This window comes from Lontra canadensis, unplaced genomic scaffold, assembly GCF_010015895.1.
Source record: "Lontra canadensis isolate GAN:19392208 unplaced genomic scaffold, GSC_riverotter_1.0 scaffold19, whole genome shotgun sequence".
In the NCBI taxonomy this organism is placed as follows: domain Eukaryota; kingdom Metazoa; phylum Chordata; class Mammalia; order Carnivora; family Mustelidae; genus Lontra; species Lontra canadensis.
Window position 1 is genome coordinate 22,928,348 of NW_022631013.1, and position 72,089 is coordinate 23,000,436.

The window sequence follows — 72,089 nt, forward strand, 5'->3', positions numbered from 1 at the left end:
TTCCAAGGGTCCAGTGAAAATTCACAATGAACCAAACATCCCCACCTGTTCCCAAACTAGCAAACAACAGCAAACAAAAACCTTGAACACTATACCAAACACTAATTATGTACTATATGTTGGCTAACTGAATTTTTAAAAAAGCAAAAAACAAACAAAACTCTCCCTAATGACATCAAGTAGGAAGGAAATAGCCCTGCCAACAGGAATAGAGTTGACTGAGTTCTTGTAAAAGCAGCCAATGCCTTGTCACCAACTAATGCACACTAGGGGGGGAAGGACAAGCTTTTTGAGCATCAGCCTCTGAATGTGGAATGAAACTTGCTAAAGAAACGGCAAAAGCTCATAGAGCAAAGCAGGGCCCAGCTCCCTGAGAACCAGTGTCCCTGGAGAGAGAGAAAATTGGAGTTTTCCTGAACCTATCCAAACAGGTTTTCTTCAAAAAGTGACACCGGGGAAACGGATGCTTCTTTGCTGACAAGGGGACCCCAGTGAACAAATTTTTAGGAGCAACACAGTCCCACCCACCATTCCAGCTATGAGTCAACAGGGGACTCCCAGCCAAAGTGGTCAGACTGGTTCCCCCACCTCCACAGGGCAGGTATCTCACCATATAAGGGCTAACTAATGCAGGGCTAATTGGAGAAAACCAACAAATACCAAACACGTTCCATGTGTCAAACATTATGTCAAGCTCTTTTCCTTGGGCAACCTCTTGAATATTCACAATAACTCAATCAGGTAGGGAAGTCGGTAGCTATTATTTCCATTTTGCTGGGTGAAGAGAGAGTAAGTTAGAACTCTCCTGGAGCTGTCCAACAGCTCTTCTCCAGAAAAGACCCCAAGATACGACCATTAGTGGGTGGAATTTGAGTCTAGATCTTTCTTACACCAAAACCTCTGTTCATGAAGTTATGCCACCCCATCTCTCAGAGTAAAATCTGAAATGTGTTGGTACAGGCTATCCCAAGACAAGTCTCTGCTATTCTCTGCCCGTCATGGAACCCCAGCAGGCTGACCTCAATGATGAGTATTCCCAGTCTCCTTACCCTGTGGCATCTGGTTGGGTTTGGCAAATGGGCAGCACTAGCAGGAGACTGGAGGGTCCAAGAAGAGAGCAGTAGGGACCTTCATTTTCCTATTTCCACCCAGTCTTGCTTTACTGAGCCATGCTGCTTTCCTAGAGCCATGGGGCCTGTGGGGCCACCCCCCTTCTAGGGATCCAGAGTCCAAGTCCTACCTGTTGCCCCTTCTACCTGGGGCAGTAAGAGCTTTCTAATGCTGACAACTCCTGGGTGCCTCACCTTTCTTTGTGGATTCCCTCAATGGTGCCCATGCCTTATAAATACTCTCTTCACAACATTATGTTCAGCCAAGCCTTTTTGAGTGTGCCATTAGTTTCCTAAGATTCTAATGATACATATTGAGTTAAAAAAACTATTATATATTTAATTCCACCATAGTTTATTTTCTTAAATTGGCCTTTGGGTATCTAGCAAATAGCATCAACTTGCATCTTATAGAAATGAATCGATTGATTGAATTGAAGGGAACACATTTTGTTTGGACATGATGAGCTGCTAGAAGAACAGTAGACTCCCCACATGTTATTGGCAAACTCTGTGGTGAATGAAGCTTCCCAGTCACACTTGGAATGTGATGTTTTTTTCATGAGGCCATGCTACAAAGACGAAATCCAAAAAATATGAAAACACATCTGACAGATCCTGCCAAGAAGTTCTCTAGAATGTATGCAAAATGGAACTAAAAATGTATTTGTAACTCTGTCATAGAAAGTGGAGCTTCAGTTGGGAAAACTTGACTGAAATCACTTGAGCTCTCCTGTCACTGGCTTTCAGAAATGATGACTGAGTAATTTGAAAATGAACTGAGAAACGTTTCAGCCTTGATGACCCTTTTGAAGTTTTCACAGTCTCCTACACAACAGTAGTATGTCCAGGAAACACATAAATCAAACAGGCCGGATGGGGGGCTTGAAGTCATGCCTCAGTGGGTCTGCTAGATGAAGGCTCAGGCTCTGTTTACACGATGAAAATGAAGTTGAGATTTTAGCTCCTTCTCCCTCAAAGTGTGCTCCTTCCCCAGCCAAAAAAACAAAACAAAACAAAAAAAACCCCACAAAAATACAAAAAAAAAAAACAAAACCCCACACACTAAAAAACAATTGCCAGGCACTTCTTCTCCTAGAACTTACTGCACAAACGTCTCTTTCTCTGCCTTAACCCACACCCAGAGGGCTACGTTATAGGTAGCTACAGGCATGATGCCCAGTTGGTGTTTGTCTTTGGGAAAGTCTGAGGGGACAGTTTGGTGTCTGGAGTTCTTTGGTCTTGCAGCGTTTGGCATTTTGTAATCATGGCTCTTTGAATTTGATGCCTACTCTCCTGAAGAATATTTTATAGGAGAATATGTTTGCTCTTCTAAATCTATCTGTGGATCTTCCAGTATCTGTCTTCCCTCTCTTTCTCTCCCTCCAACCTAACAAAGTCTTCTTGCAAGGACTTCACACCCCCAGTAAAGTATGTGGTCGGCGCTCAAACATTTACATGAAAAAATATAAGCACTTCATTAATCTATCTATATTTTTAGTCGGTGACCACTTTTCTGTGGGGTAGGGAATAGAGCTACAATAAGCACGATGAAGTTTTAATTGCCCTGAACATTGGAGGTATTTTTTTTCATCCATTTTCTAGCTTGTGTGGCTTCAGGCAAGTTAACCCAACAGCTCTGGCTGGCTTTTCATCCCATAGACCAGGGACATGAACTCTTGTTTCACTGATTGTTGTGGCAATCAAATGCTACAGTCTTTGTGGGGGGCGTAGCACAGTGATGGGCTTGTGAAAGAGGCTTCCTAAAGTCCAACCCATGCCATTCCTCTGAACTGACCCTGGGGACACATCATGTAAATAGTGCCAAGGACGGAGGGAATTAAGGGAGATTCCCAATATGGAGGAAACGTGGATTTAGTGGACCATCTAACAGCACCCTACTCAAAGCTTTGCTCATGTTTTAGACCTTGTGCCAAGGAAACTTGCTTCAGGCTTCCCTGGAAGGCAGATAATATTATTAAGCAGCTTGCCAATATCTGGTTGCAACAAATATTTCAAATGACAAATTTTATACTCTATCCCGCATTTCCATCTCTGAATCTTCTTCTAGCTCCCTAGCAGAGGCCGCTTGGTCCCTGATAGTTTGATAATCTCTAATTCCAACATTTCCAACATCTGACTTATCCATCATTCTATTTCAGTCGTCATTTAGAAACACTTTCTGGGGCGCCTGGGTGGCTCAGTAGGTTAAAGCCTCTGCCTTCAGCTCAGATCATGATCTCAGGGTCCTGGGATGGAGCCCTGTATCAGGCTCCCTGCTCAACAGGGAGCCTACTTCCTCCTCTCTCTCTACCTGCCTCTCTGCGTACTTGTGATCTCTCTCTGTCAAATAAATAAATAAAATTAAAAAAAAACAAAAAACAAAAAACACTTTCAGTGTGCCGGGCCCAGTGCTAGGGACTGAGATCATAGGAATGAGTAAGACACAGCCCCTTAGCGAAAGGCACTCCCATTCCACCACTGAACCATTGAAGGTGCCAGGCCAGGCCAGAGCAATGAATACATTCTACAGTGTGATCATGATGATGGGATATAGGAGATGTCGAAAGCAGGGCCAGGAAAGGGTGAGGCCACCCTGAAGGAATCGCTTACTGTCAAGGTCATGGGATTTGCAGAGTCAGCATTTGTACCACCACAGAGAATGAATGCTTGCTTAAATTTTGTGCCCAAGGCACCTCATTTGCACCTTTGTTCTGGCCCTGGGGAAAACAAAGAGGAGAAAGATGCAATTCCTCTCCATGGAGTCCAAGAAGGTTCCTGGAGCAGATGACCTTGAACTGAAGCCTCTGATAAGGAAAGGAATTAGCCTGGCAGGGAAAGATGGAGAAGGATTTGAGAGCATCCTCTGCAAATGGTCAGCAAATGCACAACTGTAGGGGGGAGAGAGAGCATAGTTCATGGGTACACCTTCGAGTAGCTCAATGCGGTTAGATTCCTGCAGTGGGGAGACGGTTGTGGGGGAGGGGATGGCAGGACAGGGACTGACTGGGAATGAATCAAGGGCCAGTTCACAGAACTCAGGAGAGGAAGAGGCTGTATGTTTAGGAGGACTGAATAGCATATTATTTTTTTTTTAAAGATTTTATTTATTTATTTGACAGAGAGATCACAAGCAGGCAGAGAGGCAGGCAGAGAGAGAGGAGGAAGCAGGCTCCCTGCTGAGCAGAGAGCCCGATGCGGGGCTCTATCCCAGGACTCCGAGATCATGACCTGAGCCGAAGGCAGCGGCTTAACCCACTGAGCCACCCAGGTGCCCCCCTGAATAGCATATTATTGAAGCAGGACACTTTTGAGGGTGAAAGGAGGTGACATCTATACTTGTCAGAGCAGCAAAGTCAAAGTGGGATATGTCTGTGTACTGTGCATCCACGTTCCACGGCAAGCTGATGCCTCTCGACTGTGTCCCCAAACGCTGCTTTCCCCACTCCCCAACGTGTTGGACACATGTCACTCCTCTTTTGTGTCTAGGGCAGAGCTGGGAGAAAGAGAGGAAGTCGGACAAACAGCCTTGTGACTGGGAGTCTAGTAAAACTTCTTCTAAATGTGAGTTTTAGAACGATGTTGAGGACAGGATCCCACCTTGTATGTAAGGACCATGTGGCCAGCTTGGCAAAGATCTTTCCATTTTTTAACAAATCTGCACTCGCAAACATGAATATGTTATTTGAGTTCTGATTTTCAAGTGGGAAAAGAATTGTAGTATTTCTGTGTGTGGTAGTGAAGAGGCCAGAAATTTTAAAAGTTTATCCTGGGGCACCTGGGTGGCTCAGCAGGTTGAGGCCTCTGCCTTCAGCTCGGGTCATGGTCTCAGGGTCCTGGGATCGAGCCCTGCATCGGGCTCTCGCCTCAGCGGGGAGCCTGCTTCCCTCTTCTCTCTCTGCCTGCCTCTCTGTCTGCTTGTGATCTCTCTCTCTGTCAAATAAATTTAAAAAAAATAATAAAAGTTTATCTCACCAAGCATGATGCCGATCTACCAGCTCACATCCCTATTACCCTCTAAGGGGTTCCGGAGATTCCTGAACTGGCTCTGCTGTTGTATGGCTGCTGAATGCAGTGAGATTCCAGATTCCAGTGAGGTTCTGATGCACTGACTGGAAGAAAATGGTTTTGAAAGAGAATACTCATTTATTTAATGATATTTAATACAAATTAGGTCTTTGGCGACATGTTATCCCTCACCCACATAGCATTGTGATATACATATGATTTCTGTCTAGTTTACTTTTTATTATTAAATACAGAAAAGTAGAGAGAGAAAAGGATAATAAACACCTCTATGTACATTACCTGGATTTTTTTTTTATTTTTAAAAAAATATTTTATTTATTTATTTGACAGACAGAGACTGAAAGAAAGCATGAACAGGGGGAGGGGCAGAGGGAAAAGCAGGGTCCCCACTGAGCAGGGAGCCTGATGCAGGGCTCAATCCCAGGACCCTGGGATCATGACCTGAGCAAAAGACAGACAACACTTAACCTACTGAGCCACCCAAGTGGCCCATCACTTCGATTTAAATGGCAAAAACATGTCATCACATTTTAGTTCATATGTGTATTTCACATGCATATGTGCACACACACACACACACACACACACACACACACACACACACACGGTTTCCAAACTAAAACACAGATACCAGGATATTTCTGCCTTAAACACTTTGTTGTGCATTTCTAAATGGTAAGAGCAATTTCCTTCAAATAATAATACTTAATAAAATTAACAACTGAAAAAGACCACAGTAACTCTCTAACATCATCTACTACAGTTTTCATATGCAAATTTTCCCAACTGCCTGCCAAACTTTCCCAGTCCTACCTTCAAGCTTGTACCAATCAAGGACCATGCATTGCACTTAGTTACAACGTCCCTCCTCTTAAGTCTTTTCAAAATCTAGAACACTCCCCATTCCCCAAGCCCATTGAAGGTGCCAGGCCAGTCGTTACGTGGAATGTCCACCTTCTGGACTTGTTCTCGTACTGTGCTGTTTCCTCATGTTGTCTATTCTTTGCGTTTCCAGTAAGCCGGAAGTTGTATCTGCAGGTTTAGTTATATTCTAGTTAAAAGTCTGTGGCAAGAATACGTCATAGGTGAGTTGCTTTCCTTCGCATTAAATCATAGTAGGAAGCACATTTTACCAGATTTACCATAGAAGATATTAGTGGTACCAAGATCAATTAAATTGACCCTGTTTAGAGAGGAGAACTCTAAAGTTAGGGAGTTTGGTAACATGCCCAACATCATGCAGTTAGTAATAGACGAGGTGGAATTCAATGTGTTGCCTGCCCCTGCAGCTCAGCGAGGGGAATGGACTGGTGGGTGGAGTCTCAGAATACCCTAAGAGGCCAACCAGAAGTATATGATGGGGCACAGAAGCTCGACGATAAGAAACGCTCATGGAAAGAGAACTGTCTTCAATGGCAGTGGGTGGGAATAGGGCTATGGGTTGTGACCAGCTCAACATAGGAGCTGACAAAAGCTTAGTGGGAGACTTTCTTTTAAAAGCTTGTATTACAGTCAATTAGGCATCAGAAATAAAGCAAACTTTTTAATGCTTTCTTACAAATAAATTTGTGTTATGAAGTTGGAGAGAAGGCAGTCAGAGACCTGTGTAAGGCACCATCCTCAGTGAGCTTACCTGGCACGTAACAGGCAGTTAACAGCTGTTTGTCCATTGAATGAGGCTATTTGTGTCCAGTGCTGATAACTCATTCAGCCTCAGCCCTGACAGCTGACCAGTCCTGAGGGCCACTGATGCTAGGTCCCCAGGATCTCGTGATTCCATGTGCTCTTCCGCATCATTACCCCAGCTGTATTGGGGCAAGCCACCATCTCTCCAGAAAATATTGTAATGGCCTCCCGACTGGTCTACTCTCTTCCACTCTTACCCCTTTCCAACCCATTCTCCACATTTCTGTCAAAATAATTTAAAGACTGAGAGTCGGATTTAAAATTAGGCTTAAACACTCTCAGTTGCTTACACTTAGGATAAGATCCCAGTGTGCTGTCTTATTTGACAAGGCTCTGCTAATCTGCAGCCCATCTACTTCTCCAGGCTCATCTCTTCCTCTGTGCCTGTTACACAGCTCTAATTTGTCTTCCCTTCCTCCTTGAATGTGTCCCTCGCTCTCCTGCTTCTGAGCCTTTCCATACGCTGTTCCTTCCATCTGGAATCCTCTTCCTCCTACTCTGCTTTATAGCACAGATGTCCTGACTATTTTCACCTTGAACAGCACTTTCTCAAGGGTGCTTTCTTGATTGGGCAGATTGGGCTCGATCTCCCTATTAGAGTCCTCACTTAATGTCTTGCTTTTAATTGGTAGGTCTAATCAAGTTTGTGATTAAATTACTATTTATGCAATTGTACGTATGTCTGTCTATATCTGTCTATATCTCCGTATCTCTAACTAAGCTGTTAAGTTCCAGCTATAAGGAACCATATATAAACCCCGCATTCCATGTAGATCTAGCACAAAGTAAGTGCTTAATAAAAAAATAATTGAAAGAATGAATGAGCGAGCCAGTGAGTAAGTGAGTGAGTGAATTTACTATTTCCTAGTTCTAGTCATACATCATTTCTAAGACAGGTTAGTGGTTTTGGTCCTCAGTCATTCATGCAGTTTCAGCATCGCAAACCCTCTTTTATCAATCAGGATTCTGCAACTTTAGGGTCTTGGGTGCCCTGAGATTTGGGCTCTAAATATAGCTATGGAGAAGTGCATTCCTTCTTAATTCATGTCAACTACAAGGTGGAAGGTGCCTTAGAGAAGGACAGAGCCAGGAAAACCCAAAGGTGATAACTCTCCAGGTTTGGTGGAGGGGGTGTGGAGATAATAGAAGAGACTTCCTAAATAAGCAGACTCCTGACCTAGGTTACAGAACTGTTTAGGAGTTGGCCAGAGGAATTGGCGGTGGGGGGTGAATTCTAGGCTCATGGAACAGCATACGCAAGGGCACAGAGAAAGGAGAGAATGTGGCCCTTTCAGGGGACTGCAAGGAGCTTGGTGTGGCTAAAGAGTGAGCAGTAAGACCAGAAGCGAGGGAGGTAAGTGAGGTGTGACTCACAAAAGGTCTTCTAGCCATATAAAGGAGTTTAAACTTTAGGCAAGATATAATGGAAAGCCAATGAAGGAGATACAGCAAGGAGTGAAATGAGTAGAAATGAATTTTTAAGCGATTGCACAAACTATGGCTCAAAGGAAGAAGAAAGACGCACACTCCAAATTCAATTTGGTAAGTGTATTGAGTTGGATTTGATAATTCTTGACTTTGTCAGGACATGTGTTTTTGTGCTTCTTTTTCTACTTGCCAAATCAAACATGCCTATAGCACTGTGTAGAAGGAGCATAATCTGCTACTTAACCCTTTTCTTCTCTAGAGCAGGGGGGTTTGAATTAACGCATTGACTGATTGCTTACATACAGGCCAGGCTCCCCTTAAGCTGTCCCAGATAGCTGGGTTCTGCTGCTGGTTTTGTAGTTTTTATTTATTTAACCAGAGCTAGAAACATGGAAAACAACTTGACTCTGAGCACGTGGATGGGTTTCCTTGCAGGAGTCTGAGCTGGCAGTTATTTTAATTAGCAACACATTTTATAAGGGCAGAATCAGAAATGGAAACATGTCAAGGCCTCTTTAGCTATTAAGTTTGGCAGACTCACATGAGTGTGCCTGGGCATGGTAATCAGCTCCTGACTACCCTCCGTCTCCCAAGGGAATCACACCAACAACCAGAAGGAGTTCTCCCTGCGAGGAGAGCACCCCCTTGGGTGTTGGAGGACTTCACAATGTCACGCAACAAATGCTGAGGACGCAGGGGTCCTCTTGGAGCTAGTTCTGAGAAATAAGGTCTTCTCAGTGTAGGCCTAAGGTCATTCCCCTTTTATCTAACACCAGGCCAATTTCTGTACTCGATTCTCTTTTAAGCATCAGTCCCTCTAGATATGCATCTCAATTTACTGAGTTTATCTCTCTAAAATCTACTTTGCATTTGAAAAATGATTTCTTCTTTTTATTTGCCACAGTGGTTTCCTAGGATCCTGGGGAATATATCATTTATATGTGTGTGTATATATATACACACATATACATACATAAACATACATATAAATGTATACATATATATGTGTGTGTGCATATGTAAAATATATAATATGTAATATATTAATTATAGAATAATATGTAATAAAAGTTGGCTATATAATATATATGCACACATACATACATATACATATAAATACATATACATATACATATGTATGTATATACATATACATATAAATACATATACATATACATATGTATGTATATACATATACATGTGTAAATACATATACATATATGTGTGTGCATATGTAAAATATATAATATGTAATATATTAACTATAACATAATATGTGATTAAAAGTTGGCTATATAATAAATCACATATATGTTATATATTATATAAGTTTTATAATATATAAATTATATAAATATATAATATATAATATTATATACATAATCTACCTTCTAGAAATTACTGGCACCTACGTGTACTATGTATACTGTTGTAATATGAAGCTCTCCTCAGTGAATGAAGCTGACAGGGTACCATCTCTATTCCCTCACCCATTCACTGAAGAAGTCCCTGAACTTCTTTCTGTGCCAGACATATGCTAAGTGTGGAGGACAGGAAGAAACAGGTCTGTGAATTTGGAAAGTCTCAGTTTAAGGGCGTAAAGTGACCCAGCGACCAGTTTAAGATGAAGTGGTAAGAATGGTGACAAACATATACACAAGGTTCTTTGGTTTGCAAGTGACGGAAACTGATCTGAAGCAGCATGAAAGAGACGGAGAATTTGTAGGCAGAGGGAAATATTGTGTTAAATTCAAAGTCACAGTTTTGGGAGCAAGCAGCCCCCTGGGATGGGCTGGGAAGACCTGGGACACAGCCTCTCTCAGGCTCTCACTCCTTATATCTCCTTTATTCTTCCCTTCCCACTGACTGCCTTTCTCTGCCTCACTCAAGCTCCTAATATTTCATTATCCAAATGCAAACAGATATCCCAGACTGAAATGAATCTCTTAGTCACAGTTTCAGGTTAGAGAGTCTGGCTGGGTTAGGCATCTCTCCGGGGTCCGATCACCTGGGGCCGAGTGCCCAACTGTCTTCCACAGGCAGTAGGTGGCTGTCATTCCGCGCGACTGCGAGAGGTATTCTGAAACTCAACACGTGCAATCTAGAATTTTCTCTCAAGAGGGACAAACATTATTTTCCTACTCAGTGTTGCTTCTCTCTGCAATAAGGCTTTAAAAGTCTATAGCTATCTTTAATGCGATCGGCTGGATTAGTCACATTTCTTTGGGGGCTACAAAGAATCACTGGGAGTCAGTTCTAAACATTTTTTTTTTTTAAGAATTTTATTTATTTGACAGACATATCACAAGTAGGCAGAGAGGCAGGCAGAGAGAGAGAGAGAGGAGGAAGCAGGCTCCCCACCGAGCAGAGAGCCCGATGCGGGGCTTGATCCCAGGACCCTGGGATCATGACCTGAGGTGAAGGCAGAGGCTTTAACCCACTGAGCCACCCAGGTGCCCCCAGTTCTAAACTTTTAAAAGAGAAATAAATAGGCAGGGGAGAGAGGAAAGAAACCATTTTATCCTAAAAAACGCAATGCACTAAAATTCCTAAATCATATTTGACGGAACACTGTTTTGTACTATGTTCAGTTTTTAGGCCAGAGATGCCAAGATCGTGGTGCATCCAATGAGGACAGCTTACTGCCAGTTGGCAGAAGGCCACAAAAAGAATTGTCTGTGTTAGAATGTACTGGAATCTTACTCCTGTAATTTCTAGATTCAGACAAGCCCTTGTTCTGCCCCCACAAACACCTCCTGAAAGCTATAAGGGCTTTTCAAGGCCATCGACCCAAACTCCTAAATTATCATTTATTTTTTAAAAAATCTCTTCCGTTGTGGTCCAATAACACCTAAGATCTGTCACAGTGCTTCTGGAACTTAAAAGAACTAAAAACACTTGGTAATTCATCCTGGAGCAGACCGGGTCAAAACAAAAGAGAACAACATTGAGTTTTGGGCACGTGGCCTCTAGTTCAGTATCTGCCACTTTGGTATTAAAAAAAAAAACAACTTTTAAAAATATACAACTGTTTTTGCTTTGAGAAGCAGGCACCCACAATCAGAACTGCAGGCAGAAAATCTAAGTCTTCCCAGGAGGAGGCTGCAATGAAGAGCAGGGCTGATGTTGGCCACTCTCTTCCTTGGCATACTGGGGGGAGTCTACCTACCTTCACTTCCAAGCATTCATTTATACCAGCATGGGGTTCCTATGGAGTCCTGTCTCTGAGCCCAAGCACAGCTGACTAAACACACAACACTTTCATTCTAAAAGGAGGAGTAGAGGGGTACCTGAGTGGCTCAGTGGGTTAAAGCCTCTGCCTTTGGCTCGGGTCATGATCCCAGGGTCCTGGGATCAAGCCCCACATCGGGCTCTCTGCTCAGCAGGGGGTCTGCTTCCCCCCCCCCACACACACACACCTGCCTCTCTGCCTACTTGTGATCTCTGTCTGTCAAATAAATAAATGAAATCTTTAAGAAAATTAAATAAAATAAAAGGAGGGGTAGATAAGAACCCAGAGAACTGAACAGTGGAGGGGAGTATACTAGAGGAGGTACAAGGCACTAAAGGAGTTTGGAAGAGAATGTAGTAGGTAAGGTCCCTGGCTGTGAAAAATTGAAATGCCAGGCTTGTCATCTCTAGCTATGTGACCGTGGTCAGGTTTTCACTATCATTTAACATTAGCATTTTCACCTGAAAATTGAGGATTATAAGAATATTCACCTCGTAGGGTTGTGGCATACATAAAGTTAGCAAAGATTGAAAGATAATGTATTATTGTCAGATGGAAGAAATGTCATGTATCCTAGGCCTGAGAGGATGCTTCCTGTATTGGCAAAATAATGGAAATGATGTACTATAAAGTTATTATGCATGTTAGCTACACAAAATTTAGAAAATACAGTAATTATTAAAAAAGGCAAATAAACTCCAATTCCCATTTCTAGAGATGAATACTGTGGTAATTTTGGTAAACCTCTGTCTGGTCTTCTTTCTTTTCATATATTATTACATGTAACAAATAAATTATGTAGTCAAGTTTCCTATATTTTAGAGTCAAATAAAGTAGTTATTTTCTTTACAATTTTCTATTGCTTTCTTATTTTGAAGGGCTTCCTCTATTCTCAAACGTAGGCACTGTTTTAACTTATACTCTATTAGAGTACCCTCAGCTAGGGCTTTCTAAACTTCCTTTTACAACTCAAGGATAATAGGATAAGATAAAATAATAAATTACAAATTAAGTAAGCTTTTTTTTTAAGGAAAAGATGCAAAGAAAGAGATTTATATTAAAAAAAGCATGAAAAGAAGTTGCTTGTTCATTAACCCAATTTCTGTGTCATTACTGGGTGCTGTTGTGCTTGGCTCTGAGGATCCTGAAGCTGCGTGAGACCTTGTTTTTGTCCCAAGAAGAAATGCCCTTTCAGTGAGATTAATGTGACCAAAGGCAGCTAGAAATTCTTATTAAACTGTATGTCAGTGCGAAAAGAAAGGAAAACAGTGTACGTGGAGCTTCTGCCCTGCACAGCATATAATATCCCGTTTACCTCTCCTGGCAGCCGTGAGAGGTGGGTATAGGTAGCCCATTGCACAGGTGAAGAGACTGAGGGCAGAAAGGAGATGTGATTTGCTCTAAGCACCAGGGTAGGTGAACTAGACCTGGAACCAGCTGGCTTTAAGGGTGCAGTCACAGAAGGTCTGCTGCTCGGAAAGGCCCCAGGGGTCACCATCTTGTGAAATGATCATTGTAAATGACATTTTGTTATCATTTTCATGAAAAATTCATCTTTTAATAATTTTATCTCTGAATTTGAGTTCATAAGTGAAGCCTGATAGGACAACCATGCACATTCTGGGAACTGAGAGCCCCCAAATCAATGGACGCTCTCCTCTCCCACCGCCTTCCTGCTTGCCCGGTTGGGTTCTCCCTCCTGCTCCCCAACACCGTCTCTCAGCTGCCCAGTCATCTGCTCCCCACCCACTACACTGGGCCTCCCACCCAGGACAGCCGCAGGGTCCTACTGGCAGAAAGAGGCCCGCCTTCTGCTTTTGCCCTCTACTCCAGGTCAGGTCTGGGGCATGGGCATGGGTAACGCTGCAGGCATGCACGTGTAGCAACTATCTATGGGGCAAAGCTGTTCTTGCCCTGGGCTGGCAGTACCATATCACGTCCAGCAGGCAACTCAGTGGGGCCCCCTTACTCCCCCCACCCACTTAGCAGAGTGTCCCTGCACAGAGGTTGCCCATCAGCCATCGGGACCATGGTCCTATGGGGAGGAGAGACTGACTTTCCCAGCTGGGGCAGCATATTTTCTCTTTCCATGGGCTCTGCCAACTACGTTCTCTGCCAGGAATCCAGACCAGAATGACCTCAAAGCCTTCGTTTCCTATGATGTCCCACAAGGTTGGGGATCATGTGAAGCAGAGCGTGAGTGTGAGGTCAGAGGGCTTCAGCCAGCCACATGCCAGAAGTCCAGACAGGAACTTGGCAGCCTCGCTGCACACCTCTGGGACTCTGCACCAGCTGCCGGGGACAACATCCCCCATTCTTCCGGCTCAAGTGGCAGCTTTGGTCATGCCTGTGCTGTCCCCCTCCTTCCTTCTCTCCCCCTTAGGGCAGGACCTTGGCTTCACTGCACAGGAGTCACTCTCTCCATCTACACAGTGCTGCAGACAAATCAGGCCCATGGTAACAGGTGGGCAGGGTTGGATGGCGACAGACCTGAGAGGTCTTAGAAAGGCACATGGGCACAGTAGGAAGGAACTGAACCAGGAAAGAGGTGGCAGAAAGAGAGATAAGGGGGAGAATGTTGTGGGTTTCACAGAGCTGAGTGTTTTCCCAGAATGTGGCACTTGCAGCGCTCAAGCAGGGTAGTCCGGGGCGAATTCAGATGGTTGGTCCCTCTCGGGGGTCAGATCACGGAGGCAGTGACCACTAGCAGCATCAGTGTCTTATAGGCGTCCAAGCTCCTTTCCCTCCTCGATCACATCTTACTCTGAGAACACCTGTGGGCAGAAGACTGTCTCAGCCACTCCCCCATTTTAGTTATGAAGAAACTCAGAGAATACAAATGACTCACCCTCAATCAAATAGTTCCTAAGTACAAGACTGCAAATCCCTATCGGTTAACAAACTAGAAATAGTGGTGTCTGATAACCGATCTAACATGTGGGGGAAGAAAGAGAGAAGGGGCAGGCTCCTGTTGACCGAAAGGTAGCTACTTCCTCAAAAAGAAATTGGGAAATTATGAGGAAAGAACTATCGGGGTTGGAGTGCAACATGCTCTGAATCCGTGGAGGGACAATTCCTTCATGGGCCAACGTTCTTGAAAATGCTCAGCCCAAATCATGTTGGCCTAATCAGTCAATCTGCGTTGGAAACTGCAAAGCTCTGAGACACACCTTGGCAATGGCTTTCTGCTTCTACTCAGGAAATATTCTGGGTCTCCTTCCTGACAAGACAAGCACAAGAATTGGCAGTAAGTGACTGAGACTGCATGGTGAGCAGGAAGTAAGCACACACAGCTAATTCTCTGAAAGGACCGGAGTGTGGGAACCACAGAAGGAAGCCCAGAAGGGAGGGGAGAAGGAGAGATGTTGGTATGCTGTTTTTAGGAATTGTTTTTCATTTACTTTTTTTTTTTTATTACCCATTTCGTTTTCATTTATTTCTTTGGCAATCGATTTCCTGAAGCCATGCTACAGTCAGGGAAAGCAAAGTCACAGCCCTGCCATTGAGAACCTCATGTATATGTCACTGAGATGCACATTCTGGGACCAGTGCTATAAGACCGGTCTGTCCCTGTTTGGGGGGAAGTCTCCAGTGGAAGTAATGCAAATGGAGCCTTGAATAATGAGAAGAAAGAAAGAAAGAAAGAAAGAAAGAAAGAAAGAAAGAAAGAAAGAAAGAGAGAAAGAAAGAGAAAAGAAGGAAGGAAAAGAAAAGAAAGAAGGAAGGAAGGAAAGAGGGAAGGAAGGAAGATAGATTGATTCCAGGTAGAAAGGGGTAGAAAAGCATACTTCATTTTCTCCTTCATTGATTCAGCTAAGATTTATTTAGCATCTACAGTGTGCCTGGCTCTCCTTTAAGTGACTTGGCTCAGGATGGACCGCTCAGAGACTGAGCTCAAGCCTTTCTGAATCCAACTTCCACCATACTGAGACTCCTTCAGAGAAGACCATGACCTTCCGGAAGAGGCAGGGCCTTCAGGGGAAAGCAGGAATTAGGTCCACAGATCGATTCCCCTATAGTCATCTGCTGCAAGCTTACCTCAAGGGTAGACCTCCGTACACAGGTGGGGAATTTAGGGAAAGAGGAATAAACACAGAAGCTACCACTCCCTAAGCACATACCGCATTCCTGGCCCTTGGCTACCTCACCTTTTAAACTCATTCTGTGTTCCTGATGCCAAAATGGAAACTCAGAGAGGTTATTAAATACTTTACCCAAGGCCACACAGCCAGTAAGAGAGTGCAGGGTCTTTCTGACTCATAGTCTATATTCTTACCACAGCGCTGGACGTTTCCCGAAAGCATGTAACTGGAGTGTGCCTATTTAACTGTGAAATTCTCAACCCTTCGTATCTTACATTCCACCAATTCCTCTACTTTTATAATTATCACTACTCCTTCTGCTACCATAAAAATTAATAACTAGCAAGTGGGAATTTTTACGACAACCATATTTCACAACAGAATGACAACTGGGCTTTTCTAGGCCCTTCCAATACAATTAACGTAAGTAACTGGGTAAGCTTTAAGACCCCTCCTCCTCTTGAAAGGCTGATTCCCTGGAAACTCCCGGGTAAGGCTTCAGTTTTGTTGAGTTTTGCCGGTGACCAACATTTTTGAAACCTCCCCTCCCTACTCTCCGGGCTTTTGTTTTGTTTTTGTTTTTGTTTTTACTTGTTTGTTTGTTGTACTGTGCATTTGTTTAATTCTCCCAAAATGCCTGTAGAGGTTAGCAAAGTTGCGCAAGACCTCACATTATCAATCTAGGCTATTCAAAGCATATGCTAGGACTGACTGTTCTGTGGATATTATTCCTCTTGGTTACAATTTATGACAACCAAACAGAGCTTTTGCTACAAACAAACTTGCAATTATAAATTAAAAAAAAAAAAAAACGTATCTGGGCAACGCACAGAGAAAGGCTGTATCTCTGAAATTGACTCTTGGTTTTTGGAAGGAGACGTGGGGCAGGGGGAGGGAGAGGAGAAAGGATTATGCCTCCTAAATTCTGAGATTCCATCCAGAGAGCAGCCCAGCCTCACTTCTGTGGCTGAGAACTTCGACTCCAGCTTCCATCTGGTTTCCATAACGCAAGGGAACTTGGCGAATGGCTGGCCACGTAACAGCAGCACGTGCACACCCTGACCACGAGCACCAGTAAGAGGAGCCAAAGAGGATGAAGAAATTTCCCCCAGTCCCTCTGCACAGCCTCCCGCAGGAGAAGTGGCTTTCGAGAGAAAGAGTGTGCTCTTCCCCCCTGCTGGGCAGGTTCACAGAGAACTCACCACTTCACTGAATCAAAAATGTCCAAACCTTGGGGCGCCTGAGTGGCTCAGTGGGTTAAAGCCTCTGCCTTCGGCTCAGGTCATGATCCCAAGGGTTCTGGGATCGAGCTCCGCATGGGGCTCTCTGCTCAGCAGGGAGCCTGCTTCCCTTCCTCTCTCTCTGCCTGCCTCTCTTCCTGCTTGTGATCTCTGTCTGTCAAACGGATAAATAAAATCTTTAAAAAAAAAAAAAAAGCCCAAACCTAATGATGTTACCAGTTATTCTAGAAATATCAAGTGAACGTTTTAACACCATTGTTGCAATTAATTCTATACACTGTGTCACTCGCACGAGAAGCAGGATCTAAGAGAAAGAGACTGTGCTTGGATCCGAATGGATATGACCATTCTGTTACTGACTGTGGAGCCTTGAACGGATTACTTAAACTGTCTGGAAAGTAAGCAGAGTATCCTTAATTTATGAGGTCTTTTACTGATGATGTATATAAAACATCTCGTACACAGTGCATGTTTAATAAATGGTTAATGAATTAAGGCTGAAGTGATGCTTTCTTCCAACACTTGTAATTATTAAAACATGCTTACATGCTTTATGAAAAGGGTAGGTCTAGCCGAGGATAGCGTACATATATCGCTTCCATCAATCTTTTTATTAACACACCTTTGTTGTTTTTAATTTATATAATTTACAGTGCTTTCATTCAAAGAATCATGGAAAATGCAGTTTAAAAGGCATCTCCAATTCCCTCACCTTACAGATGAAGGCCCTGATGATGTGACAGCAGAAAAAAAGCCCAGATGATCCCCAATACAGACAGTAAGTCGGTACTAGATCGAGGGCGACCCCAGCATCCCAACGCTCAGTTTTTCCTGTCTACTATTCCACCTGATCTCATACATCTTTCTGAGGTTACCATAATCTCAGTTGTTCCTCTAAAGGACTCACCGTAAAGTGACAGAGCTGGCTGATGTCTGAAAAGTTCCTCCACTGCTGTTTAGAGCAGTGAGGTCGTCTGAATGAGGGCCCCCAAAGATGCCTTATCCCTGGAACCAGTGAATGTTATCTTAGATTTAAAAAGGCGGGGGGAGGACTTTGCACATGTGATGACGTTAAGGATCTGGAGATGGGGAGATTATTCTGAATCGTCCAACTGGGTCTGCTATAATCACCACAGCCCTTATTGTAGGAAAGCAAGAGGAGTCAAGGATGAAGGGAAGGCCATGTGGTGTGAAGATGGTGTGAAGATGGACATTCCGCTGATGTCCACGGAAGATGGAGGAAGAGGCCACAAGCCAAGGGACACACACAGCTTCTCGAAACTGGAAAAGGCAAGGAGATTCTTCTCTAGATCCTCCAAAAGGAACCAGCCCCCCTGATACCTTGACATTAGCCCAGTGAAACTGATTTTGAGCTTAAAGCTTCTGGAGCCATCAGAAAATACATTTGTGTTGTCCTGAGTGATCCTTGGTGATGATTTGTTACAGCAGCAACAAGAAACTAATACAACATGTCACATATTGTACCAAAAACATTGACAATCCAGGTATCCAATAACCAGGGATTAAATAACTAAGTTAAAGAACACAATGCGGCCTTTTAAAAAAGTATTGATTCATATTTATTGAAATTGGAAAATGTATATATTATAATTTTAAATTAAAAAAGCAGTTTATCCTATCACATATAGAATATGACACCATTTTGAAAGAGAAAAGAAAATTAGACTGGAAGTATATATTCCAAGTTCTTTACAGTGATGATCACTGATCACCATCTATGTTCTTCTTCTATGTTTCTATGTTCTTCTACGTACTTTTCTGTGTTCCCCAAATATGATGTAGTGAATGTGTTCATTTTATAATCAGAAAAAGCGATTCTTTTTTTAGAAACATGAATCAATTATTCCCTGATTCTTTCATTTCCTCAGAACTGGAAACGTATATGTAAAGCAGAGGGAATGCTGAATCAGGGAAGGGAGAGCTAGACCAAAGTTCTCAATGCAGATTTTGGAAGCTTATCCTTAACTTATAAAAGGCATCAGAAGCCCAATTTGAATCATCCCTATGAAGGCTCATAGAAATGACCCATGCTTCCTTCTCTGCCTTCAATTCCCCCCTACAGACCACGCTTTGGTAATTAGGAAGAGTTAATAAGCACTTCCTCCCTTAGACAAGTCACAAAGAACGCTGGAGAGCATAATTACGTGTGACATTTTGCAGCCCTGCAACAGAATCTTCCAGCGCAAATGCGATGCAAAGGGGATTGCACTCAGGCAAAAACTGAAATGTAAAGAGACTCTGATATTCTAGACCACTGGAACATTCTCCCAAGCCATGAGATTTCCAGGGCTTGCCAGTCCTTTACTATTCATTTCTACTCTGCTCTTAGGAGTTTGTTTTTTGTTTTTTGTTTTTTGCTCTTACGAGTTCTGTCACTCTTCTTACTTCATCTCATCTCTCTCTCCTCAGAGCAGGGGATATTCCTTAATCAATTATCCCCAGATCTTTCTTACTGTTAACCTTCTTGTTGTGTCCTATCTCATTCAGTCTGGAATAGTCCTGAGTTTCTACCAAATTCCAAAGACTGTACAGAGTTCTAGAGTTGCAACAGTTTCCTGCCTTCAACTCATTTCCGATCTGTTGGCACAGATAAGCACAAGCAAAAGAAGTAAATCTCATATAGGGGAGGTTAATATTAGAGACTGTCAGGGCACCTGGGTGGCTCAGTGGGTTAAAGCCTCTGCCTTCGGCTCAGGTCATGATCTCAGGGTCCTGAGATCAAGCCCTGCATCGGGCTCTCTGCTCAGCAGGGAGCCTGCTTCCCTTCCTCTCTCTCTGCCTGCCTCTCTGCCTACCTCTCTGCCTACTTGTGATCTCTATCTGTCAAATAAATAAATCAATCTTAAAAAAAGATATTAGAGAGCGTCAGATGTTCAAGCAGCACAAATAGATTAGGATTGAGTGTAATTCCAATAGAAAAGGAATGATTTCATGAAGGGGACCCCTGGTATTCATTTGCCTCTTTGCTCTGAGATCCATTACTCACCATTCTCCATGCTCTGCACTCGATCGGGGGAGGGTTGGTCCCTGAAAACTCATTTCCCAAGCTCCTTTGCCAACTAGCTAGATTCGGTCAATGGGACACTCAGGCAGGATGTGGGAGGAAGGCAGGAGGCCAGGTATTTTTCTCTCTCTCTATGCTTTAGGTGGCATCTCTGGCAGTGGCTGAATTTCTAACATGCCCCAGCTCTCACTGGATGGGGTCTCCAGGACTGCTACCTCCTTCTGCTGTCCCTCCAGCCCTGGCCACAGCAGTGCTAGTAGTTTCCTCTGGGTGTTCATCTCATAATTGCCTCACCATCCTCTGTTGGCCTTTTCAGCTCTTCCAACCAGTTCCCGACTAGTTCCCCAGGTTAAATACCCTACATTCAACTACTATGGTCTCTGTCTTACACATTGGACGCTCAGAAGGCGTTGAAGAACCAGAAGTTTCTCAATAGGCAAAGTAAACAAAACAAAACAAAAAAACCATTCTAGGTAGAGAGGACAGCATGGGCACAGTCCCAGGTGGAGAAGAGTGACTAGGGCAATGGAACCATGTTTTGCAAGTCACTGGGGAATGTCCTGGAGAATACAATCAGCAATCTAGGGAGAATCAGATCACAGAGGCCCTTAGTTCACAAATCGAGGGATATGGGTTTTATTCCACATGACTGGAGAGTTGTTGAAGGTGATGAGCACAGTAAAGTGACCAGACTCATTCTTTAGGAAGTTCGAGCTGTAAATGACAGGTGATTCAACTAAACAATGTTAGGGAGAGCCCAGGGCAGGGCAGTTACAGTGCAAACAGCAAAGAGAAGGTACATTTGAGCAGAGCCAATTTAATTTGGAAAAAGGAGGGGCCCCTGGCCGGCTCAGTCAGTTAAGCACCCAACTCTCGGTTTTGGCTCAGCTCATGATCTCATGAGTCATGAGAATAAGCCCAAGGTCAAGCTCAGTGGGGAGTCAGCTTGGGGATTCTCTCCTTCTGCCCCTCCCCTAACTCACAAGCACTCTCCATTTCCCTCTCTCTCTAAAATAAATAAATAAATCTTTAAAAAAATAAAATAATTTGGCCAAAGGAAAGGGAAGTGTGAGGGGTGTCTGGGAAATGATGAGCCTGAGTGACTAAGTGGCCATCCCAGTGACCAAGAGGAAACTGCAGAGGTGAGCTTCATCTGCACTGACATGATAGAAAAGCACTTATTTGAAAAATGTGGGATTGAAACTCATGGTAGAGATACCTCTGGGAGAAATTTTTTTTTTTTTTTTGTAAACTCTACCTCCACAGTACGGCTTGAACTCACACCTCTAGAGGCACACACTCTATTGACTGAGCCAGCCCTGCACCCCCTTGAGGGGAATTATTTTAAAAGGCATTCTCACCCACTGACGAATCAATTTGTTGGACAGAGGAAATATTTAGAACATTTATGTTGATAAAAAGCAAGCACATTGATTAAATTAATGTATAGTAATTTTTAATGCTGTCATTTTGTTAGTGACAAATTCATAAAAATATGACATTTTCATGAACAATAACTGTACTATTAACTTGTTTTTATTAGTGTTATAGGTAGAATTTAAAAAAGTTTTCATGAAGGGGCGCCTGGGTGGCTCAGTGGGTTAAGCCTCTGCCTTCGGCTCAGGTCATGATCTCAGGGTCCCGGATCAAGCCCCGCATCAGGGTCTCTGCTCGGCAGGGAGCCTGCTTCCTCCTCTCTCTCTGCCTGCCTCTCTGCCTGCTTGTGATCTCTGTCAACTAAATAAATAAAAACTTAAAAAAAAAATGTTTTCATGATCTTTGTTTTAAGTACCCGAATGAAATCATCAGTTTTTAGTAATGATAAAAAGAAGGAAGCTTGGGATATTGGGTGGTTCAGTTGGTTAAGTCCGACTCCTCTTCTCAGTTCAGGTCATGATCTCACAGTCATGAGTTCAAGCCCCAGTTTGGGTTCCATGCTGGGCATAGAGCCTACTTTAAAAAAAAGAAGAAGAAGAAGGAGAAGGAGAAGGAGAAGGAGAAGGAGAAGGAGAAGGAGAAGGAGAAGAAGAAGAAGAAGAAGAAGAAGAAGAAGAAGAAGGAAGCTGAGCTAATCTTCCCCTAAAGGTGACAGAGGTTTTGTCCTCTTCATGTCTTCTGGACCAGCACAAAGGGTGCAGAAATAAGTAGCTTACGTGCACATGTGTGTAGTCTCCTGACTTACTCATCTTTCCAGACCCAGAGAATGTCCACTACATAAACAATTTCCAAATGTCATTGTATGAGTAAGCACTCTAGTGAGAAACTAAGTGCTAATAATCTGCCCTATTAAAATTAGCTTTTTAAGAAAAGGAATGCTTGACTACTTCCCTATCATTCCATTTAAATATGATGCTAAAACCAAAGAATTAATTTTGGGAGGGATTTCTCAACATCAGCGTACTTTAAACACAAACTCCCATCTAGTAATGTTCATGGGATTCTGGGGTCCTGAACAACTTGCGGATGAATCCATTTGTTCCACAATTTGCAGGTGCTTTATGAGAATTACTGCCTGAACAATGGGCATTTTGGAGTTACCAGGTGCCCTTGAGATCTTTTATTCTATTTTATGGAGGAGTAAACAGAGACCTACAGGAAGCCAAATAAATTGCCAAAAAAGTGACAATTAGTCACACAGGCCAGCCATATGCCTATCCAGCAACCTTGCCATCAGCATCACATAGGCCTCTGGTCTTCTAGCCCTGCAGCCACCTCTGGTACCAGCCTGCATGAAAGCAGAGCTTCTGCTCCACCCAGGGCAGGGAGCCTCCCGGATCCATCAAATCTCCTACCTCCGATGACAGGTAGGCATCACAACCAAACAAAGTCACTCAAGCTTCGCCTTTGGGGATACGGGTTTTATTAACCTTGTCTCACCCTCCCCACTGTGGCTTTCTGCGTACAGACCATTGACCTCCAGCGTGTCTGACAGCGGCAGACCCAGGATGACTCCAACCACCTCTCTAGGGCAGGTATAATGGATTTATGCTTAAACACACACACGCCACAGAGTAATGAAAGTAGATTCTGGCTGGTGACAAAGGCACGTGCTTGTGAACACAGCAGGATGGGTGTGAATTATTACCAACACCCCTCCCTGTGGACCCTGGACCATCTCTCTTCACATTAGTTCTGTCTTACAGTTTGTCGTGCACCCTCCAGAATTCCAGAGCTGTCTCTAAACATGGTGACCAGGCTGCTTTCTTTTCCCAAGCCAAGCCACTCTTTCAGGAGGGTCTCTGGACGTCACCCATATGACATGCTAGGGTATAAAGACAGGGGAATGGCCTTTTTTTTTTTTCTGTGTTTCCTCTCACAGGAGACAGGAATCTCTCTTATTCTCAGTGACCTGGGGGTCTGGCTGTCACATAAACCACACATAATCTGCCTGAAACTTTTTCTGCTGAGGGAGACATGAGAGAATTGATGTGTTATTAGATCAGCTCAGATACTCATAGGGTGTTAGGGACTGAACTGTACCCCCAACCCCAAATTCATAAGTTGAAGTCCTAATCCCCAGTACCTAAGAATGTGACTATATTTGGAGATAGGGTCCTTATTTTTTTTAGTTTTTAATTTTTTTAAAAGATTTTATTTATTTATTAGACAGAGAGAGACACAGAGAGAGGGAACACAAGTAGGGGGAGTGGGAGAGAGAGAAGCAGGCTTCCTGCCAAGCAGGGAGCCCAATGTGGGCCTCCATCTCAGGACCCTGGGATCATGACCCAAGCTAAGGCAGCCGCTTAACAACTGAGCCACCCAGGTGCCCGAGATAGGGTCTTTAAAGAGATAATTAAAGCTGAATGAGGTTGTAAGGGTAGGGTCTTAATCCAATATGACTAGCATCCCTATTGGAAGAGGGAAGGACACCAGGCATGTGTATACACAGAGAAGGAGCCATACAGGTAACATAGAGAATGCAGCCACCTGCAAGCCGAGGAGTGGGGTCCCAGGGGAATCCAAACTTGCCAGACGTTGACCTTAGACTTCTAGCCTCCAGAACTGTGAGAAAATCAATTTCTGTTGTTTAAACCATCCTGTCTATGGCATTCAGTTATGGTAGCCCTAGAAAACTCATACACAGGGTGATCCAGAAAGCAATGTGGACCATGACCTTGATCATAAAACCCAGTACCCAAAGGGTGCAAGCAGCTTTGTGCTTTATGTCACTTGACATGATCGAATCTGACCAGTCTCCCTGCAGAAGAAGCCCAAGCCAAGGTAATCAACCTCACAAGCAACGGAAAGGAAGAACGGTGGCCGCGCAGCACGCTGGATTCCGTTCTGGCAGCCGTGGAACAGAGTCGTGTTTCATGGAGCAACCCCTCTCCAAAGACGATCCTGCCCAAGAAAATGTCTGTCCTATCAAATATCCTTAGTCTCCACCTTATAGGCCTGGCATATGTAGTGAGAGTTCATTCATCCAAACCTCCCACTTATTTGAATTTTGTGAGAGATTTATGCTAAAGTTTTTCTTTATATGAAGTATAAATGAGATCATGAAGAAGCCAGTCAATCAACTTCAAGGAAATGGCATGTTTACTTAGATTGGCTTCAAGAATCTTAGAAATGCGTGTCTGTGTGTAAATAACAATTGGACCAAAGTCTGAGGTGTTCCTCTCCCGTCACAGAGCAGCTCCCTCCCTCTCTGTCTTACCCTGCAGAGTGGTTCTTAACCCATGTGCTCACTTTGAAGTTCGATCTGGAAAAATTAGAAAGATGAATGAAAGTCTAACAGAACCTATGGGCATAGGAGGACAGGATCAATATGATTCATTACACTTAAGCGCCTCCAAAAGCAGTAGAAGTACCTAATACATAGTAGGTATTCCGTAAGTGTCATTTCTAGTCTCCTTTCCAAATTAATGTAAACAGTAAGCTTCACTGCAGTGATTGACATTGGTGCTGAAGGATCATAAAAGTTCCTGAATAAAAACTGAAATGAAGTTAGAGACCACCCACTCCCAACTCATTTAGACTAAGATGTAGAAACTGAGGCCAACAGAGGTTAAATGACATCTTCAAGTTCATTCACTCATCAGTGAATACCTGCCGTGTGGCGAGCTTTGGGCTGCTCACAGAGTTGGTTGTTGGCAAAGTCAAGAGCGGGACCCAGGACCTTGGACCTTGAACTCCTTCCACTCCTAACCCCAGGGCTTCCCCTGAACTAGTTTTGTTTCAGAAATCATCATGTGATCTCAGGCATATCTTGCCACCTCTGCCCACGTGTAGTTAGGGTTGATTCTCCTTCCTTAAATGTGGTAAGAGGAGATACAGAAAACAAATCCCTAAATGCTGACAGGATTACACTTACAGAAAGGAAGGAAAATATCTACAAATGCTCCTTCGAGTGTTTGAGAATGACTACCCTTTTTCTTTTCTTCTTTTTTTTTTCTTTTCTTTTTTCTTTTTTTTCTTTTTTCTTTTCTTTCTTTTCTTTTCTTCCTTCCTTCCTTTCTTTTTTATTTTCATTGATGTTTTTAGTTAAATTCAATTAGCCAACATATAGTACACCATTAGTTTCAGATGGAGAGTTCAATAATTCATCAGTTGCATATAACACCCAGTGCTCATCACATCATATAACTTCCTTAATGCCCATTGCCCAGTTATGCTATCCCCCCACCCACCTCCCCTCCAGCAATCCTCAGTTTGTTTCCTAAAGTTAAGAGTCATTCATGGTTTGTCTCCCTCTCTGATGACTTCCCATTCCCTTCCCCTATGATCCTCTGCACTGTTTCTTACATTACTCAGCCATCGGAAAGGATGAATATCTACCATGTACATCGACATGGTTGGAACTGGAGGGGTTTACACTGAGCAAAATAAGTCAGTCAGAGAGAGACAATTATCCTATGGTTTCACTCCTATGCCTGACAAGTTTCAACCACACTCTCCCTTGAGCAGCACGGGCACGATGGAAGCGAAGGTAAAAGGGCCAGTGGAAGGGTGTGGACTAGGTCAGCAGGAGGGACTTTGACATGGGAGTCACACCGGGTATGGAGATGGAGGTGGGGAGATTGGGAACAAACTGAGATTATGGCTGAGAAATGACACCAAGTTCAGAGAAGGAAAGGAGCCAGTGTTCTAGGCAGAAGGAGCAGAATCAGCACATGTGCAGAGGAACATCTGTTCAATGTGGAATCTGAAAAGGCTTTATTTAAAAAGCAGAAAGTAGGATACAAAAATATATCATTATTAATAACTTGTAATCTTCCTAAGAATTTATGTAAATAGGCTATTTTCAGCCTGATTCATTTTTCTGGTAAGTGGGCTTCCTCAAGCCTCTAAGGGTGCCTTGAGTGCAAACACGACAATTTTGTTGAACCAGTCAATATTTACCCTTTTATGTGCTTTCTAATTTCAGCTTTGTCATTCAGCTAATATTTTAGCAGGGCCTCGAAACTGGCCATAGGGAAGCCTGAGATGCTTCCCAGGCCTGTGAAGGGACCAAACATAGTATTATACCTGCTATGTTCACAAATACTGAGCTTAGTTTACTAGTGCCAATTTTTTTTTAACGTGATATGGTAAATTTCTCTAGAATGTTTGTGAAATACAAGTAACAGCAGCACATGCATACACACACACACGTGCACAGTCTTCCCATCTGTTTAATACTTTGGAATGTGAGGCCCCAAAACCGTCTATTTTATATAGAGCCCCAGAAACATTTTAAAAAGAAGAAATATATGAGCTCATAAGGAGATCCTTCAACTTTCTCATGGTCATTATTAAAAACTAAATCTTGTTTCTGGCCTATGGCCGACTATCTGGTACCAGACCAGTTCTCCTAGTCTATACCTTAAAACTGGGAACAAATTGTTAGAAAATTAAATCTAAAAGTAGAATTTGTAATAACATCACAAACACATAATTCTTAGAAATAAATTAATGAAAGATGTATAAGGCCTCCACATTAAAAACCAAATAAATGTATGTTACGGATCAGAAAACTCAGTATTGTTAACAGGACCATCCTACACAAATTAATCCATTGATTTAGTGAAATCTCAACCAAATCTCTAGAAGACAAGATGATTCTAAAGCTTATATGTAAATGCAAAGGGCTAGGAATAGCAAAAAGCAGTATTAAAAAAGGACAAAGATTGGTGAGTTACAACTTTTAATGCAAACATTTACCACAAACTTCATTAAGCAAGAGATCATTCTGTTGGCAAAAAATAGAGTTGTAAATCAATAAGAAGGACTACAGAGTCCAGATATAAACTCATATATATATGGCCAACTGATTTTTGAAAAATGCACTGACATAGTTTAATGGGAAAGGAGAATCTTTTCAACGTAGGTTTCTGAAACAACTGGACCTTTGCATCCAAAACACACACATACACAAAACGTCACAGAAGAATCTCAGCTCCTGTTTCAGGCCACATAAAATTTAATTTAAAACAAATCACAAACATAAACATAAAAAGTAAAATTATAAAAATTCTAGAGAAACACATAGGACAGAATCTTTATAATCTTTGTAGAGGCAAAGATTTCTTAAATAAGACATAATTAGCATGTATTACAAAGGGGAAAAAAGGTGATAAATCTATCTTCATCAAAACTAGAACATTCTGCCTTTCAAAAGACAGTTAAGAAACTGAAAATGTAAGTCACTGACCAGAAGAAAGTATTCACAATACAGACATATGACAAGGGACTAGAATATAAAGATTCTTCCAACTCAGTAAGAAAAATAAAAATAAACCAAAAGTGCACCCAAAGTTTAAATAGATACTTGATAAAAGAAGATATTCAACTGGCCCAAAAGTACATGAAAAGGTAGTAAACATTGTTCATCATCATGCAAACACAAGAATGGCTAGAATTAAAAGACCGATAACACCAAGTGTGGACAAGGAAGGATGAGTGGTGGGCAACTCATATATTGTTATGGATGACAAAATGGTGCAACCACGTTGGAAAACCACTTTGTGGCTTCCCCTAAAGTTAATCATATGCTAAGTGATTTCAATCATAGGCATTTGCCTAAAAGAAATGAAAATCCTCAGTGATTTCAATCATAGGCATTGCCTAAAACAAATGAAAATACATATTCACAAGAAGATTTTGTGTGAATATTCAAACTAGCTTTATTCATTATAGCTCCAAACTGGAAAGAATTCAAATGTTCACCAGCTGGTGAGTAGACAACTGAACTGTTGCATAGTCAAACAATGGAATACTACTCAGCAATAATAAGGAATTAATTGCAGATACATGCAACAACATGAATGAATCTAAAATATTACACTGAGTGCAAGAAGCCAAATATGAAAGAGCAGATCCAATAGAATTCCAATTATATGAAGTCCTTGATCATGTAAAATTAGCTAATAGTGATAGAAATGAGGTAAGTGTTTGTCTAAGGCAAAGATTATGGCGGGGTGGAGGTGGGGGGGATCAAATGCAAAGGGCCACAAGAGAAGTTTCTGGAGTGATGGAAATGTTCTATATCATACTGAAGTGGTGGTTATTCTTGTGTATACATTCGTCAAAACTCATCAAAGCATCCACTTGAAATGTAAGAACTGTATGTTAAGTGTTCTGGAAGAAATCTGATTTAAAAAAATTAAAAATCGTAAAATAAACAGAAACATGCACGGCACAGTTTACAAAGGCATTTCATTGTTTGGTTGATCTTTTTATTTTAAAGATTTTATTTATTTATTTGACAGGGAGAGAGAGAGAGAGAGAGAGATCACAAGTAGGCAGAGAGGTAACCAGAGAGAGAGGGGGAAACAGGCTCCCTGCTGAGCAGAGAGCCCGATGTGGGGCTCAATCCCAGGACCCTGAGATCATGACCTGAGCTGAAGGCAGAAGCTTAACCCACTGAGCCACCCACGCGCCCAATCTTCTTAATCCTTAACACCACCTTGTGAAATAAGCATGCTACAAGTTTTGCTTGTAAAAACGTTACAAAATTATAAAAAAAAAAAAAGCTACAAAATTATATAGTCTGTTCATGAGCTATATAGCCTCTCACCTGAGCATACGATTTATCCCAACATATCTTGGAGGAAGAAGAGGAACAATCCACGTACCCACTCACACAAATTATAAAAGCTGCTTAAGACAGAGCATCAACTCTATTTTCAGGGAGGGGGCATTCATAATAATCATGGCTACACTGATTTATCATTTATTTACAAGGTTCTGTTATGTGCCAGACGTTGTGGCAAACTCTGGTCAAGCAACCCTCAAAACAGTCCAGGGAAGCAGGCATTATGATCTCCATTCGGAGATGAGGACTTTTTCCCAGCTCCCTCCCTCTCTCTCTTCCTGGGTCTTGCATTCCTCCTGCACCCCGGGCTTGCTACTATCCACGGTTTGCTTCTGCTTGGATCTGCAGGGTCTACCCAGGCTTTGCCTCAACTTTCTGTCATCAGCCTGCCCGTGTTCCCTGCAGCTGGCTGGGATGAGAAAGGCAGGAACAAGTTTCTGTTCCAAGAAAAACTCAGAAACAAAGGCCAGGGGCCTGTCTGCTGAATTCCCTCCTAACTGGACTTCAAAAAAGGCAAACCTAACCATGTCATGCTCTTGATTAGAATCTTCATTTGACCTCAAGGTAAGGTCCCAAATCCCTAGCATGACCTGCAAAATCCCACAGGACACAGGTGATAGCAACCTCTCTAATTTCCTCTCTCTCCAATCTGCTCTCCACCTGCCACAACTAGTCCCTACCTGTGTACTTTACCTTACAGCCAGACTGAACCACCTGCATATCCCAATGTCCTGCAGTCCCTCTTGCCGCGGGGACTTTGTATATCCTCTTTCTCTTTCCTGGAATTCTTGTTTCCCATTTCCTCCAGGGCCTTCAATACTCATCTCTTCTCTTCTCTCTGAGTCAGCTTAGCTCTTACTTGGAAAATTATCTCTGATCCCCGGGGGGTATTCAGGATCTATCTTGTCTGTAACCCCAGATCTGTAAGCTTCTGTTCTAGGCTTATCATTAGTTGGTCTCATTTTATCTTTCCCACTAGACTGTGACTACTTTGAGAGTGGGCCTGCATTTGCACTCCTGTATTTCTGGCACCTGCCAGGGTGCCTGGCATGTAAGGGCCACTCCGTGAGCGCTTGTGGAATTAATACATGAAAAGAATGACAGCAGTCAGGAATGATGAGTGATAACTACATACATTTAAAGGAGGTTGTAGGGCCTGGGAAAGATCTCCCTTAAAGGAAAGGAAGTAAAAATGAGAATTTCGGCAATACGTTTCCTATGAGATTTCCCCAAGAATCCCAGCAAATGAGGCTGACTGCAATCCAAGACCACTGGACCACCCTGGGAAGGCAAAACCTTCTACTCAGAATTGCGTGGGAACCCCTTCCACCCACATTGTGCTCTCAGCCCACTCAGTCTGGAAATGGAGTGTCACATATTTTGGTCTGTGCTCTGCACTGGCCTCCAAAGTTGAAGAGAACAGCATTCTCTAGGCACAAAGAATGCACCCAGACCCATTGATTAGGAATGCATTTTGAAACCAAAAAGTTTGGGAAGAGTTAAGCAGCCTGGAAGCTTTTAGAGATCTTTAGCAAATGGGATTCAGCACAAAGACCTCCCAGGATGTAGAACTCGACCCAGACAGGAATCAAAGCTGTCCCTGATCTGGTAAAGATTTCTAGGGGCTTAAGTAATTAGGAAAGATCTATTTGAGCAGGTCCCCAAGGTGGATACTAAGACTCCTAGGGTCTGTTCTCATAGATCAGCAGATGCAGGCTTCTTTGCCCCAGTAGATGGGCAAATGTGAAAAAACATACGTTCGGTTGAGAGAGTACTACAGGATCCTTGAACTACAGTTTTATAGGAAGACTGCTAACCCATTTCCAGCCTGGGCATTATATGGATGTGTCGTAACTATCTCCTATAAGGTCTATTTCTTCATCTCAAAAATACAGGCTCACTGAAACAATTTCCGGGTGACCATCGATCGACAGTGGAGCTGACATTGGACTGATAAGACACAGCACCGGACAGGGTGGTCTCTGGGGTCTGAATGCCTGGATTCAACCTGGGCTGTTTCACTCGCGTGACTGCAAGCCTCACTTTCCACATCTGTAAACAGGAAATAATGAGAGGCTGTGTAAGAGCAAAGACAGAGTAGAATCAGAATTTGATAGAGACCCCTTGCAAACTCTTGCTGCACAGTAGAATCAGTGAGTTTCAACAACCATTAGTGAACTGGGACTCTCCTTGATGGTCTAGGGAGCAGAGTAGCCACGGGACTGACCGGAACAGTCTTTGCTTAAGCGGCTCATCTCACCACACTGTAAAAGAACTCTGTAGCTTCAACTATAGGATGGTCACTGATTTGGATTTGTTCTCTGGGTCAATCAACATACATCTACCAAGATTATGTGCCCACCTAGTGCTCAGCTCTGAGACTACAAAGATGAAGCAGGAATGGTCCCTCCTTCATCCACTGTTCTTAAACTCACTGACACATGAGAGAGAGTCAGATCCAAACAGATGTCATGGCACAGTAAGATCCATCTCATTACATCTCATTACAGTGGGAAAGTTAAGTGGAAGAGGGAGGCAGGGTTGCTGTGGATACACAGAGCGGGGGGCTGAGGCTGTGTGGAAGGCTTTTTAAAGGGCAAAGAGAGATGCAGGGGGAGACACAATAGAATGGGAAGGCTGAGTTCACCAGCCGAAGAAGGGAAGGGATGCACATTCAAACCAGGAAGGCCAGCCCGGACAGGGGCCCAGAGATGTCATGTACTTTGGGAACTGCAGGAATGAGCCAGAGATATGAGAGTAATTCACCTCGGCTGGAGGCCAGAGCATGAGGGCAGCGATGAAGCTGCAGGTTGATGTAAGTAGAAAAGATCTCAGGGAGATCCACTGGGCTGAATTAGGGTTTCTCAACCTCGCCACTCCCACCATATTGAGCAGGATGGTTGTCTGTTGTGGGGGCCTGTCCTGTGCACTGAAGGATATTTAACAGCATTCCCGGACTCTACCTTCCGGGCCCAGTAGTATATACACATCCCCTTCCCCGCCGTGAGGACCAACAATGTCTCTAGACATTGTCAACTATCTCTTGAGAGGCAAAATCTCTTGGTTGAGAGCCAGTGGACTAACTAAGGGCTTTGGACTTTATGTGGTAGATTAGAGGCTCCTACAGTAAGGTGACATGGCCAAATAAAAATTTAATTTTGATTGTTTCTGACTAGAAAGAGTACAAAGACAACCAACCTGGCTATTGCAACCATCTCAGAAAGGGCTTATACATGATAGCAGAAATGCTAAAGAAGGGATGTTCTCTAGATACAGATATAAGCCTATACTATATAGAGGGTTTATACATCTCTCTATATATACTCTGTATATAGATACATATTTACTAATTATATACTAATACATACTAATCCTAGTGTATAGAGAGTATACACTATATGCAATACTAATTATACATTAAGATATACATAATATACACACACATACACTAACTGGAAAATAGAGGGAGGCTAAGAGAGAAAGGGGTGATGAGTCTTCACCTCCCCTCCAATGACAAATATGAAAACTTCTTTTGAATTATTTATAATCCTCCAGAAAGATTATGAATGCCACCATTACACTTTAAAATCAGTAACACAATTTCACGAACACATGAGCTCACGAAGTTCGCACAACTGTTCCCAGATTTGGGCTTTATCACCCCCATGTTGCTAATGAAGAAACTGAGGTCTAGAGAGTTGGTGGTTTACCCAGAGTCACACAGCCAGGAGACTGCGGAGCGTGGACTCACTTCTTGAAACCAAATCCCGTTCTCGTTCCCCCATATCATGAAAGATGTTTCATAATATCAGGCTTATGGTAGTCTGACTTGTTGCAATCAGTTTGATCTGGGTCTTTTTAAAACTAATTCCGTCTAGTTTTTCAAACAACACATTTCCAAGCAGATGATCTCATAAAATACATAGAGAACCACACAATGTTCTGGGAAGTTTTATGTGCCTTTTTTTTTTTCTTTTCTTTTTAATTTTTGGTATGTGCCTACTTTCTTTTTTTCCCTCTTTCTTATGGTGTTAATTAAGGACGCACTTTCCCTTTTGTACTCAGCTCAGGCTCTTAAAACTAGAGTTTGTCAGCCCTAACTGAAATTCTCACCCTATACCCACACTGTCCCCCAGGAACTCCCCAGTTTTCTGTGAATTTGATGCCTGGAGTCCATGTGCCTCAATCAGGCCACTGAGGGGCAGAGAGAATCAATCCTTTTACTTAATTTGTTTGATCTTCTCTGTATAAGGCAAATCTTTCTGCTATACATTTAGAAAGAGAAAAAAAAAAGCATTTCTTTTTTTTTTTTCTTTGCATGGTGCAAAGTTTACAGCTGATAAATCTGTCTAAATGTTGTTAACAGGTCAAGTGCACCTGGGGGCCAAACATGAGTTCGCCAAACCCAGGGAGAATGTGTGCATTTTCCCCAGTTGTGCGCACACATCATTTGTTACGCTGTTTGAAAGGCTTGGCCAGTGGCAGTACTCTGCTTTACTCCCACCCTAAGTTACAGAGCGGGCTCCATTTAGTTTTCCAACTATTGCAGGGAAAACATTTTCAAGAGGAACATCGGTCTGATTCTGCATGCTGGGAAAGAACAGAAGAGTTAGAGAATGTATTTAAAACTGTGAAAGTCGTTCTAGTCTTTCCATTTAGACTCGCTTAAGAATTGCATTAAGTCAGAGGGCTGGGGTGCCTGGGTGGCTCAGTTGGTTAAGCATCTGCCTTCGGCTCGGGTCATGATCTCAGGGTCCTGGGATTGAGCCCTGCATCCACTCTGCTCGGCAGCGAGCCTGCTTCCCTCCTCTCTCTCTCTCTGCCTGCCTCCCTGCCTGCTGCTCATCTCATTAATTCCCACCATGATCCTATAAGAGATTATCCCTCTTTCCTCATTTTCTTTTTTTTTTTTAAATTATTTATTTGACAGAGAGAGGGAGATCACAAGTAGGGAGAGAGGCAGGCAGAGATAGAAGGGGATGCAGGCTCCCCGCTGAGCAGAGAGCCCGACGTGGGACTCGATCCCAGGACCCCGAGATCACGACCTGAGCCGAAGGCAGAGGCTTAACCCACTGAGCAACGCAGAGGCTCAGAGAATATAAAAAGCTTGCCCAAGACCCCTGAGCCAATGAAGGAAGAATTAACAATATTTTTCATTCTTTCAGGAGGTGTGTTGAGAGCTTTTGCCAAGCACTCTTCTGGGCACTGAAGATACAGCTGTGAATGAAACAGACAAAGACCTCCGTATTCATGGAACATTCTAGATGGGGGACAGATCATAAACATGGTAAGGATATAGAACATCTCATATGTTAAAGACAACAAAGATGGCAGGAGTCATTGATGCACTCACTGGATATCTCCTATGATCAGCCTTCCACTTGTCTGGCTCTTGTGAATCAGTAGTAAGTGGTGTCACTTCCAGCTGGAGTTTGTTAATTGCTTGTCTGAGACTTTCCAGGCCACTCTCTGTCCCCTCCCATGGTGACAGGCAAGGTCTCAGGTGATGATCACCCCATCACTCTGGGTCCCAGATAAACACTCAAAGAGTTTAGTGCAGGAAAGAGGGGATAGGCTGTTTGCACGAGAGAGGTTTTACTACAAGTGTAAGTAGTGGACATTTCATTAGGAATAACACAATAAAGGGAACTGTGAGGCCCTGCCCCGGAGTTCAAATCCAACACTGCAAGTAGTCTAGAGCCCGGAACCAAGGGAAGAAGGGTCTTACGAATGGCATCCCATTGTGGAAGGAGCACGGAGCACAGGAGATGCTGAAGGTGACTCAGGCAGACATGGGTTCAAATCTCACCTGTACCATTAAACAGCTAAACAAAAAACCTTGACTTGGAAATAGTTCATATTTGAATGTCAGTTTATCTGCAAATGGAAACAACAGACTTGCTTTACAGAGTTATAGTCAGGGCTAAATAAGGTGTAGTATGTGAAGTTCAAGTGCTTGGTTCATTAACTATCGGTGTCTCCAGGGTCTGTCTCCTCTGCCCCAGGGGCGTTCTTTAGGCCTTTGCTCCTGAGAACGAGAAGTTGTGCACCATCTGCAACAAGGCATCAAACCTGACTTTTCTCCAGTGACTGTAATTACACTGCCTTTCCTCTCAAGGGCCTAGTTCTTATATTCCTCATTTCAGTTTCTTTGTTTTGTTTTGTTTATGTGTGTCTTTTTTTTTTTCTTTGCTTCTTTTCATTTGTCTTCAGAAAATCATCTATGTATCCACTGTTTAACATTCTAAAGACTAAACACTGATTCTCACTTCCTATGGCAACTGCTAGATTTCCTTCTTCTCTCCTGGCTTCTCTCTCTTTGCAAGAAAAATAAAAAGTGAAGAGCACAGTTCCCTAGCTCCCCTGCAGTGGTCTCCATCCTGTGCTTCATCCTCTCCTCTCTTGGGACTGTCTGGTATTGAAACATATAATTGGATTAAGCAGGTTTATGTCTTTGTGTCCTGTTTCCTGTGTAATTTATGTCCTTCACCACACATCAATAAGGGGAGAAGAAGAAAAAAAAAAAAAAAAGAGGAAGTGTCTTCCTTGTTCACAGAGAAAAATCAATTATCCTTCTTCTTAAAATGAAATCATATGTATTTATTTGGTGGGAAATCTTCAAAGAAACCAAAAGGATCCCTCCAAAATATTCAGGCCATCTTTACAAACCCCCGGAGTCTGGCTTAATGCTTTATTAACTAAAAGTCTACTGGTCACCTACTGGGTACTAGCTATCAAATACAAATAAGACGTGGTCTCTCCCCTTAAGATGTTCACAGCCTGGGAGGGACGTAGACATGACTCATCAGAGTACACAGTGACTCACACGGTATACAGTGCAGCGGTCAGGGGGTGCCCAGGAGAAGGTACGATTAATACAGCGGTGTTTGGGACAAGAGCGGTGGGTCAGAGGGGACAGTGAGATGGGGATCAGGTTGGAGAGCTCAGTCAGACCTTGTCATAAAGAGCTGCCATTTTATGGGAGAAAAAAGTCTACACTTTTCTTGTTTTCCCCAAGAGAAGAGAGGATTAGAAGACTGTGGATCTAGAGATCGATTCTACAGTGTATCCAGATTGGTTCTAATTCAAAAATAGACAGAGGAGAGGATGGAATTAACCAGATTCTGCTCTGGGAAGTTAAACACATCACCCCCTGTTTGACTCTGAGAACAGCCCAGCATGCACCTGCTTTCCCACAAGTTATTCGTATCACCCCCGTTTTACACATGAGGAGACTGAGGTTGGGAAACACTTGCCCTGTGCCTGCCCAATGGACTGGGAGACATGGAAGAGCTCTTCTGAGGGCTGGTTGGAAACCCAAACAAGCTGTCCTTACCACATGCGTTTTCTTCCACTCAACTGCCCACGCCAGGGGCTTTTATGATTATGGTATTTTTTTTTTTTTTTCCCAGAGAGAAACACAGCAAGAGAGGGAACACAAGCAGAGGGAGTGGAAGAGGGAAAAGCAGGCTTCCCACTGAGCAGGGAGCCCAATGCGGGGCTCGATCCCAGGGCTCTGGGATCATAACCTGAGTTGAAGACAGACACCCAACGCCTGAATCACCCAGGCGCCCCATGATTAGGGTTTCTTAAAGCTGACGGAAGCTAGAGGAACCAATGGTAGCTGGAGAAAAAGTAAATACGCAGTTACGGGTGGCACATTTTCCAGTAAAGATGTTTAGGCCTCCGAAACAGCTTTGCTCTCTCCCATTGTTGGAACTTCAACACTGATACACACAAGGAGCTTAGACCCAAAACATCCCAACTGGGTCAACAGTGTCCACATAAAAAACCACGAGGCCTTCACAGAGCTTTGCCTTAAGACACAGAGAAGCACTTCTTGGGCATCCAAAGGGAACCATCTCACCATCACCAACCAGCCCGACTGTGTTTCTCACATCTCCCTCTGACAGAGGATGGCTGCCCTGGGAGGACCGAACTACTCCCACTGGCACGAAGTTCTTCTGTACGCTTCCATGCTGGGGCGGACTCCCTGGAAAAGGAGATCCCCACCCGTGCTTCTGCACAGTCGGGAGGAGTTAACCGATAAACCTGGGGAGTCTTTGTCTCAAGCCCATATTCTCCAAAAGGGATGGTGACTTCCATGTTGCAGTGGCTTGGCGGTTTGCAGGCTCACCAAGACCGAGCACCCGGTGAGACTGGCCGACAAAGGCCAACAACAACGTGGCTGTTGGGCACGGCCGTGGCCACTGGAGCAAGAGCCTGTCCTCCAGAAACCAGTCCAAGCCATCTCCCCGGATTCCATGTGGGAGAAGGAGCTGCCAGGCTGGCTCACGATATGAAGAGATTCCATTGTGTGGACAAAAACTCAATCTGTCTGGAGTGTTAGACTTCCAAGAAGGGAGGAAGCAGCCCAGGGAAAGATGTGATGGGTCATGGGGGATGGCCCATTGCTCTTCTCTGGAGGTCAGCCTCAATCTATCCGTTTTATCAGATGGGATGCAATCTCACTTCTTTTTCTGTTTCCTTGAAATGGGCTGCCCGAGTTTAGCAATTCTCGCCTCCGTCATATTTCGACAGAACTGCTTCTTTGGCTTAAGTACTGAAAAGCAGGCATTCTGTGGGTTGCCTGTCGCCCTTGGTCTCCCTTTACCCCCCTAAAATCCCTTTAGGACAGATGAGGCAGATAATACCAGTGACCTCTCATCTGACACATAAGGACTCTGACAGAGAACGGCGTTTTCCGAACCAGGAGGGAGAGACTGCCTGAAGAACCCAAGCAGTTTTCTCCCGAACATCCTGGGGATCAAACCACAGGGCCCCGGTTCTCGCCACCACACACTTCCACGCAGCGGTCATAAGACCAGGGACTCTCTCCCCTTGCAGAGTGCTTTAGGGCAACAGTTGCACAATGCAGAGGAACTCCATCAAATTTAGATTTTATTTATCAGATGAAAAGTCCCCTTTGTATGCAGGCATAATGGGAAGAGGATGCAAGTCAAGACCATCTTTCTGAACGCTGTGTGTGTGTGTGTGTGTGTGTGTGTGTGTGTGTCCATCTTAGGGCAATGCTGTGTGTCTAAAAAGATCCAAAGAGGCTATTTTTGTTATCATTCTTCCGACTCAATGATTGACTGACTGATGGTGGTGGTCGTGGTCTTGGGCTCACTCTCAATCTCTCCATTCCTAACCGAAGCTTTCATTTTTCTGGCTTCTTTACCAAGACCTAATAATGACAAGAAATTGACTATCTACTTGGCCCGCTCTGCCTCCATCCCCTCCCTGATTTTTCCCTCACTATGGAAGTCAGAAAGTCACACACATGCATACTTTATCCATTTCCTATGGTTATAAAACTTCATGGCTCCAGAACTTCTTTCTAACTATATCAAATACTTGGATTCAACATTTTCTGTTCCTCTCTGTCAGTGTTGAGCAACCTTTTTAATCTCAGATAATTTAGGACAAAAATCGTATGTATAGGGGGTGCCTGGGTGGCTCAGTGGGTTAAGCATCTGCCTTCGGCTCAGGTCATGATCCCAGGGTCCTGGGATGGAGCCCCCCATAAGTCTTCCTGCTCAGCAGGGAACCTGCTTCTCTCCTGCTTGCCATTCCCCCTGCTTGTGCTTGCTCTTGGTCTCTCTCCCTTGCTCTCTCTGTGTCAAATAGATATATAATATCTTTTTTAAAAAATCATATCTCTACATTACTCCTTTTTTTCTACAATTCAACATCAAGACAGCTGTACAGGGTCCCTAAGAGTCCCCCATGGCTGGAGGGGCCACAGAGCGGGCTCCAGCAAGCTCCCCTGCCCCTTCATCACCATGGCCTCGGAAGTTGAGGGTTGCCCCAGGGCAGGCTCCTCAATCTTGGCACATCCTCCGAGAGTCAGAAACCTATGGAAATTTCCTTAGCAGCACCCTCAGTGGTAGTACCAATGAGCTCTAGTGATGTCTGGCCTGTTGTGTCTCAATTTGTTTAATATGCTACTTCTGAGCTGGTTTTGCCTGTAAAATACAGTACATTCCTCAGTAAGTCACCTTTAAAGTCTCATTAAGAATTCTATGGTGGGGGAAAAAAAAATTCTATGCTGAATGATGTATATAAAATTAATGGTTTGTCCTTGGGGCCCATTTGACTTAACACGGTTTCTCCTGTGGCTATTTCATAACATTTTTGATTTGTGAAGAAAGTTTCAGTAATTTTTCTGTGTACATATTCCCATTGTTCTTTTGCGACAATAAAATCAATATGATGTTAAGGAGTCAGAAAATAAGGTTTCCAGCACCACTTGCCTCTAGGCAAAGTAAGTGAAAGAATATTTATTGTGATTTCTCCATCAATATAATTTCAGTGGAAAATGGATTCCTTTAAAACTGATTAAGTTAAATTAGTTGCTCATGAAACGCAGCCAGTGATAACAATGAAGCCTCGGGTCCGATTTTGTTCCACAGTCTGGCTGTTTTCCACATCTGGATCAGGAAGCCAGTGCAGAAACCCCATGTGTTTGGAGGGTTACCTTTCTCCTTTTCATTCTACAAATGAAAGAACTGAGGGCAGGGTAGGGTAGGGACTTCCCCCCAGGACACAGGGAAGGTTGACGGCTGGCCTGCTGTGAGAAATGAGAGCTCCTGACTCCCCAGGCAGAACGCGTGTGCTGATCCAAAGCCTCCTTGCTAGCTTGGGACCATTCACTTTTCCTGTTCCTTGCAGGAAGCCACGTAACCCTGTCTCTTGCATTGTATTCAGTGGCTGATTCCCGAGGTGCAGAGCAACATATGCAAACATAGTCCCACGTCCCTGTGCACACAGATACTTGCCATGTCCACATGGGAACTAGATCTTTGAAAGTCTGGTATGAGAAAGCAAAGCTGCTCCATCGAAAAGCAACGTGGGGGGCGGGGCGCCTGGGTGGCTCAGTGGGTTAAGCCTCTGCCTTTAGCTCAGGTCATGATCTTGGGGTCTTGGGATCGAGCCCCACATCGGGCTCTCTGCTCGGCGGGCAGCCTGCTTCCTCCTCTCTCTCTCTCTCTCTCTCTGCCTGCCTCTCTGCCTACTTGTGATCTCTGTCTGTCAAATAAACAAATAAAATATTTTAAAAGAAAGAACGAAAAGCAACGTGGCAGTTGCTTTTCTCAGTAAAAAGAGTTTGGGCTTTGAAATCAGACCAGTTTGGGTTTTTAACCAGGCTCGATCTCTAATCAGCTGCATGGTCTTGACCACATGATAGAGCCTCGATGAGCTTGAGGGATCTAGACTGTGGAGATGGTCCGTAGCCCTCTTTCCTGTTTGTGACAGTCTGTGCCAGACAAGATAGCAGACAGATTGTGTTTGAAAATTCAGAACACAAAAGTGGTTACAAAAGCTCGCAAATGTGAGGGAATTTTAAAGTGAAAAATGTTCCTGTGCTATTGCAATACCCCAGGTACACTTGCAATATGTAATAATGATTCAATGTACAGTTACCTCTTGGGACTTGCATCAGTTTCTCAAATCTTGTCCTAAGTCCACAGGTAAACCTTCCCTGCCTTCCACAACAATCATCCCACCTCCCCTTTGACTCTTGGGATAATGCCTAAATGGGAAATACCTGATTAGTCAATAACCATATCACCTATGCGCACTTTCTTTAAAGACATTCCAAATACAGGATATGTAGTATCAGAAAATATAATCTTCTATGCAACAAAAATCTATTATTTAACAGGATAATAGAAGAGTACTTTTAATAAATGGGGAAATGCATTTTCTTAGGAAATATAAACTTAGAAAAGATATTTATCTTTTAGCTGTTAAGAAAGTATAGTTAACAGAATAAGCTTTTTATCAGTTTATAACTTAAATGTACCCTTGAAATGTAAAAATAGTACTATTTTTATATATTCCCTTTCCTAAGGTTTTCAGATAACTTCCACTAATTTTTATAAGTTTCTCATCAGGAGAGACAAGAGAAGTTGTAACCGGATCGACTAAAATGAGGCATTTTAAAAAAAAAAAAGTTATGCTTGCCTGACTGGTCCAGAAGTCAACAATTGTTGGAACACCCTGAAGTAGGCACTTCACGGTTCCTCTGCCCTTTGGCCCTTCACCAACCACAGTCATTAAGAGGAGCTGGTGGTCACAGTGACATCATCCTTCAGTCCAGAATCTGACCCAAGACAAGGATCCTATGAAACAAGTCCAGTGAAAGCCCCCAATAACCTTAGTGGGTTCCATTCTGCCATCACTTTTTTATGTGTACACCCCCCACCCTGCCAAAATCTTCATAGACATCAGGGTTTAATTTCAAGGTTTCTAGTCACGGCTTCATTGTTTTTCTAGAATCAACCATGTAAAGCTCCATCCAATTTCCTTGTCACTTCTAAGTTATACCAAGTGAGTCTTTACTGCTGAATGACAATTATATTAAATGGAAACAGTCTGTACATATGATGATTTGATGTGAATAAATAGGCCACTTTCCCTGATCTTGTGGGTCTCTGGGTAGGCTAATGTCTTCAGGACAGAAAAGGTATATTGAATGAATGTGCGTGCCCATGTGAATTCCCATGTCAAGACCCATACTGCCAAATGCCAGTTCTCAGGGAGAATTCTCCACTGCCAATCTCAAATTGCATATTGTTAATGCATGCCATTAAGATTAATCTTTGCTTTAGCTGTCAGTTCTTATTTACAGACCCCCATTTTCTTCACTGCAGTTAACTCCAGCTATGAAATCTTCCTTGATTCTGAGGCCCTCATGCCACCTTAAATTGACTGGCCTTAATTTGAGGATCGAAGGTGTATGGGGGGGCTTAAGGCCCATCTGAATTCACAGTTTGGTTAATATAGATGACATCTCCTTATCTTGTCAATTCTTCAAAAGAGTAGTAATAGTTTGGCCTCCAAATTTTATCGCACATAAAAATGACAATGTTCTTGGTCAAACTCAGATGACCCAAGGGAAGAAAACTACCATTAAGAGAATATCTACCATATATAACACGTGTGTGCTCACAGTTTTTTTTAACAACCTTATGAAGAAATTAATATCTTCTCCAAATTACAAATAAGGAACATATATCTTAGAGAGATAAAGTAACTTACCCTAAGTCATAAAGCTATTTAAGCACAGTGGCTGAAATTTCTTAAAACATGGGGTTGGGGTATCTGTTCTGCTAGGGCTCTCTTCACTAGAACACATAGAACAAGAAGGTGAGAGCCTTTAATTTTATTTCTCACTTTCCCAACTAATTAATGCTGATAAGAATTATGGTCTATGAATTAACATTATTTAGCACATAATAGCACATAATGTATCACATATTTAGATCATATCCAATCCCAAAGGATGTAAAGAACTCAGGAACTGATTCATTGGGATCCACTTTCTTTCTCCTGTTTCAGGACTAGTTATTTGTTAGTTTCAGCCAAGGGGTGCTGTTTGCACCATGTCAGTCATCCCAGCAAAAAAGTAATTCCACAATTAAAGAAGTTTCAATAGTATACTTAAGGACCTATTACACTAACTCTAATTCCTAAAGAAACCTGCAGCTCTCTACACTTACTGAAAAGAGACATTCCTGAGGTCGAGGCCTAAGGAAATCCACAGGTGACCTAACTTAACTATAATGCAGAATTATGAATCCTCCTCCGTATAAACAGCCACTTGTTCACTCTTAGCATAGTCTACGCAGGACTGGAATCAGAAGAGACCAGAGCGATCTCTATCCTGGCCATGGACAGGTAGAGTCAAAGGCACCAAAATAATGACTTTATAGGTACAAATTGTCACAGAGTACAGGTATGCAATTAGTGTTAGTGGGAAAGAACCCAAAGAAACACATTAAAAATGGAAGAGGAAAGGGAAAAAAGATATAGCAGTTTTACCAGATAAACTTTTCCTTGAAAAACAAAAACGAAAACAAAAACGAAAACAAAAACTAAATCCAACCTCTGCTTAAAAATGTGAGACTGAACACACATCTTTAATCAACTGTTCCCTCATCCCCAAAGGTCTACTTCAGTGCCATCAGGCACTATAATGTGTTATTATTGTTTGTTTGCCTGTCCGCCTGTTTGTTTGCTTTAAAGCATAAATATGCAAGGATAAAGAAGACAGAGGAGCTAAGAGCAAGAAACTGTGGGACGGTGAAGAGTAACTGGACGACTAGTAATACATTTCTCCTAATTTGGAGAAAGATATAATTTCAAAACAATAAGAGTAAACAGGATCCTACAGATTTACAGAGAAGAAATACAGCTTGCATATAAAGGCTTAAAAATTATACTGGCATCATAGTTCCTAACACAAATCATGGAACCAAAACAAAATTGAGCAACGCCTTCCAAATTCCAAGGGAAATTACTTTCTACCCAGAAGGCTGTGCCCAACTAAGCTCTTAATTAAATTTGATAGGAATAAAGACATTTTCAAACAGACAGGTTTAAAAAAATTATTTTCTCCTGTATCTCTTCTTGAAAAACTACTAGTGGATGTGCTCCATCAAAACAAGGGAGGGAAGCAAAGAGAAGAAGGCTTAAGATCTGGAAAATAGAGACTATGGTGTAACAATGTATCAAAGGGAAATCTCCAGGATGATAGTGAGAGGACAACACAAGAAAACTCCTATGCAGAAACCCTAGAGAGTAACTTGTTTTAGTTGGTTCTCCAGAAGCAGATGCTGAGGAGTTTGGCATGCAGAGTCTTTATTAGAGAATAGTAATTCTCAGAATATGGGAAGAAAAGAGAGGGAAGACGCAAGATTGAGCAGGTGGAAAAATTGCATTGTGATTCGGCTAAAGTAACACCTCCCCAGGGAGCTCTGCAATACCACAGCGCTTTTGAGTTGTCCCCCAGTGGGCAGAAGTGACCCTTGTACCCTCTCCATCATCAATCATGGGATACAGGCCACCTTGGGAAGGCCATGCCCTTGGGAGGGACAGCTCTCTGCAGGTGAGGTAGAAGGTGAGGGGCTGACAGCAACTGGAACAAAAAAGTTCTCCCCTTGGAAGGGGCTCCTGGGCCACACATCTCCATGTCCTCCACACTGTTCCAGGTCGGAGCAGGTTAAAAGAATACAGAAGAAAGTTCTTCAAGGAGATGAAATTCATAAAATATCTAATGTGTTTTAAATTTACACAACTGGGAGTAAATGTAGAGATGAATGGATGAAGGCATAGAAACCTAAGTAAGGGACAAAAACAAGATTAACTCCAAGGGCAATGAAATATTGTGTGAGAAAAGGAATCATACGATACTGAATGCCCAGCTATAAATCATCTATACAGGGTCACATAATTAAATGGAGAGAATGGGGAGATGAGCAATGCCAATAGGGGTAAAGCCTCATCTACCATAGTGGAAAACCAATATTAGTACTCAAAATAGTTTTTGCAAAGCCAAGAAATAGCAACATTCTAATATTTAGTAGGCTTTTTGTGAAGTACAAGTGCACCAAACAGAAATGGAGGTATTGTTATCATTATTATTTGTAATAACAAACAAGACGGTTGGATAGCTTTTATTTTTTAATTTTTAATTTTTAATTTTTTTAAATTTTATTTATTTATTTTACAGACAGAGATCACAGTAGGTGGAGAGGCAGGCAGAGATAGAGGAGGAAGCAGGCTCCCCGCTAAGCAGAGACCCCAATGCGGGGCTCGATCCCCGGACCCTGAGATCATGACCTGAGCCAAAGGCAGAGGCTTAAGCCACTGAGCCACCCAGGTGCCCCTGGATAGCTTTTACTTAGTGACCTGTAAACCTATCTTACTAGAAATTATGCCCGCCTGTATAAAATCTTCCGGACTCTCCTATTCCAGGATATTTCAATACACAGCTAACAAGGGTCTCAAAGTATCACAAGTCCCACACATCCGTTCTTATTCAGCAAGTGGGATGAGAGAAGAAAGACTTGCCACGGCCCTGACAACAACCTGGATATTCATCAGATGTCCCATGTTCCTAGACTGAGGGCTTTGCGTAGGCTTTTCTGGCTTCCTGGACCAGTCTTGCCCCCATTCTCTGCAAAAGTTGCCACTTCTCATTGAAACTTAAATGTCAGCCCTAGCCCCAGGCCTTCCAGGAGTAGGACCCCTCTTTCTCAATACGTCTTCTGTTACTATCCAACTGAGTCCCCAACTTTTCCAACAAGCTCCAATTATTTTAATTTGTGTACTTCTCTCTCTCTCTTTTTTTTTTCCTTAACTCTCTCACTACTGAAAAGCCATTTGCTTGCAACGAGGGGCCTTGCCTGTCCTTTTTACTCTGTATCCAGGTACTTGGTAAGTACGGTTATTGAACATAAAATGAATGAATGAATGAATGAATGAACGGGAACAATGAGTCTCACAGTTAACATGATTAGCCAGCCTCCCGATTTGGGTTGTACTTCCGAGTAGTTCCGATGTCACTTAGGGCTGCTGTTAGACTTCATCTCCACAAATGGAGGACTGAACACTCTCAACTGAATTTTCAAAAGCTACTGTTACAGATAAGAGCTCCTAGTTTCCAAACTGTGCATTCCTCAGTTCCAAAACTCAGAGCCACAGTTGGTAATTCATTCAGTACGTGCCAGCCATTCCACCAACACGGAAATGGACAGCGCAGAAAGCACAGACCTGAACACACGGTTGCCATCATTTACCGAGCATTTACTGCATCTAAGGCACAGGGTGTATTTCTCATCCTCAGAACAATCTGGAAAGACAACTTCTGTTGTTGCTGCTGTCGTTTTAATCTCACTTGAAGATGAGAAAATAGAGACTCAGAGAAGAGAGATAACTTGCCTGAGAATGCAAAGCAAGTAATTATCTGAGTGCTGAACGAGAACTCAGGTCTGTCGTTTCTAAAGCTGGTGTTCTTTCTGTTCTAAAATGTCATTTCTAGAATGTAAATTTGTACGTTTTCACACCCAGAATTTCAAACCACAGTAGACAAAACTGTGCCATTCTAGTAAGAGAGCCCTTTCACGAAAGGAAATGTTAAGAATCCAACTCCTTCTTCAGTTTGTTGTCAAGAAATTTTAAGAATTTTTGTTGTTGTTCAGGGATCACTTATGCAATTTTATATAATGATTCTGAGAATCATGGCTCCATCATTAAGGTCTCAGCATAAATCAAGAGGGAAAATGATAATAAATATTTTTGAGCTAATAATGGAAAAGTACCAAAGTCTTCCAAGGGTTACAGTTCAACAAGAAAAGATATAAAATGTAAATGACACTTCATTTACTGTAAGAACAAGGTACAAATGTTCAGAGTAATTTCTTTCCACCATGAATTCATAATGAAATGTTGAGATCAATGTCAAGCAGATACAGAAACAGGACATGGAATAGATGTCAAAATAAGTCAAACTGAATGAAGTAAGTAGAGGAAACGGAGCCATATGATACTTTGTCTTTGGTTTCAAGAACAAAGAACCACTTTTTTTTTTCTTTTTTCAAAGCAGTAGTATTTAGAAGCCATTAGTCATGATGAAAATGCCCAATTTTTGAGACAGATTTGTAGTTTCAAAATGGGCTGGACAAAACAAAACAATCTCCTCCCTCAAAACAAAACAGCAAAATAATTTTTAAAACAATCTTAATTTCAGGCATTCATCTTAGTTGTTATTTTGATAGATAAACCAAGATAATTTATAGAGAAAAAATTTTGTTCATCAGAACATATCCTGGGTGCCTGGGTGGCTCAGCAGGTTAAGCCTCTGCCTTCAGCTCAGGTCATGATCTCAGGGTCCTGGGATTGAGCCCCGCATCGGGCTCTCTGCTCAGCAGGGAACCTGCTTCCTCCTCTCTCTCTGCCTGCCTCTCTGCCTACTTGTGATCTCTCTCTGTCAAATAAATAAATAAAAATCTTAAAAAAAAAGAGCATATCCTTAATTTCCTATTTTCAAAAGAATAATCATCACATTTTTTTTCTAATTATAAAATACACATTCATTATTTGAAACTTGAAAGATGAGAAAGAAAACCCTCCCATGATCCCACAAACCATGATAAGTTTCCTACAAGGATAAATATGTTTATATGTCACATATATGATGGATATTTCATGCTTAATTTTAGGATGTTCATCCTCTTTTCCCTAATCCGTGCTTGGGGATTAGGGTTTTCCAGGATGATCATGAATTTATGTAATTATTTTTTTAACTAAGGATGGTTTTTACTGAATATGTGGTTGTACCTGATGTGGTTCATATGCCTTGAAAAAAGCTTTCCATATAAATACAAACGGGAGTCTTACTGGATGGTGTCTTCACACTGAGTTCAAAATCTGTATTACGAAAACCCCACGACCACCGCCAGTCTACCCGTGTTATTAGACACCCTGTCGCTGGCCTCACCTGAAACTACATGGGTTTCAGGTGTCAGACTGCTTAGTGGGACCCTACCCAACTGGCCCCTCTCAGGACCATCTCCTCTGCTCTTTGCTCAGCAACATCTACCTGGAGATCTGTCTCAGGATCTCACATGGTAGTTGTCTGTGAAAAGGGAGTGGGTCTCACCCTTGCCTGTCATAACCCTAAAGCCAATTCAAAGGCTTTCTCTTCCCTATTGTCATGACTCTTGACATGACAAGAGTCCTTTCTTGCCCTTTTCTTTTCTGTTTTTGAGGAGGAGGAGGAGGATTTATAATTGTCCCAAGCCATGGAAAAGAAAACACAGGGAACTTCATACAGCTCAGCAAGGTCTTGGGCTGAAGAAGCCAGAGAGGCCCGCTATGTGGACCCTACTGCCTGCCTCAAGGACACCGAGGTCTGTCCCTCCACCTCACATACCCCAGCTCCACAAGGTCACTTCTCCTCCCACTCCCCAATCAGGCCGTAACCACAAGTGAGACAGATAGCTCTTCTCAGATTTCCTGCATTGGCATAAAAGTTCCCACCCTGTTTCCCTCAAGGCTGGTGCTGGTGTCTCAAAAGCCCGTGCTGAAGGTTGAGGAAAAGAAAAAACAAAGAGAAAAAAAAAAGAAAAAGGAAATCTCATCTGCTGCTTCTTACCCAGTCAGTCCTGTTTTCCCTGCAGTCCCTGAGAGCCACTGAGGAATGGTCAGGTGCAAGGCGGGGTAGAGGAAAGAAAGAGTGATGGTTCGTATCCCAGAGCCGTGTCCCACTAATTCAATTACCGTCTGCTCCTCTATGCCCATGAGCAGTGTGAGGTCAGGAGCACCACTCCTGACGCCTGAGACCCAATGCTTGGCCCCTCTTCTCTAGAACAGCCGAGCAGCCTCCTCTTCTAGAATGGCCGAGCAGCTTCTGTAACTACCTGCTACATGGGTGCACAGTGGCCTATCACGATTTTTCATTATCAGAGATGGAGAAACTGGACGGCAACAAGTGGTATTCTTAACAGTGCACAGTTTCAATGGAGCAGAAAAACACTTCGCTTCTAAGTGGAATACTGGAGTACTTAGTGTAAACTGTTGAATTAAACAGATTTATGATAGTTCTGCAAAAGTAAAAGTTTACAAGGTGTTTTAAAGAAACTGATATCACAGGCCATATAATTTCCACAAGCATTTCAATGTAAGGCTGTGTAATCCCTCTGCATCTGATGGTGACGTAAGTGCAGGCGTCCAACACTCAGCCCTCCACCCTCAGTCCAATGGGATGACCAATGGATATAAAATTAGGGAAAAATCAGCATCAGCCTTGGAAAATAGGAAGGATGCCATACATATGCCCAACACGTTAAGGGATGTATATTTCATACAGGCTAATGGTAATGAACCCAAGGCACCATTTTGGCTCAGTTGATGATTGCCCGGTGACAGAGAAGGAATGGTAAGGAAGTAGAGGGACCAAGACAATTCCTACAGGACCAACTAATGTGCAGGGGAGAAAAGAGATCTTGGGGTGGGAAAAAAACAACAATCAAAATACTAGTCCTGCTGGGAGGCTTTCTCCTTAAGCCAGGACCCACCTCAAGAAGAAAGTGCTCAAGACAGAAGTCGAAGTCCACTTCAAGTGGGAGGCCATGCCAAATGGGGGTCGGTCCTCGGTCCTGAAAAGAAGCTGTAAGTCCGAATAAGAAAGTCACCTTGAAGACCTGAAATGCTTCTTCTGAAACATTTCCTCTAGGAAATAAGAACACCAATATGCTAATTTGTGTCTCAGAAAGATTCTAGAGGGCTTCTGAGTGAGTCTGATAACAGAGGCAGCAGTGAAAGTTAAAAAAAAAAAAAAGCAGTTATTTGATGTGGCATAGATGACTGATTGTTCACCAAAGATTCATGGTCGCCTGTCATTACTATTCTTGGGAAATGTCTTCCACTTCACATTAGGGTAGAGCCCTATGAACAGTTCTTACCGAAGGAATAGGAGTAAAAGAGAAGAGTCTGTCTCTCTTAGACCAAGGCCTTTGAGCAGCCAGCATGCCTTTTCTATCAAGTCTGTCTACTTTGGCAGAAAGCTCCTCAAGAACAGAAAAAAACTGGGACTCTGAATGGTCAAGGGGTGGGGGAGGGGGAAGATGAATTTCTATTGCTAAGAAGAATGCTGGAGTTTGTTGGTGCAAATTGTTTGATGGCTGCAAATTCCTTCCCTCCCAGGATCCAAGCCCCATTACAGTGTGACTTGGCAGTGCCTTGGTGAGATAGGGACTAAACTTAAGGGACCCCTGAAGGATGGCTTTTTTTAGTTCCTTTTCCTGCTTCTGTTCTTGCTGGGATCTGCATCCCCGCCTGACACACTTCTTAGAGTGGAGATCACCTGTATTCTCTTTGCAGGGGAAGAGTTAATGACTGGCTTGAAGTCTTCCAGCACAACAGGTAACATCTAACAAGTGAGGGTTGTCATGTACATTTTTCAGACCACTGACTCCCCAAGGGCCTAGGGCACAAGTGGCTTACAGGGGACACCTAAACACTCGTCTTTGTTCCTGGATGCCTGAGGAGACAGGAACACCACACCACAACTCTCGATAAAAACCCCAGACCCCAAGCAAAGACAAGACTCACTCCTCTTTCCTTTCTGAGTCTCCCAGACACTCTGTTTCAGTTGGCATTCCATGTCTTCAGTAAACTCTGCTCTCACTTCCTTCCAGCTTGCATTCGATTTCTCTCCTGCACAAAGCCCAGGACCCTCTTGGCTGATCCTGCGGGGACCTCCTCTGGGTCCTTGGGCCTAGCCAGCCTGCCTCATTGGGAAAGGAAAAGCCCTATTTCCTCTCTCTACTTTCTTTACCAACAAGAGGAGAACTCTGTTTTTCCATACCTGTACTCACACCAGTACTTCACTTCTGACACCGGATGTGTAGTTTTTTTCCCCACATCAAGCAATTCTCCAATTCTCTGTGGACAACTGGGCAGTCTAGCTACCTGGAGTTCAGGTTAAGGGCTAGGTCCCACAAGGCCACCTCCACTTCAGATGCCAGTCAGAAGTGAAGGCTGTCACCTGTGCATCGGACTGACTGGGAGCTCCCATGACCCCCTCCTTTGGTTCAGCAATGTGTTAGAATGGCTCACAGAACTCAGGAAAAACAATTTACGAACTAGTTATCAGTTTACTATAAAAGGATACAATATAGGAAGAGCCAGGTGTAAGAGATGCACAGGGCGAGCTCTGGGGAAGACATAAGCTTCCATGCTCTCTCTGACACACCACTGTCCCCAACATCCATGCATTTTGCAACCTGAAGTTGTCCAAACCCCTTAAGTTAGGACTTTTATGGAGACTTCATTACGTAGGCATGACTGATTAAGTCTTTGGCTATTAGTGATTAAGTCAATCACCAGCCCCCTCCCCTTCCCAGGGACTGGAGGATGGACCTGAAAGTTCCAACACTCCTAATCACATGGTGGGTTCCCCTGGTAACCAGCCCCTACTCTGAGGCGATTCAGGAGACACTGCCCCCCACCTCCCCACCCAGCCACCACCATCTCATGACCATCACTTTGGAGATTCCAGGGGGTTTGAGCTTTGGAACACAGATGAAGAGCAAAGATATATTTCTTATAAATCACAATATCACACTTTCTGTTCAGAGGTAGATAGAATCTGGCTGGCCTTGTGACTTGTTTAGACCAAAAGAAAGTGGCAGAAGTAACATGGGAGAAGTTCTAGAGCCTAGGCCCTAGGCCTTGAGCTCTTGTCCTTAGCAATTGGAACATCTTCATCACCACGTAATGTGGCCTGCCTCAGCAGAGATAGGATGGAGAAAGACCCTATATCAGCCAGTACCAAGGTCCCAGGCTGCATTAAGCCATCTGAGGTTCTCCTAGACCCTCTAGCAGCCCGTGAGCAGAGGAAGACAATAGCCATGGGAGTGAGGCCAGGAGAAACCAGCAGAAGAGCCACAGAAGGCAAAATATAGGAAAAAAATAACATTAAAAAATACAGTAGAGATAAAACAGACATCTTTGTGTTGCAAACTTCCAGAAACAATAGAATGATGTCTAGAGTATTTTAAGGGGGGAAAAAGATTGTGACAAAGAAGTCTATAATTAAATAATTGAGTTATGTATATGAAGTTAAAAAACTTATACTGAGGGATATAAAACATGGCATTATATCATTCATATATGCTTCCAGAAAATCATATATGGATAAAAATTACTTAAAGATTTAATCAAGATATAAACCAAATTTTTAAAATTCAAGAATGTGGAAGTTGTGGTAGAAAAGCTTCAGTGATACAAATGAAATCACAGTTGTTTAAATAATTATAAATATGGTTTTAAAACCTAACATAGGCATTAAAATTAATCCTTAAAAGAGAAGCTACATGATGAAAATGATAATAATTTGGTCAAAGTAAAAAATTATTACCAATAAAAATTAGGATATGAGGGAGAAGATACACACAAGTATGTTAAACTTCTTTTGTAATGGAAATAAATACAGCTTAATTCTCAGCATCAAATATGAGAGAAAATATATTCAAATTTTTTAAACTAAAGGCAAAAATATAGGCCAAATAAAAACCTGCATTATTTAGTTTTATCAGTGAAACTTTGAGCAATATCTCCACTCCAGTGATTTCTTAATTAATTATATACAAATGCATGTACCATAGTATGTACATGTATATGCACAAATATTATAGAAAATACAGTAACTGAATCATAGAGAAGGTAAAATAAACCTGAAACTAACACTAATTTAAAACAAACTTTATTATATTTCTTAATAATATATATTTTTTTCTTTCCTTAACGTGGTAACTTTTATTGAGAGCAGAATGATTAATCCTGCTTCCAATGTCTCTGAAAATCTTGGTTCCACATCTTGCCTATAGCAATTTAAAGGTGCAATTCTGGGTCCATTTTTATTTCAAAGTTGGTTTGTGTGACTAATAACTGATTAAGATCCTTCACAGAGATTAGACAAATTCAAAGCAGAGAAGTATGTCATTGGCTACACTAAATAATTATATCCCCTCCACCAATTATGTAATTGTTATTGTTGAAAAGTGGTAGTAAATTTCCACTTTCAGTTGTTCTTGAAAAGGTATCAGTATGTGTTACATTTTTACGCTTTGACAAATGGGTTTAAAATCCTCTAAAACTCTTGAACAGGATAAAAACTCTATTTCAAGTTTTTAAAGTGTGTTGATATGAGAGATTATTTTTTATACAAGTAACATTTATATCAATTTCAGCAATGTATCAGATAGCAATGGAAACACCAGGAAACATTTCCAAACATCCGTTTTAAAAATGCTCTCTGTTACCTCATAATATGGCTGATGGTGAATTCCTGCCAGGAAAAGGGAAAGTATTACCTAGCCTTTTTTTTTTTTTTTTTTTTTTTTTTTTGCAGTGGGGAGGAAGGGAAGATTGAGGGGAGAGAGTTGTTATTATTGTTCTCTTGGTTTGTGTTTGCATAATGGACATTACTTTTAACCTACCCCCCCTTTTTTTGAGGAATCATTTTAAAGTTCTTATCAATTTTATGAATTACCTTAGATAAAAGTGAAAGAATAACCTTTAAATCCGTTTGAGTACGCTTAAACTCCAGTGAGTCAAGAAAAGTGAGCAAAATATGTAAAAGTGTCACTATCATTCACTCTGACCTCTAGAAATCATTCTTTTCTACCTCATTCACTAGGAATACAGAGTGGGTCTGCCTTACATGTGGACCTGGGCAAAATACCAGTATCAATGAATATTAAATATTAGTAAAACTTCATATCTTTCTTGTTTTTAAATTTAAAAAAATAATATTTTCTTCTGAGTTTCCAGTGAATGATCTTGTACACCAGCTGGGGTTTATGCATCCCACTTTGGAGAATAAAACTCTGATGAAATAAAAAGTGTGGAAGCACGATGGAAAGAAGATCGTAGAAATGAGACCAAACATATCAACTGGGGCAATAAATGGTCAGAAATGAAAACCTAACAGGAAGAGACACCTCTAAACCCAAAGTATTAAATTATTTTAAAAGATTAAACATGCAAAGACAGGGAAAAGCATACTTATGATTTAGCAAGTCCCAACAAAAAGGAATTAGGACTCACAATACAAATTTCAGACAAAAGAGAATATGCAGGAAGTAGAATTAAATAGGACAGGGAATATCTCTGCATACTGACAAAAAGCACCGAGATTTCAAGAATAAAAATGCTTGTATATTAGAAATACCAGGCAAAATGTCAGAAACACAACTATCAGAGACTAAAATACCACCCCAGCCTTGGCCATTCAAGTACATAAACACTATTCAAGGATATAGACAATATGAATAATAAGGTTAGTAAGTGAATATATACATAGTGATTTCAGGGGAAGAAACAGAGAATACGCCTTCATTCCAAGGCCTTATGGAACATTTGCATGTATAGATCATATATTTAGCTGCAAAAATAAAGCCAAGATAAATTCCCCAAAGCAGAAATTATATAGGTCATGTTCTCAGAGCACAGTGCACTGCAATTTAGATGTAGAAATTAGTAACTTATATGGTCTCACTGGCTTTTTACCATAAGCCAGTCTCTCTAAACCTAAAGCTTTCCACAAAATATCATAGAAACTACTGTGATCTAGGAATATGTAAATTTATTATGCTCTAGGAATATTCCACTTCTGACTTTATGGAAAAAGGTAATTCAAAGATTAATCCACTTCAGAATTGAAGAAATACATGTATATTGTAAGGAACTCGGACAATCAATAAAAGAAAGAAAAAAGAAGAAGAAGAAGAAGAAGATAAAATCATGTATAAGCACATTACGCAGAGATATTTTTGGTTTAACCACTTCAGGCTCTTTCCTATATATACATTCATTAACACACTCATGCATTCACCCACATGCTTTTTTCCCCACAAAATAGAGTCATAGTACAAATTTATAACTGTCTATTCATTAACTAACGTAGCACAGGCATATTTCTACACCAGTAAAGGACAGTCTATACTATTGTCTTTAAAAACAGTGATTGTCCCCAGCACATGGATGTACCAGGAGTTAGTTCATCAGTCCTCCACTGAACTCTTTCTGTATTCGTTGATCTATTAATACTTGACCACATTGCTTACATGTGTCCCAATTTGTCATCTGATGGTGTTAATTTTCTGTGGATTTTTTTCTATTGTTTGGTTGATTTAATTTTTAATATTTTGTATTGTTGGTTTGGCTGGTTTTGCTAAAATATTTTTAATGTTTATGTAGTCAAATCTATCCTTTTTTCTCATTTCTGATTTTAATGTCATTTAAAAATGCCTTACTTATCCCAAAATCATAGAAAAATTTTTTTTAATATTTTGGATTTAAATATACTTTTTAAACTTCAATCCATTTGAAATGTATTTTGGTGCAAGGCATGAGGCTGTGAGACAGTAAAACATAATAGTTTGTAGCATGAACCCAGAGTCTAGACTGCTTGGGTTCCAGTGCCAGTTCTACTGACTGCTTGTATGATCTTGGATGAATTACTTAGCTTGTCTGTGTCTAATTTCCTCCTCTGTAAAATAGTGATAATAATAGTATCTACTTATGGAATGCCTGTGAAAATTTAAAATGTTAATTGGTATAAAATATGTAGAGCTATGCCTGACACATAGGACTAGCTACCATACTTTCCAAATGACTAGCCAACTGCGCCAATCTATGCAGTAAATAATCTCCGCTCTTATTCCTAATTTGAAATCTCATTTCTATCTCTTAATATCTCTTACACTTTTCTAGATGAACTTAAAAATATCTCACCAACTTCTAAAAATAATTCCATTAGAATTTTAATTGGAAATGAGTTGAACTTACGGATTGATTTAGTGGTAATTAACCTCTTTACATCAAAAAATTTTAATGACAAGTTGCTTCCATTTTCCAAAAATATACATTGCCTCCATTTAACAGACAAAAGGCTCAAAAATGCTCAGGAGCTCACAGAGGAAACAGGTGCTAGAGTCAAGATTTATATCTGAATCTAAGTTGTCATCTAGATGAATGTGTAATTTAGTTATATGATTTATGATTAATTTAAATAAAAATATATTCAAATATAATTTTAGAGATTAATTTTTTCTACCAACATGTTCACATTTTCACATTTTCCTAGCCATTCTTTTTCTCATTTGTGGTGTGCATTCCAAAAGCAATACATAATCTTGGATGTCAATAAATTCTACAAGCAGTGGCAACGTTCTCTTCCACAGCATGACTGTAAGCAGAGAAATCTCATTAAATGCTGACATTTATTTCTTACTAGTAGACTTAGAGACAATACGCAAATGTGTATGAGTTTTTTCCTAGCTATATAAGGTATGTTTAGTAAAAGAATTTTTCAGTGTTGCAAGTTTTTTCACTGTTTGCTGCAAAGATCTTTGACCATACACCGTGTGCTAGCATTTATATAGGTCCTGGGGTAAAGAAATGAATAAGAAGACAGTCTTCTGCCTCAAGCACTGTAGCGTTAAGTGGTTAGATACATACAAATAGCTTAAATATATTTGGATATGATTATACTTCAGTTCTTAGAAATATGGACAAGACAGAGGGAAGACTCATGGAGCCTAAGAACAGAGAACTCTCTGGGGCTTACCTGTCTTACCTGGGTCTTGATGGATGTGTAGGCGATTATCACTGGTTCATAAGAGAAAGGGAAATCTAGGAAGAGAGAAAACATGAAGAAAAGTTGTGAGGTCAGCAAAGCAGGTTATATTTGAGAAACTGTACATGATTTCATATGCTGACCATTCAGTATAGTTTCCATCCCCAAAAAGATATCTTAGAACTTCAGTAAATGAAGACTTGATCAGACTCCTGTCACCCAATCAGCCATTCCTTTTCTCAAGGTGACTTTTCATACCACCCATTACTTAAAGTCTTATCTCTCTTCTGACTGGATACTTCCCCTAATTTCTCCTTTTATACTTTGGAAACAGCCAAAGCAGCAAAATTCATAAACACCATCCCCCTCCTCTTTTGTTGGGGGTGAAAATGTGTCTAAGTCTTACCCATTTGTACTCCTCAATTGAAAAGTATGGTTCATCTTGTATGATATCAACACACCCCTCGTTAGAGTAACAGTCCCCTGTACTTTGTTTGAGAGCCTATCCAATCCCCAACTCCTAGTGTTTTGTGAAGCTGGAGGCAGTGGCCGGGTCTCTGCTTCATCTCTGTGAGATAGTGGGTTGAAGAAAACATACAGGTTTGGAGAGTGAAGTTAGGATCCAGTCCCAGCACGGCTATTTGTCCTGTGAGTGATCGTGGGGAGTCATTTGTCTTTCTGAGCTTCAGGTGCTTAACTAGAAAAGTAATTGCCATTAGATTTGCTTACTTGGGTCTCCACGAGGAATAAAAATGAATTATGCGCATGAAAAGTCCAGGTAAACTCCCAACTTCTTGAGGATGTCTTAAAGCCCAAGGAAAATAAAATCCTAGGAGTGAAAAAATTGGATGATCTCCAGCTCAGTAAAAATTGCCAGTCTCTGTGTAGATTTGATTCTGTTACATTGGTAAATCAGTTTATGAAACGCAGCTGCAACACATACCACAGGGTATAAATCACAGTTCCTGGGCAGCAAATGTTCCTAAATGGTGTCCATGATGATTTTATAATTAGGAACAACACGTGTGGGAAGCAGAGACTAAGTACCTAACAGTTGCTCAAAAAACCTTTCAGGCATGCATTCATCTAGGTCCTCCCTTGGTCTGGGTAGACCCAGAAAGACAAGAGCAGGGGCGGGAGGATCCTTCACTGCAATGGTTTGTCTTCTGGCTATGCCGACGAGAGGCATCAGGGGGCATTTCTGACTCTGTAGTCCTCCACCTCTCTCTCCTTTTCTGCTTCCTTTTGCTTCTCTCATGCCACTATCATGGCAACACCTTGGGCTTCATTCCCATACTTACTTTGGCAGGCTGGCCATGGTCATTCCTCCAGTCTCATGCACTGATGGTCCTAGCCAGAGCAATAAGGCAAGAAAAAGAAGCAAAAGTTCTACGGATTGCAAAAAGAAGTCCCATTTTCTTTTATTTATAGAAACCATGATTGTTTATCTAGAGAATTTTAAGGATGCTATACAAAACAACAACAACAACAACAACAAAAAACAACTACTAGAACAAAGAAATGAATTTACCATGGTGACTGGATATCAGATTGATATATAAAAATAATTATACTTAATTATTTTTCTTTCTTTAAAGATTTTATTCATTTATTTGACACAGAGAGAGAGCACAAGCAGGCAGGCAGAGGGAGAGAGAGAGAAGCAGGTTCCCCGCAGAGCATCGGGAGCCCGATGTGGGGCTCAATCCCAGGACTCTGGGATCATGGTCTGAGCCCACAGCAGATGCTTAACCGATGAGACACCAAGGTACTCCTAAGTGATGATATTTCTATATAATGACAACAAGCAAGTAGAAATTTACAATAGCATCAAAAACAATATGCTCAGAATTAAATTCATTTTAGAAAGAAATTTGGGGGGTGTGAAAGAAATATTTTGTAAGCAAGTATTTGCATTTGTTAAAATTTTTAAGCTCTATACTTAAAATCTGCACATTTTATTTTATGTAATTTTACCTTAAATTTTTTTAAAAATCCAGATTGCTGGATTTTTTTGGAAAGATATCTCTAAGACAGTATACAGAGTAAAAGAAGCCAGATACACAATGTCACATCATGAATAACTATATTTGCATAAAATGTGCAGAAGAGTTAACTCCATAGTGACCAGGCAGACTCACGATTGCTAGCAGCTGGGGAAAGAAGAAAACAGGAGATTCTGCTTAATGGGTACAGGGTTTTACTTTGGAGTGATAGAAACATTTTGAAACTAGACAGAGGTGGTGATTATACAACATTGTAAATGTTACTAAAAGCCACTGATTTGTTCAGTTAACATGGTTAATTCCATGTTATGTGAATTTCTTCTCAATAAATCATTTAAAAACAAACATAAAAACCATGTTGGATTAGGATCATGAAGCAGACTGAGTGCGCTTGAGACCTGGAGTTGGTGACTTGCCCGCTCTGAGCCTCAGTGCTTGGAACTACAGCCTCGGGGCCTTTTCAGGGTACCTGGCCTTGTGTTCCAGAGGCTCTACATGCTTTTCCTCATTTGGCCATTTACAGATGAAGAGACCAGGCTCTGAGAAGTACGATAATTTGCATCTCATCTGTATTACAATAAATCTGGATTCTCTAGCTCCAATCTCCTGAAGTTCTAGCTTTTCCCGGGTCAGATCAGCAGACCCCCCCACATCCCCCCAGCATCCTTCCAGGGCTAGGGAATAAAGTGGATTTCTGAGATCCACTAACTAGGCATGGAAGCTCTAAAGGGGCCTTAGAATAATCAACCAAGTCCAGACACTCAAACCTCTGGCCTAATATCAAACACTTCATCCCAGGCTACAGGCTTTATCACTGTGAGGTTCCAAATACCTACCCTTTCTGGAAGTTAGAGCAAAGAGGGAATTTTTCAAGTGCTTTCTCGGTGATTACACGTGGATATAAGCACTCTATACTAACTAGCACATTTTATTCTTTGGGCATCCTTTTATTTTCTATTGAGTGGCTTGTGTGCAAACTTGAGATCTTCCTTCCCAAGCTTCTGCAGTTTTCCAGTGTGCAGCTTACTTATTATTCCCTGTAATGTCATAATCACAGGTTAAACTCAAGCTCTTGCAGGGTTAGTGCCAAGATGAGTTTTTGTTTTTTTGTTTTTTTTTTTAATTGTGTCTGAATTACTTCATGAAATAATGTTCCTATATGCCTCCAAGCTGCTGTCAAGGCTGCGGCCAAAAGCTGTGCTAGGAACAGAGCAAAACTGAGCCAGGGGTCCTCAGGGAAATAGCAGAGTAAAATTCAGCTCTGGAGAGAGCCCTCAGCAGACATCGTCTTATTTTATATTTTCCTCTAAATGGTACAGGTGTTACCTTTGCAAAGTACATTTCCTAATCAGATTCTGATTTTACATGGATTAGAAGCCCCCAGACTATGTAACCCTGGCTTTGGTTGTGACAAAGATGAAATAAGAAGAAAACACCTCGAGAATCCTGATCCTTATTATAAAATTTTGTCGTTCATTTATTTAGCAAACATTCTCTAAATGCCTGCTAAGTTACAAGCACTGGATATAAACATGTGTGGAAAACATTGTTGCTGCCCTTCAGAAAGTCACTCTCTAAGGGGAGTGGTAACTATAAGAACAGATTATTACAGTACAAAGGGATAGGAGGTATTATTGTCAAAAGGTGGATTAGTGATGCTTCGAAAGTCAGTGCTATATTATCTTTCTATTCTCATTTGTTTATTCATTCTTCATTCACTCAGCAAAGCCCTTACCAAGTAATCAGAGTAAGCAGTGTTCTATTCATTACTCTGGGGTCCACAAAATGAATCGCATAGTCTCTTCTACACTGGTGTGGGGGAGACTGGACAACAACATGCAAAAGAATGAATCTGGACCGCTTTCCTATACCACACATAAAAATAAACAAGATGGGTTAAGGACCTCAATGTGAGACCTAAAACTATAAAAATTCTAGAAGAGAGCACAGGCAGTCATTTCTCTGATACTGGTCATAGCAACATCTTTCTAGATTATCTCCTGCGGCAAGGGAAACAAAAGCAAAAATAAATTATTAACACTCCATCCAAATAAAAAGTTTTTGTTCAGCAAAGGAAGTAACCAACAAAACGAAAAGACAACCTACTGAATGGGAGAGATATTTTTTGTTTGTTTTATTTTTAAAGATTTTATTTATTTATTTGACAGCCAGAAATCACAAGTAGGCAGAGAGGCAGGCTGAGAGAGAGGGGGAAGCAGGCTCCCTGCTCAGCAGAGAACCCGAGGCAGGGCTTGATTCCAGGACCCTGGGATCATGACCTGAGCTGAAGGCAGAGGCTTAACCCACTGAGCCACCCGGGAGAGATATTTGTAAATGACGGTTCATATCCAAAATATACAAAGAACCTATATAACTCAACACCAAAAAAAAAAAAAAAAACAAAAACAAAACCCTCAAATAATCTAATTTAAAAAAATGGGCAGAACACCTAAACAGACATTTCTTCACAGAAGACATCCAAATGGCCAACAAACACATGAAAAGATGCTCAGCGTCCCTCGTCTTTATATTACAGGTTTAAATCTTAAACCCTGTCGTAAACTATGCGGTTATACGTCATATTTGCTATTATCAATATTACTTTATATTGACTATCTCTACGTATGACACTTAGTTGTGATTTCATTACTTAAAAATAAAATTAATATTTTTAAAATTCTTTAACTTCAGGAGAACTTTTCATTTTACCTGAGTAGGATGAAAATGGCCATATTGAAGCAATGAAGTCAAAATATTTTGTTCTCCAGAGGACAGCTTCTTGTATTTACACATCTATAAAAGCACTGAGCACAGTACATTGAGATTCATGTCTGCCTCCCTCAGGAAAACACAAGCTCCTTAAGGGCAGAAATTAAGTATTATTCACCTCTAGGAGGTCAACGCCTTGCCCAGCCTGCCCCAGATGGTGTTGAGTGAATGTTGGTTGTTTATAGAGTCGTAGGGTTTATTATTATTATTATTATTATTATTATTATTACATCTTTGTATCCTCTTCTGTATGTATGACTTTCCAGGTGTTTCATCTAAAGAAGTAACCAGCTTAGTGTTGTCAATATTTATAGATTTGGGGATTCCTGAAGCACAGCCCTTGTATCCAGCTACTTTGATTATCTCTGTTCCTACTCTTGTCACCATTCATGTTCAGTTCTCCACAACCCTTCCTAAACCCCGGCCATTGAGTAAAAATATTCAAAGTCTCACACACCACTCCTCCGGCCTTTGATCTATCATTCCTGGCATGAGATTCTAGTCAGCCAGGATCTACAACAGGAGCTGAGGGGAAATGGGTTGAAGAGGAGGCAGGAAAAGGGCGCCAGGGAGGAAGCAAGGGGAGAAATGCTGTGCTAGTGTGCGTGCATCAGTCTGTTTATTGAAAGCTCCCTGGAGGCTGTGAACTCATCTGTCTTACTCACTACTATGGGTCCAGCTTCTAGAACACTGCCTTACACATAGTAAATGCTCATTAAACATTTTTAGTGGTTTGGAGAGACCTGATAAAGGACACTTGGACTTATTGAGAATCTACTATTTGATAGGTTCAGTGCTAATGACTTTGAACCACGATTTTGATCCATGACACCACTTCAAATGTAATCCTCAAACCACCTTTGTGAGGTAGGTCATCTTACCCCTGTTTTACAGAGAAGGACGCTAAGCCCTCACTACCACATACAAGCTGTTGGTAACATTTCACGGATTAGTCATCATGGAGTAAAAGACTTGTCAGAGCAAAAGGGAGGTCAACGATGATCTAAGCCAACAGCCTCATTTCACTGGTGAAGGAAATGACACCTAGATCGCTGAAGTGACTTTATCAGGGTCTCACAGGGGTTAGGGTGGGAGGCTGAACCCGAACTCAGATCCCCCACCTCAGTCGAGGACCTCCCTGTTCTGCTCTGATGCCTCTTAATGTTCCTATCACAGCCATGTGTCCAGGACTGCCACATGTCCAGGCATACCGTGTTCAACCCTAAAGAGAGCTAATTATAAGTGTTCTTTGACTTATGTTCCTCAATCACCCACCACGTCACCTTCCAACCGTCACCAACTCCGTGAATTTTATTTGTCTACCAGGGTGGTCCTGTGTGTGGCTCTTGGCCCCTTAAGCCCCTAGCCTTGCATTGGACCTGAAAACCATGGAACTTCTCTACTTGGCAGGGGACGTTTTACCAAAGAACAGAACGTGCTCTTTTTCTTGTTCTAACTTGAGTCCATTGTTCACCAAATATATTTTTCTTTCTATGAAGTATAACCGAACAGTTTATGACAGGGTTTAACATTTAAACCTGTAATATAAAGATCTCTCTTTGTCTCTGTACCCTGATGGTTTGTCAAATAAGGCTGATACAGATCGCCAAAAGCATGACTATGTTATTAGAGAATTCCTCAGGTTAGCTCTTTGCACCCACTCATGTTGCAGATGGCGGAATTAACAAGAGGAATGGGGATCAGGAAGCAACGGAAGGGGAAATGCAAATAGGAACTTGTAATTCTGAGGGGCACTGGCTGTGCTCTAGACGGCCACATTCTGGGTTCCAGAGGCTGGCTTCACACACGGTCTACCTCATTTCTGGGCACTCCCCCACTTTGCATCTCAAGGAAACACTTGCTTACTGCCCTCACTTAGATGCTTCTAAGAAAATGAAATTGTCATTCAGAAGTGTATGATTTGATTGTCTTTAGGATGCGTAACACGAGCTAGGTGTTTCACCAAGCAAACGGCCGAACAAGTAGGTGCAACCGATGCCCTTTCATGGTGAATTCACACCTATATCATCTCTCGAGTAGACTCTTGACCAGTTTCTCTGCTTCCGGCTGCCTCCAAAACATCACCTCAAAGTGCTTTCTAAAATGCGAATCGCATCACGTCATTCCCCACCCCTTGCTGATAACCCTTGATGTTACAGACTGAAGTACCAAACTGATCAGCATGGTGAAACCCGGCCCCAACCTACCAGCTGGAAGTTCTCCATCTGACTGACACCACATCGTCTCTCCTTCCACAATACCTGACTCGTTTCTCAAGGAGACAGGATGTTGCTTCACAAGGATTACTCTTGTGCCTTTTCTCAAGATCTCTTAGACTTTAAGACGCAGTGCAGAAGTTCTATCCACTGGGAAGCATCAAGACCTTTCCAGGAAGAGCGAGTCATGTCTGTCTTTCACTAGAATGCTGATCCCACTGAAACCTAGTTATCTGATTCCTTAATACTCTACCCCAGTGGACTATGAGCTCTTCAAAGCAGGAGACTACGTCTTCTATCTACTTATCATGCCAGTAATTAGCAGAGTACCTGCAAAAGAGTAGGAGTAAAAAAAAAAATTACTCATCAAGTGGACATTTACTGTGTTCAAAGCACTGGGCTAACTGCCACAAGGAGTGCAAAGATGGTTATTCAAAGTCTATCCTTAAGAAACCTGCTCTTCAGGGGGCGCCTGGGTGTCTCTATCAGTTAAGCATCTGACTCTTGATTTCAACTCAGGCCATCATCTCAGGGTTCTGAGATCCAAGCCTGGAGGCGGGCTCCGAGTTCAGCTGCTTCTTTCCCTGTCCCTCTGCCCCACCCCCTACTCGAGTTCTCTCTCCTTCTCACTCTCTCTTTCTCTCTCTCTAAAATAAATAAATCTTCAAAAAAAAAAAAAAGAAAGAAAGAGAAAAGAAAAGAAACCTGCTCTTCATTAGAACAGCTATTACCCACATTAACTAGTAGACTATGTGCGTGAATACATTTTGGTGACAAATTTCGACGGCACCTGCCAGAATTCAGCTATACCTATGGTGATTGCCTCTTTCACCTGATCACTCTTCAGGATCCGTTGAGAACTTTTACCATTCTGATTGCCCTCTCTCATACACTCATGAGGCAAAGCACTGTGTGTGTTCCAACCCACACAAAGTCACATTTTGATCCTGCTTGATTTTTCTCTGGACCACTTTTCTGAAACATTATATATATTTGCAGTTGAAGCAAAATTGAATGTACACATTGATCAAAATCTGACATAACATCTGAGATGGGTTGATGGTACATCTGGGTGACAAGACATGCCAAATGAGCAATGCTGACCTATTCAGGTAGCTATCATATATGTAGAGTTTTAACCTAGGATACATCCTGCAGACACTATAATAAAGATGTGAAAGGTCTAAAATATAGAGAAAAAACAAAGAGGAGGCTCAAGGAAGGCTGAACAGAAAAGGGAATGTCGGAATCTAATGCAAAAATGGAACTTACTTTTAAACCCTGTAAATAATTTAGAAATTTTATCTGAGTCACTTTTTGGCATTTCAGTAAGAAAGGTAACTATCACAGACGTTTTCAGCCAGAGCAATCTGGTGACGGAAGGCATGCAAAACAAAAGGAAAGTCAACCCAAAGATACAATCAAATAGCATGTGAGGGTATCTTTTGAGTGGTCCAGGACTGGCCACGAGCTTTTACCTAAGAGTTGCTCTCTGTGCTTGGTAAGATAAAAATCACAAGACTGATCCCAGTGGAGGGCGACAGCAATGAACAATAAAAATGTTTTGGGGGCAGAAAACATTTCCTCCCCTAAACCCATCACCCCAGTCTAGCTATGAGGGAAACATCAGACAAATGAGGGGAACTCTACCTTACCAGTACTCCTCGAAACTGTCAAGGTCATGAAAAACCATGAAAGTCGGAGAAATGATCACATACCAGAGGAGGCAGAAGAGACAGGACAAATGACATGTGACATGGGATCCTGGATGGGATCCTGGAACAGAACAAGGATCTTAGGGAAAACCTAGTGAAATCGTATGTAAAAGGATTTATGAAAATAAACATGGCATTTACAGTCACACAGTAATTAATGGTAAGTAGTGAGTTTCCAGAGCAGGTTTCTCAGTTGTGACAAGTGTAGCACAGTGACATCAACGATCAGGGAAACTGCACGAGGAGTACATAAAATTCTCTGGGCCATTTTTATAACTTTTCTATGAATTTAAGGCTATTCTAATTTTTAAAATAAGTTTATTAAAAAACAAATTGCTATCAGCCTTTTGAAACCAGCTCAGTGGTATAATCATCTTCCAACGGAAAGATCTGCAAGAGAGATAAACCTTAATGGGCTAGCAGAAAATCACAAGCTCAAATCCCTCTTCGGATCTTAGCAGTCGAATAACCTTCAACCTCCATGATCCTCCATTTTCCACCATATAAAACAGAATTAGCAATATGTGTCCTGCCTACCTCCTTCTAAATAAAGGGGGAAACGAGAAAGAAGTACATTTTAAGTGCCAAGTCTGTGCCAGGCTGACAACTTGCATATCTATATCGTATTTAATCTTTACAACAAGAGCATACCCTATAAAGCCCATTTTGAAGACTCAAGAGTTCAAAGAGACTACGTAACTTGCCTAAGGTCATATTAGTAAGAGGTATTAAAGCTGGACTCTGAACACGGGGTCTCTGTTCCCTAAGTTGTTCCCCACTGTCTTCCTTTTTCCAGGCTGCCTTCCATGAAGATGTTTTCTAAACCACCACACAGTTCTGTGTCTTGCCTGAACAAAGCTTCCAACACAAATGTCTCAGAGCTAACTGAGTGCCCAAGCACAAATGCTGGAAAGGGTCTTTCACCATTTGCTAATATTGAATAAAGAGCTCCCCAATGGGGCAAGGAGTACTTGAGCAGCCTTCCAAGGCCCCATGAGCCTGTGCCTCCTATGAGCTCTCAGGTTCCTCTTCTCGATCTTCGGGGCTGCCCTGGGGAATGTTCAGCCTGCCTTTTGGCAGCTTCACAGACTCCTTCTTTCTCCTGCAGAGTGCTTCATATCAGGGGTGTCCAGGGCTGGAGCCTGAACGGCATATTGGTAATGTGATGCGATAATAGTGTATCGAATTCAAATTGCCACTTCTGCCAAACAGAATTTAATTAAGCACAAAACTGGGTTGCTGCAATGAAATGCACATGTGTTCTTTAAAGTCATGTGTGCCTTTGGGTATTTGGAAAATACCCTAAATGCATGTTATTACAGGAATCTTGTTATCAGCCAGAATGAAGGCTTTCGTTCCTAGGTATATGTTTTGAAATATGCGAGCATCCTGGAACCTCAGTGTTAATGTGTCAGTTTATCTGCATGAGATAAGCTATATTTTGTGCCCAGGCCAAGACATAATCTTCCCCCTCACTAATCAAGATACAATGGACTTTTCTAGTTTAAAGTTTCAGCTTTGCTTGCAAATCCAGACCAAGTTCTCAAAAATTCTAGGCAACTAAGCAAGCTGCTCTTATTATTTTCACATTTATTTTTTTAAAGATTTTATTTATTTATTTGTCAGAGAGATAGAGTACAGGCAGAGTGGCAGGTAGAGGCAGAGGGAGAAGCAGACTCCCTGCAGAGCAAGGAGCCCAATGTGAGACTCGATCCCAGGATGCTGGGATCATGACCTAAGCCAAAGGCAGCCGCTTAACCAACTGGGCCACAGGCATCCCTATTTTCACATTTAAAAAGGGCATTAAAACAGACACATAGACCAGTAGAACAGAGGAGAGAGCCCAGATATGGACCCTCAACTCTATGGTCAAATAATCTTCGACAAAGCAGGAAAAAATATACAGTGGAAAAAAAGACAGTCTCTTCAATAAGTGGTGCTAGGAAAATTGGACAGCTATATATAGAAGAATGAAACTCGACCATTCTCTTACAACCTATGCAAAGATAAACTCGAAATGGATAAAAGACCTCACTGTGAGGCAGGAATCCATCAAAACTGTGGAGAACATAGGCAGTAACTTCTTCAACTTTGGCCACAGCAAGTTCTTTCAAGACATGTCCCCAAAGGTAAAGGCAAAGGAAACAAAAGCAAAAATGAACTTTTGGGACTTCATCAAAATCCAAAGTTTCTGCACAGCAAATGAAACAGTCAACAAAACAAAAGGCAACCCACGGAATGGGAGAAGATATTCACAAGTGACACTACAGACAAAGGGCTGATATCCAAGATCTATAAAGAATTCCTCAAACTCAACACATACAAAACAGATAATCACATCAAAAAATGGGCAGAAGATATGAACAGATACTTCTCCAAAGACATACAAATGGCTAACGGACACATGAAAAAATATTCATCATCATTAGCCATCAGGGAAATTCAAATCAAAACCACATTGAGATACCACCTTAAACCAGTTAGAATGGCCAAAATGAACAAGACAGTAAATAATATGTGTTGGAGAGGATGTGGAGAAAGGGGAACCCTCTTACACTGTTGGTGGGAATGCAAGTTGGGGCAGCCACTTTGGGAAACAGTGTGGAGATTCCTTAAGAAATTAAAAATAAGAGCTTCCCTATGACCCTGCAATTGCACTACCGGTATTAACCCCAAAGATACAGATGTACTGAAAAGAAGGGCCATCTGTACCCCAGTGTTCATAGCAGCAATGGCCACAGTCACCAAACTGTGGAAAGAACCAAGATACCCTTCAAAAGACAAATGGATAAAGAAGATATGGTCCATATATACAATGGAGTATTATGCCTCCGCTAGAAAGGATGAATACCCAACTTTTGTATCAATATGGACGGGACTGGAAGAGATTATGCTGAGTGAAATAAGTCAAGCAGAGAGACTCAATTATCATATGGTTTCACTTACTTGTGGAGCATAAGGAATAACACGAAGGACATTGGGAGATGCAAAGGAGAAGTAAGTTGGGGGAAATAGAAGGGGGAGACAAACCATGAGAGACTGTGGACTCTGAGAAACAAACTGAGGGTTTTGGAGGGGAGGGGGTGGGGGGCTGGGTGAGCCTGGTGGTGGGTATTAAGGAGGGCACATATTGCATGGAGCACTTGGTGTGGTGCATAAACAATGAATTTTGGAACACTGAAAAAAAATTAAATTGTTTAAAGATAAAAATTTTTTGAAAAAAGGGCATTAACTAAAAAAAAAAAAAAAAAAGGCATTAACTGCCTCTGAACACAAGCATTTGTTATCATGGGTTCCTAAAAAATCATGAATCGTCTAATCCAGAGGGCTACTAGAGGTCAACTAAGTCAATCTCTTCCTTTTATAAATGAGGAAACTAAGGCCCAGAAGGGTAATGAGCCCAGGATGGCACAATGAATCAATGGCAGAGCTCAGGCTCCAGATTGGAGACACACAGTTCACAAAGACTTCCAGTTAGAGACCAGATGACCCATTAGATTACTCTGTATGTGACAGAGTTTCTTTTAAAAGTTGTGTAGCCAGTGGAAGATGAATCACAGGAATCTAACAGGGAGGAAATAGGAAATGTATCCCAGGTGAGAAAATTATTTATTTAAAATGAACCAATACATCGAATTCTCCAAAAATATCAGGGTGGTAAAAGACAAAGGATGAGGAACTGTTCCTGATGAGAGGAAACTAGAGACGTGACAGTGAAATGCACTACCCGATACACCTGTACTAAAGGAGACGATGCTGGAAGGAACATTCTGGTGTCGACTGATAATCCAAATATAGACCATACACTAGACCAACGTACTGTGTCACTATTCAACTTATTGAGGTTGATAACTGCACTGTGCTCATAGAGGAGAATATCTTTCTTCCTAGGAAATGGACAGCAAAGTATTTAAGGATAAATGAACAAGAAATGCAACTTAACTCTTAATTTGTTCATAAAAAATTTAGAGTTTATATAGACAGATAAAACAAATAGGGCAAAATGTGACTGATAGATGAACCTGGGTATAGGCTGTAGGAGTGTTCTCTGCTCTATTTTGGTAAGTTGGAAATTCTTCCAAATAAAAAGAAAAAAAAATTAAGCTATGCAAATGATGACCGCCAGCACCACAAAATTATAGCCACTCTCCATTCAAAAGCAAAAGAGGGCATTTTAAGAACATCCACAAAAATACAGTCATGACATCCTTCATGCATATTTACTACAAAACCAAAATCCCAATAATGAAAGCAATGAGCGGGGTCACCTCAAAAGGCCTCCCAGCTTGGTGTTTATGTCTTGATGTGGGGCTGGCACTATCCCTTCTAGGAGTGCTGCCATCCACTGGTTTTGCTGTGATCTTTTGTCATGAAAAGAAATTTCCTATTATCCTAAAATTTGCAATGAGAAAATTGATACCTATCAAACACAGCAAAATCATTAACTTACACATTTTTCCTTGAAAAAGGCAAAAGAGCAAAAGGTTTCATTTCTGGATATGAACACGAACATGGTCAGTCCCATCAGGCCATGTTAAGGGTCCTGGCTTGATGAAGAAAGACAATAACCATTTCCCTGGTGGCTCGAACAATGGGCTTCATGACAGAACTACACTGACGGAGGCCTTACTGACCCTGGGCAGAATAGCAATGCCTGCCCATTCCTCTGCAAAGCAAGACCTCTCCTCTGAGTTTGCCATCCAACTCTGGGCAGTGCCTATCCATTGCCTGACTCATGAGTCCATGCCGACACTGACTGTCTGTCCACACAAACTATGTAACTGTGGAGTGCCCCGAGGATAAAAGCAGATTCTGGCCACCACTCCATATCCTTGGATCCTTGAAGAACCTACTAATTGATGTTTTCTGTTATCAATGGGGAAGCTTCACTAAGTCATTCACAGATAAATTCGTAGCAGCAGATCTCGCCCAGCATGTTTGGAGATCCTGGCAGGTGCTTTGTTCTGGAGAGGGAACTAACAGGAGGAACTGGGTCCTGCCCTCAAGGAGCTTGTAATCACGTTGAAATCACAGAGCATAAGGCAACCACAGGCAGCCACCAGGCCAAGCGCCAGAGAGTCCAGGATACTCTTTGCCCAAGAAAGGATAGTTCCATGCGGTGACCCTGGCACAGAAGGCCCCTGCTCAACAATGTTTCTATGGTGCGGATTGGCCACCGCTGATTAGCAATCCAATGTGCTGTCTTCTCTCTTGTCGTCTGGCCTTTGTACCTACTGTTCCTTCTATTTAAACATTATCATCTTTTGGCATGACTGGGTGACTCAGTGGGCTAAAGACCCTGTCTTTGGCTCAGGTCATGATCCCAGGGTCCTGGGATCAAGACCCGCATCTGGCTCTCTGCTCAGCAGGGAGCCTGCTTCCTCCTCTCTCTCTGCCTGCCTCTCTGCCTACTTGTGATCTTTGTCTGTCAAATAAATAAATAAAATCTTTTAAAAAAATAAATAAACATTACCTTTCACTCCATCTACGCTGCCCAACATCCCACCTTCCCACCACCAGCCCACCTCCCTTTCTTTGGTTAACTCCTACCTCTGCCTTGGATATCATCAGCCTTGGAAAGTTTCCCTGAACCCTTTCCTCCTGACCTGGGCTAAAAGTCTTTCCCGTGTTCTTCCACGGGACCATACACTGAGCCATTAGATCCCTCGTCACATAGCGTAGCAAGGTGGTTATACGTAAGGGAGCCTCTGGAGCCAGATGGCTTGGGTGCAGATGCTGGGTCCATCACTTACAGGCTTTCAGGCCTAGATCAGGTGAGTCAAGTGCACAAGCGCTCTGTAACTCTTATGGTGCATTATCTCATTGGAACTCAATTCCCTATGAAGGGTGTTGCCCTCACTTTACAGACAAGGAAACCAGGTTTCAGAGAGGTTATGAAGGTCACCCAATGTAACGCACCTGGGAAGCAGGGATTCAAAGCCAAGTCTTGGAGGATGTTAAAGACAACAGTATTAAGCACCATCCCAAACTTTCTCAATCAAGTTCTGCTGTTGTCTGGGAGGAACCTGCATAGAATGAATTGGGAGCAGGCAGAAGTCCCAAGAGATTTTGAACTGAGACTCCACCCCTGAACTGTCTTCCAGGGTGGGAAACTCCAAGTGAGAATTCTAAGAAACTGTTTGAGAGCCGTTGGTTTTAATGTCTCATTTAGTGACCCCCAGTCCAATTTTTTCCACTTGTATTTTCATTTTCATTAGAAGTAGCAGAGAGAGAGAGAGAGATGAATCACCCCGACAGACGACTCTGATCCCCCAAGGAGCCTGGGCTAGTTCACCATTTCCCGGAGAACAGAAACGACAGGAGTTCCATAGAAATCCACAGGATTTATAGTTGAAGGAAAAGGTGGTAAAGCACAGAGCTTAAATCCACGGGCAGGGGGTGCTGGGTGGCTCAGGGGGTTGATCCTCTGCCTTTGGCTCAGGTCATGATCTCAGGGTCATGGGATCGAGTCCCACATCAGGCTCTCTGCTCGGCAGGAAGCCTGCTTCCTCCTCTCTCTCTCTCTGCCTCTCTGCCTACTTGTGATTTCTGTCTGTCAAATAAATAAATAATCTTAAAAAAAAAAACAAAACACGGGTTCTGGAATCAGAGCGAACCCAGCTGCTTCCTCGCTGTGTGACCTTGGGAAAGAAAACAGGAATCTGAGTGTTCTCCAACCAGAGTCAAGCAGCGTGTTTCAAGTCAAATGGGTGTGTCAGCCAGATAATCAAAACCGGCAAAAGACAGGACCACTAAGATGAAGAGATAGTGTGTGTGAAGACAGTGCGCCTGTCCCCTGTGGGAACACCTCTAAGTGGTGTGGGAAGAACCCCACTCCTGCTCGTCACGACGCATCCACCACTATTTCCAGCTGACCCAGTTCCTTCGCCGGTAGACATGTTGCTGTGACCTCATCTCAGATGTTTGTTTAGAGGTTTTCCAGGGCTAGATGTTGACCATGAGGTTAAGTGATCCTTTAAAAATCATGTCCAGATGCCCCAACTTGCGCAGCAACTCAAAGGGAGTTTTGAGTGTTATAGGCATCTCTAGTTAAACGCTAGGGTCTCCTTTCCAGAGACTTTCTTCCACCAATAATGTATCGGCAGAGAGCTACAGTTTAATCATATTCATTTTTCAATACCTTGAGAATCACTGTCACTCGCCACTGGAAGAAAGAAAGGAAAAGGAAATGTAAATGCCTTCCTTGGTGTGACACATCATCTCATTTTCTGAATGGCGGTTCGTAGGTCTTATAGGCTCAGCAAACTGCCTGGTCCACAATTAGTAATGGTCATGAGAGAGGCTGCAGAGGGAAGGAATGAAAGGCAGAGCTTTGGGAATGGAGTCACATGGTAGGTTGGGGCCAAGGTGCGAGTAACATTGGGCAGAAGGTCATTGAGATCTACCCAGAGGCCCCTGGCAGGCAGGATCCAGTCCTCAAGTCTCTGTTTGATTGCAGTGGCATTGGCCAGGCTCGTGCTTGTGACGGGAGCCTCTAGAAAGCTGGTATATTCTGTTGGGCCCGTGTTGGCACCTTTAGTAAAAATATCAGCTGATACTCTCGGCTGGGTGGGTAGGATGGGGCAGTAGAGAAATA